Below are 68,136 nucleotides of genomic sequence, written 5' to 3'. Positions count from 1 at the left end.
AGTCGGTTGTGCTGGACCTGCTGCGGCGGTACCTGCAGGTGGAGATGCAGTTCCAGCAAGGTGAGGAGCACGGGGGCTGCCCTGCCGCAGCGGGCGCGCGCAGCCCCCGTGCTCAGCTCCGGCTCTGTGCTCAGCTCACTACGACAAGTGCGTCATCAGTCTGCGGGAGCAGTACAAGCCCGACATGACCCCGGTGCTCGAGTGCATCTTCTCGCACGCCCAGGTGGCCAAGAAGAACCTGCTGGTGACTATGTTAATTGTGAGTAGATGGGGCAGGAGAGTCCCGTGCCCAGAGCTGCCAGGAAATAAGGGCTTGCAGAAAGTGTGCTTGCAGGCAGTGTCCTCAGAAGCTCCTGTTTTGCCCAGGCTCCTGCTCTTTTGTAGTAGAGGCCCCTTGGGGTGTTACAGAAGCAAAGGGAGCGCGAGTGGCTTCCTGGGTGAGGAGGGTGGATGGGACGTTGCACCCTCGCTTGAGGGTGCACTGGCATTGGGATAGCAGCTTGTTGTTCAACCTCCAGACCTGCCTTGCCTTGCATCCGTGCTGGGCTCTAGCACTGGCAGGTGCTTGATAAACCATTTTGCTTCCTTGATTAATACATTCCCAGGGTTTGTGCTTTGTTTCAAGCTCCTACTCTTAATGTGTTTGACTGCTTCCTTAGCAGAGCATTATTGTCCCTCTTCCTTGCTCCGCTTCTGTGCTCGGTTTTCGGAAGAGCGCTTTTCCTGGGGGTTCCTTCCCTGTTCCCTGCCCCAGCGCAGTGCTGGGGATATCAGGCAGGTTTTGTCCTGCGACAAGGGGAGGGAGCAGCTGCCCCTGCCCTCGCAGGACAAGCTGTGCGGCCGGGACCCGACGCTGACCGACGAGCTGACCGCAATCCTCAACGAGCTGACGCAGCTCAGCAAGACGGAGCACTCCAAGGTGGCTCTGCGAGCCAGGCAGGTGAGCGAGCGCCGTGCGGACCGGCCCCGGCGCCCTCCCCGCGCGCCCCCAGCCGCCCGCTGTCCCCGCAGGTGCTCATCGCCTCCCACCTGCCCTCCTACGAGCTGAGGCACAACCAGGTGGAGTCCATATTCCTGTCTGCCATCGACATGTACGGACACGAGTACTGCCCGGAGAACCTCAAGGTCGGAAACCTTGTGTTGTTCAACAGAGGGTGTTTTGCTCTCCAGGAGGGCATTTGGGTTGCCTGTCTGCAAGGCCCTTTAGTTAAGCTTGAAAAGCATTTAAGTTATGCAGCGTTAGCTGGTAACGTTAGCGTGGGTGCACACCAGAGGAGATGATGCACCAGCCTGTTGCTGATGAGGATGCTGATGCTTGTTGTCATGTCCCCCCCACTTCTATGGGATCTCATATGGTTTCCTCACGTCAAACTGTTTCTGGGTGTCCAGAAGTGTCTCAAAGGGCTGGTCACTTTCCACTCCTTGTGTGTGGACCAGAGTAACCCAAGTGGGACCGTCTTTCTCCATGGATGCGATGGAGTATGTGTGGGGAGATACCACCTCAGACTGTCCCTAAGTTTCATTTTCTCCCCTTAGAAACTGATCCTCTCAGAAACCACCATCTTCGACGTGCTTCCTGTTTTCTTCTACCACACCAACCAGGTGGTGCGCATGGCCGCGCTGGAGGTAGGGCCTGATGAGCCGGGGGGATGCAGCAGGAACACGCTTGCCTTGGCCACCGTGCCACAGCAGCACTGCGCGAGGGGACAGCTGCGCTCTCCACCTTCCTCCCTCCCCGTCTCTGCTCCAGGTGTACGTGAGACGGGGCTATATTGCCTATGAGCTGAACAGCCTGCAGCACCGCCAGCTCTCGGACGGCACCTGCGTGGTGGAGTTCCAGTTCATGCTGCCATCGTCCCACCCAAATAGGTAGAAGAGTCCAGCACGTGGCCTCCTACCTCCTTCTGCCAGTCCTTACTTTTCCTGATGTCTCTGATCCTTCTTGAAAAGCTATTAATTCCCCTCCCTCGTGCAGGATGTCTGTCCCCGTCAGCATCTCCAACCCAGACCTGGCCCGGCACAGCACCGAGCTGTTCATGGACAGCGGCTTTTCTCCCCCGAGCCAGAGGATGGGAGCTATCGTCGCCTTCGACCGCTTTGAGGATTTCACCAGGTAGGGAGGCAGCGGAGCCGAGGGAGTCCAGCTGAGCCTGCGTGCGACCCTGAATGGGTTGTTAGTGAAGCTCCTTGGAGCCGTTGCCTTTGGCATGCCGTGGATAGGGACGTGCTGACCTCGCAGCACCCCCATCCCCGCATTTGGATCCTGGCAGGAACTTTGATGAAGTGATTTCCTGCTTTGCAAACCCCCCATTAGAGAGCTCCCTGTTCAGCGAGGCACGAGCTACCGTCTATGACGAAGAGGACGCCAAGGTGGGTGCTCTCCTGTTGCTGCCTTCCCAGGGTGGGTGCAGGACAGCAGTGGTGCTGCTGAGCCAAAACATGAGGATTTACTGTGTATTTCACTGCCAGAATGTGCGAGAGGAGCCGATCCACATCCTCAACATCGTGCTCAGGTTGGCCGACCACCTGGAGGACGACAAACTAGTGCCCATCTTCAGAGCCTTCGCCCAGTCCAAGGTCTGTCGAGCAGCTGCAGCTCTGGTGCTTTGCCCCCTTTGTCCCCTTCTTTTGGGGCCAGTGGGGATTTTTCCTGCTCCGTGATACTGTCTTCTGATCTCTTGTAGAAAAACGTCCTTGTTGACTACGGTCTGCGGAGAATCACGTTCTTAATTGCCCAGCAGGTCAGTAGATGCAGAGCTGCTAAGTAGCAGTTACTTTAGGCTTGCTGTGCCTCAGTGTCCCTAAAGGTCAACCGATAGTTATGCCTTTAAGTACTTTAGACATGGGCCTGAGGGACAGCTGCAGCCAAACATCAGGAGGAAAAGCGAGGCACTAATTAACAGGGAGCCAGTGATTACTTGGCTCCTGCATTAGGATTTATGCTGCTAGCATCCTTAGCAACGTGTGATTCCTGCTTGGACACTTCGTAACTTCCAGATACCTTTAAAAGGCATGTGGTATTTTCAGTTTTGCCTTATTTTGGGGAAGGAGGGAACCTGTAGGCTTTCCCTTCTTGTGAATTCATTGAAGATCGGAAAGAGCCCCTGGAGGTCCAATGCCAAGGTTCACACACTACTCTTGTCTTTCCCTTTTTGCTCTAGAGGGAATTCCCAAAGTTTTTCACCTTCAGAGCAAGAGATGAGGTAAGAGCCGCTGACCAGGGACATCACCAGCTCCAAGACTGTTCTGGAAGCGGAGTCTGTCCCCACGTCACCTTGCTCACTCCTGCCTGCTGTGCAACAGTTTGCTGAGGACCGCATTTATCGGCACCTGGAGCCAGCCCTGGCCTTCCAGCTGGAGCTGAGCCGCATGCGGAACTTCGACCTGACGGCTATTCCCTGTGCCAACCACAAGATGCACCTCTACCTGGGCGCTGCCAAGGTGCAGGCAGGCGCCGAGACCACCGACTACCGCTTCTTCATCCGGGCCATCGTACGACACTCGGATCTAATCACCAAGGCAAGGGGTCCCGGTGGAAACGGAGGGGCCGCTGCTGTGCCAGGCAGCGCCTGGGGGAGTTTGCTCGCTCCGATGCTTTGATGGAGCCATTGGCACCTTGGGCACGAGGGTTTTCTGAGCTCCCTTGTGCTCTGTGCGCTGCAGGAGGCCTCCTTTGAGTACCTGCAGAACGAGGGCGAGCGGCTGCTGCTGGAGGCGATGGACGAGCTGGAGGTGGCCTTCAGCAACACGACGGTCCGCACCGACTGTAACCACATCTTCCTCAACTTCGTGCCAACGGTCGTCATGGACCCCTCCAAGGTCAGGATCGCGGTGGTCCCAGTTCCTCGCAGTGCGTCTGTGCCAAGGGCAGCCCCTGGGGATGGATAGAGCGGGAAGGGGCTTGCCCGGAGCCCTGGGCTTGGGAACAGCGTGTCCTGAGCTGGCACGGGGCCTCACTGCCTGCTGTCCGTGTGCAGATCGAGGAGTCGGTGCGCTCCATGGTGATGCGCTACGGCAGCCGCCTCTGGAAGCTGCGCGTCCTGCAGGCCGAGGTGAAGATCAACATCCGCCTGACGCCGACCGCTGCGGCCATCCCCATCCGCCTCTTCATCACCAACGAGTCTGGCTACTACCTGGACATCAGCCTCTACAAGGAAGTGCGGGACCTCGGCACGGGAAGCGTGAGTTCTGCACGGACACTGGTAGCCAGAGACCCAGCAGCAAGTGCCCGGACCCAAAACAATCCTGCTTTAGCAGCTGGTGACCCTCTATTCGAGCACAAGCTCTAGCAAAGCGTTTGGAGACCTCTGCAGAACCCCCAGGCCTGTTGTCCTGACCCATCCCCAGAGCCCGGAGAAGCCAGCCCAGGTCCCACACAGCAGCATTCCCGGGGCTGCTGGATGTCAATGCCCTTGTGCATGGCTGCTTGGGCTCCTCGGAGCGATGCTCTGCTCCGGGAGCGGGGCTGAGCCCCAGCACGGCTGCTCTCACCAGGAGAGAGGTCCAGGAGACAGCAGGGCAGCATGAGGGTGTCCTAGCTCAGCACAGCAGTTGTTTACACAGTGTCTGTCCCCTCAGCGAGGGGATGCGGGATGGAAAATCACGCTGGGTTGGGTCAAGCCATGGCCACGGGCATCCTGGCTGTCTTCCCAGTGCTCTGGGCCACATGAGGCTCTTGCACCTTAGCCTTGCAGAGATCTTTGCCCACATCCTGCAGAAAGGGACCCGCCGCTCTCTGCCTGTCCTCGCAGATCATGTTTCAGTCGTACGGAGACAAGCAAGGGCCGCAGCACGGGATGCTCATCAACACGCCCTACGTCACCAAGGACCTGCTCCAGGCCAAGCGCTTCCAGGCCCAGTCCTTGGGCACCACCTACGTGTACGACTTCCCAGAAATGATCCGCCAGGTGAGTCCGGCCTGAGCACAAAGAGGTTCCAAATTGTTTAATTGCCTTTTCCGCCATCCTGCCTTCCACAGATTTGACAGCTGGGGTTGAAAAGCTCTCACTTCTGAGCTGCTAAAGAAAAAAGGAAAGGGAGAAAATAGAGAAAAAGGGGAGAGGAGAAAATGAAATGGAAAGTAAAACAGTGAGACCAAAATACCATGTTTTTGGTTGTGTGAAGGACTTCTCAACCAATTTCCAGCTCTTGCAATCAGACATAGTTGTGCTGTGTGAGGCTGTGAGGTGCAGGAGTGCAGTGTGGCAGGGTGAGGGCTCCCAGCACCTCCAGCCCTTTCCGTCCACGTCGGGTCCCGTACTGCCATGGGAATCTGGGTGTCTGTGGTCAGCGAGGGTTGCGGAGCTGCTGCAAGCCGTGTTTGGAGCTTGTCCCCCGGGTGCTGTCCCTGCAGGCTCTCTTCAAGCTGTGGGGCTCCACGGAGCTGTATCCCAAGGATATCCTGACTTACACTGAGCTGGTGCTGGACTCCCAGGGGCAACTGGTGCAGATGAACAGGCTCCCTGGAGGCAACGAGGTAGGGGGAAAGGAGCTGGGAATGGAGGCAGAGGGCAATGGGGGCACGGTGCTGGACGGCTTCCCGCTCCCAGCAGTGTCTGGCTCACAGGGGATGCTCTTCAAGCCGAAATCAGGTGCTGGTTCAGCTCCGATCCCATTTCCCTGGAGCAACCCGCCCTCGTGCTGTTTGGGGCAGGTCGGCATGGTTGCTTTCAAGATGAAGCTGAAGACGCCCGAGTACCCGGAGGGCCGGGACATCGTGCTCATCTGCAATGACATCACGCACCAGATCGGCTCCTTCGGGCCCGAGGAGGACTCGCTCTTCCTCCGCGCCTCGCAGCTGGCCCGCGCCGAGGGCGTCCCCCGCGTCTACATCGCTGCCAACAGCGGCGCCCGCATCGGCTTCGCCGACGAGATAAAGCACATGTTCCACGTGGCCTGGGTGGACCCTGCAGACCCCTACAAGGTGCATGAGCAGCAGCTAAGGAAGGGCTTAACGTGGGCAAAGCCCAGAGCTAAACTGGGATCGGCACTGAGCACACGTGTGCAGGCGGTGCCACAGGGAGCATTTGCTCCATGGGGATGGAAATCGAGGTGTCTTTAGGGCTCATCCCACGACTCATCCTCCTCATCTTCATTTCCAGGGGTTCAGGTACCTGTACCTGACTCCGCAGGATTACACAAGGATCAGTTCCCTGAACTCAGTGCACTGTGAGCACGTCGAGGAAGGGGGAGAGTCCAGGTGAGCGGGCGCTGTGTCTCCTGGTTCATGCCCAGGATGCTCCTGCATTTTGCTCATGGCTCCCACGTCCTCCCTCAGCCTCCTGCTGACCAAGTGACACTGACTTGTCTGCACCTGTGCTTTCCTTGCAGGTACGTCCTCATGGACATCATCGGGAAAGAGAACGGGTTTGGGGTGGAAAACCTGCGAGCTGCCGGCACCATCGCCGGGGAGTCCTCTCGAGCTTACGAAGAAATCGTGACCATCAGCATGGTACAGGCTGCGGAGCCCTGCCCTGCTCCAGCCTCCCTGGAAAAGGGCTCTGCTCCTGGGCTGGCCTGCAGGCTCGCCTGGTGGGAGCGGCGGGAAGCCGGCTTGTGCTCCCGACGCTCGCCGTTATCCTGGAAATCCTGCTCATCCTTGTGCGTGCGCCCAGGTGACGTGTCGCGCCATCGGCATCGGGGCTTACCTGGTGAGGCTGGGCCAGCGCGTCATCCAGGTGGAGAATTCCCACATCATCCTCACCGGCGTCACGGCCCTCAATAAGGTAACGCGCGCTCCGGCCGCGGCGTCCTCCCCAAGTCTATCCCATCCACCGCTAAAGGAGGCTGCTGCTTCCAACCGTGCCCCCGGTCCCAAGGGAGAAGGTGGTGGTTCCTCTACATCCCTTCCTGGGTTGGGGGACCTGCAGGAGAAGCACAACCAGGCTCGTTTTGGTGACAAGGGGGCTGTAAAATGCTGCTGCTTTGGCAGAGTGACATGTTTCTGTTCATAATTTCAACTAGGTTTTGGGCCGTGAGGTTTACACATCCAATAACCAGCTGGGAGGCGTGCAGATCATGCACAACAACGGCGTTGCCCACGTCACCGTGCCGGATGACTTTGAGGGGGTCTGCACCATCCTGCAGTGGCTTTCCTACATGCCAAAGGTGGGCGAGGGGCGAGGTGGGCTGCAAACCCTGGGGCGCCTGGCTCGTGACCTGCACTTTGGAACTTGCAGGATAACCACAGCCCTGTGCCCATCATTGCCATAAGCGACCCCGTCGAAAGAGAAATAGATTTTGTCCCTTCCAAAGTCCCCTATGACCCCAGATGGATGCTGGCCGGGCGACCACATCCAAGTAAGTGAGGGCAGCCCGAGAGCTCCTCGGCGCTTCCTGTGCCTGCGAGATCCTCCCGGTGCCGCTGGGCTCGGCGCCGTCCCACGCTCCCCGCTCCGGCGCTTCTCCCAACTCCGCAGCTCTCAAGGGCACCTGGCAGAGCGGCTTCTTCGACCAAGGCAGCTTCCTGGAGATCATGCAGCCCTGGGCGCAGACGGTCGTGGTCGGCAGAGCGAGGTACTGGGGCGGTCCCTGCCCGGCCGCTGCTCCTGGGACGTGGGCCCTGGCACCACCGGGACCTTCCTGGGAGCGCGGCCGGGCCCGAGTGCTGCTCCCGGGGTGGGGAGGAAGGGGGAGGCCCGGCCTCTGTGGGGACTGCTGAGTCCCTGCCTCGCCGCAGGCTCGGGGGCCTCCCCGTGGGCGTCATCGCCGTCGAGACCCGCACTGTGGAGGTGACGATTCCCGCGGATCCCGCCAACCCCGACTCGGAGGCGAAGGTGCGTTGGGATGAGCAGGCTCCAGCGCATCCAGGAGGAAGGAAGGAGAAACCGCTGCTTGCCATAATCTTCCTGCCATTCCCAAGTCTTTTTAAGGACTGGTGTTTGGTCAACTCCTCTTGCAGTTTTTGAGCGCTCCCGCTCGCCTCATTTCAGATAATCCAGCAGGCCGGGCAGGTGTGGTTTCCAGACTCGGCTTTTAAAACTGCCCAAGCTATTCGGGACTTCAACCGGGAGCGCCTCCCTCTGATGATCTTTGCCAACTGGCGAGGCTTCTCCGGCGGCATGAAAGGTACCGCGCGGCGCGCCGCGGCCGCGCTCGGCACGGCGCGCGCTCACCGCCCCTCGCCTCGCAGACATGTACGACCAGATGCTGAAGTTCGGCGCCTCCATCGTCGACAGCCTCAGGGATTTCAAGCAGCCCGTCCTCGTGTACATCCCGCCGCACGCGGAGCTGCGCGGGGGCTCCTGGGTGGTCCTCGACTCCACCATTAACCCTCTCTACGTGGAGCTCTATGCGGACAAGGAGAGCAGGTCGGTCCACGTGGCCCCACAGAACTCCCGGGATTTATTTGCCTCCTGCAGGCCAGTCCCTGCTTTAACACTCTCTTCTTTACCAGGGGTGGCATTTTGGAACCTGGGGGGACGGTAGAGATCAAGTTCAGGAAGAAAGATTTGGTGAAGACCATGAGGAGGATCGATGCAGTTTACGCCCGTCTTGTCGAGCAGCTGGGTAAGGGAGGAGCTTTTCCCCCCCGTTGCGAGCAGTGCATCCGACACGAGGCTCAAACCCTACATGGGTGTTACAGACCCTCAGGAGCCCCTTTTGCAGTGTCCAAGCAGGATGTAGTTGTACATTATATACCTGTACATGTGTCCTGGAGCACCCTGGCTCTGCAGAGGGTGCTGGGCTCCATGCTGGACCCCCAGCAGCTGCTCCTGTGCTTTGAGATAATGAACATCTGAGAGCCCAGCTGCAGCTGAGCTAAGTGGGGTGACAAACGATCCCAAGGGAGACCTCCCGGCCACAGGTAGGCCCGAGCTGGCGGACACGGAGCGCAAGGAGCTGGAGAGGCAGCTCAAGGCCCGCGAGGAGCTGCTGCTGCCCATGTACTACCAGGTGGCCGTGCACTTCGCGGACCTGCACGACACGCCGGGCCGCATGCAGGAGAAGGGCGTCATCGCGGTGAGCCGGGGCGCGGGGCCGGGCGCGGGCGCCGCAGCAGCCGGCGGCGGCGGCTCCACGCGCCCTCCTGCCCACAGGACATCCTGGAGTGGAAGAGCGCCCGCTCCTTCCTCTACTGGCGCCTGCGCCGGCTGCTGCTGGCCGAGGTGGTGAAGGCCGAGATCCTGAAGGCCAACAGGGAGCTGAGCCACATCCACATCCAGTCCATGCTGCGGCGCTGGTTCATGGAGACGGAGGGAGCCGCAAAGGTAGCGGGACATCCCCACACCTGCCGCCCTGGGCCCGTGGCCGCCTTGCTCTGCGAGCCTCCCGTGCTGCCCTTGGGACTAATCAGGGGCATAAATCCCCAGGACACAGTGAGGAGGAGGAGGGGGGCTTGGCTGGGAGCTGGAGCTGCCCCCTCACGGTGCCGCCGTCCCCAGGGCTACCTGTGGGACAACAACCAGGTGGTGGTGGAGTGGCTGGAGAAGCACCTGCGGGAGGAGGACGGCGCCCAGTCGGTCATTCGGGAGAACATCAAGCACCTGAAGCGGGACTACGCGCTCAAGCAGATCCGCAGGTGGGTCCGTGCCCGGGAGCTGCCCCCAAGGCCCCGGCAGCACCTCCGGGGCTGGGAGCGGCGGCGGCCGCAGGCGTCACGGCCGGCGCGCGGTGCCAGCCGCGTCCCCCGCCTCGCAGCTTGCTCCAAGCCAACCCCGAGCTGGCCGGCGACTGCATCGTGCACATGGCTCAGCACGTGAGCCGCGCGCAGCGGGCGCAGGTCGCGCGCCTCCTGGCCACCGTGGAGAGCTCCGGCCCGGCCTGAGCCGCGTCCCCAGCAGCGGCGCCGGTGTCTGCGTCTCGGCGGTGGCCGTGGTGGCTCCGTCCACGCGCAGCCCCCCGGGAGCCAGGACAGCTTCACTACGGGGGCGGTTTTGCAGAGATCAGGTTGAGCCAAGCCTGGCGCCAGGTACGAGGCTCCAGGGACCGAAGTTGGGGAAAGAAGGGAGAGCTTTTCACCGTGTCCTGGTTGCGAGCGCTGGCGCCCATCTGTAGCCCCCCAACCCCAGCGGGTCGGACGCGTTTCCCAGCGCGCGGAGCGGCCTCGTCCTGCGCGTGCGGTGGCTCCCGGGCGCCACCACGGGGAGACCTTGTTTAAGGAGGAGCCTCCCAGTGATGTCTGAGCAATAAACTAAGTCAGCGCAGGGAGCAGCTCGTCTCGTTCTTCCCTTGGCTGGGAGCGATCCATAGATGTGACCGGGATCCGTGGCCAGGAGCAGACGGCCTCAGTGCCGCGGCTGTGGTCGCCGCAGTGGGAACATCACATTCCCACCATGGCTTTGGGTACAGAGTTTTTTTTGTTTATTTGTTGGCCTTTCAGTAGTATGTTGGCATGTGGGAAAGGCTTCGTGCATTAAAACCTGCAAATATTACTCTGCTGGAAGCCCTGACCCGGGCCCGCGGCTGCTGCTCCGCACCGTGCTCGGGGCGGGCTCAGACCGGCACCCCCGCGGCTCCGGTTCTGGCTTCTGGGGGGACGAAACGAGCAGCTCGGTCGGCTCTGATGGGTTTGAAATTGTCTTCCTGCTGGGGTAGTTTTTGGGCAGCAGTTGCCCAGGAGTTAATGGTTAATGCGGAGCCGCAGCGTGAGCTTGCTGGACACCAGAGGGATTGCAATACAGGACATAAGTGACCCAGGTTTAGTGCTAAGAAATATCATTTATTTAAAAAAATGAAGACACTTTAGAGGACACCAGCAAATGACCATTAACCACATTTGTTCTTGAACAATAAATTATGCCTTGGAGCATCCTTGGGGAAGAGCTCCCCGTGTCCGTGTGCGCCCGGGGCGCCGCGGGCAGGTTCACAGTCCAAGCGCCGTGTTCCCAAGGGGGTTTCATCCCCCCGGAGCGGCTCCAGCAGCCGGCACCTTCCTGGCCCGCGGCGGAGCGGGCGCCTGGGAACGCGGCCGCCGCTGGGTTTCCCTGCGGGTTGGAGCGGCTCCAGGGACCCGGGTTCTGCCTCAGCCCGACAGTGGGGTAGGAGAGAGGGATTCCCGGGCGCCAAGGATGCTCCTTTGGGAAATGACAGACTAAGAACTGCTGTTAATGCACAGGAACAGACAAAACACACAAAATATAAATATTACTTGGTGGCCGCAGAGGTATGAGGAGGCTAAATGCTAAATTTCGAAGTACTCTTACAGTTTGCTCTTCAGAGCTTGGGATGTTTCCTCCTTTTTTTTTTTTCCCAATTAATATTACTAAATATAAAGCAGGTTTTGCAAATTTTGAAAATCTACAGTAGAATTTATTTTACTTGGAATAATTAGGAAAGAAAGGCTACTGTGAGTTGGTACAGTACAGTTTACAGTATTTGGTCTCTGAATGTTATTTTTAAAAAGCATGAGTTTCACAGTATCAAAAGTGCTCGTTTAAAAGAAAAGTAGCGTAACACAAGTAATTAAAACATTGCATTTTTGATTATGAATAATTTAGTTGATGTAAACCAGGTTACTGCAGCATTTAAAAATATTGAACAGTGCTCAGTTTACATAATTCTCTTCGTAACAATAAATATAAATAAATTTACAAATAGTAATACTGCCTAGAACAAGAATAGACAGAAGCACAATCCACAGGACTATAAACAGCTCTAGTTCTTTAACCCTAGACAGGCCTAACTCCTACACCATCTAGCCAGCAATCAGTTCACTAATTCAGCGGTCCCACTTACCCCGTGGGGCCGGCTCTGCTCTTAAACCCAGCTCTAGCAGCTCTCCTGTGCTGGAGATTTGATTTTCCATTTAATGTTTTTTCCCCCTCCTTTTTTCCTACCTCATGACAATAAGTTAAAAGTTGTTCTGACACAACTAAGCGTTGCAGGTAGCCGCAGCCACTGCCTGCGTTTGGTCGGTGGCACTAGTTATTAGGTGATTTAAGGAGACGTTGGGAGCAGGCGAGGGCTGGGGCCGGGTGCTCCAGAGCGGTGTCATTTAATGTGGTCGCTTTAATGGGACTAGTCACATTCTAGAACATCCTACTGCTGCCTTCCATGTGCTCCTTACAAGCTCACCAGTCCTGGAGGACAACTGTCCGTGTCCCTTCCTTGCTCGTGCTGGGGTGAAGGGGATGCTACTGGCTGCGTTTTATTTTGGCATCACGTGCTGTGCCCCGTAAATAGCCAACACTCTGCACGCGTCTGCAGGAGGAGCTGTTTTATTGCGTTCACCTTCGGGTTTGAAGGGGCAGGAGAACCTGGCCCCGAGCTTGAGATCCCGGGAGCGGCGCAGAGCTTAGAGCAGCGCGATGGCTTTGGAGCCCTGCGTGCTCATGTACGGCGCGGCGGCGACGTTGTCCAGGGCCGCGTACGTGGTGTAGAGCCCCGTGACCTGCAGGTCCGAGCAGGGCCGGTCGCCGGAGCCGCCCGCGAGGCCGCCGCCGCCCAGCTCGCAGTCTGGGAAGTGGAGCGGGGAGTTGCTGAAGGCGCCCAGCGCGTCCAGGCTGAAGCTGTCGTCTTTCATTTCCTCCCAGATGTTACCTTTAAAAGATCAAGGTCCGTTCGCGGCAGCAGCCCCAGCCGCGCTCGGGGCTCGCTCCGCTGCAGAAAGGCTCTACCTGCTGCTGAGGAAGTGCTGCCTGGGGACGGTACCTTTTGGAGGGCAAAAGCACAAGAGGCCCCGTCCCCGAGGCACTTCCAGCAGGAGCCAGGACCTTTTCCGTCTGCCTTCCCCTGCCCCAGCTCTGCTAGGCAGGCCCCTCGCCCTGGCTCTGCAAGCCCCACGCTAGGCTTTTGCAAAGGGGGAGCTTGGTTCCCGGGACAGAGAGGGGTGCAGGGTCCCACATGCAGCTCCCGGGGTGGCCCAGCCTGTGCCCAGCCCACGAGGGCTTTCCCTGCTCCCGCAGAAGCGCGTGGAGGCAGCCAGGGGAGCCCTGCTGCGAGGGCAGCGCCCAGCACGAGCCCGTAGCTCGGCCCCAGGCCCGCGCGCCCTGCTCGGGTCCCTGGCTGCCTGGTCGAGTGCGTGTTGTGCTCGGTGTTCCTACCGCAGCCTCCTTCCCGCCTACCTTGCAGAGCGAAATCCATGATGCTTGGGTCGAGGGCGTCCACCTCGGTGCTCATGTCCGCTGGCACGCTCAGGAAGTCGGGGGGCGCGCGGCCCAGCGGGTGCTGGGGCCCAGGGCTGCGGCTCATGTCGGGCAGCGTGTGCAGAGGCGGCGTTTGGGCTGGAGCCGGCGAGTCCGGGGCCATGCGGGCCTGCGGCTGCAGCGCGCGGTGCAGCGGCAGCGACTGCAGCGACAGCGTCATGGTGGGCGGCTGCAGCTGGGACACGGCCACGCGGGCGCCGGCCACGCGCCGCAGCGGAGACGCCTCCGGCTCCGGCTGCTTGTCGGCCCGGCGGCAGCTCTGCGGCCGGTCCGTGATCAGCTTGTCCAGCTCCTCTGCGCCAGCAGCACCCGAGGCGGAAAAGAGAAAGAGTTTAACCCGTTTGTTCGAGCGTTTCAGCAGCGCGCGCAGCCACCCGTGATGCTCTACACTGGAAGTGTCTTTCACTGCCTGGGCAGCGGTGCAGAAGACAGGCTTGAATGGTAAGTGAGCAAAGAAACGCCATCTATTTCCTTGCCCCTAGCACCAGTCAACCTCTGTGGTTATCCCTAACAAAAGAAACCATCACAGGAGCCACCAGGCCGCTACCAGTGACGTTTGCTGAACTAACGCGGCCTCTCCAGGTAACCTGCAGGACAGGATACTCCAAACTAGTCTGTATCTTAAATAAGATTTGAACAAGAACTTTCAGACAGTTTCCATGAGGCTAGTGTCAAAGTAAAGGAGAACTTTTAACTTGGACTACATTGCAGGTTTTGCAGCAAAAACCCCCATTGATATTGTCAATATCGAGCTCCTGAAAGCGTTTTCTTTTCTCCTTACCTCCCATACCCCAAGAAGCTGAGCACAGCAGGAGCCCTACCTGGGTTGGCCATGCTTCTGTGAATAGCAGCTATGTCCTTTCGCTTCCACTTCTGCATCTCCTCTTCCATCTTGTCGATCTTGGCAGGGTTGAGGGCCCACAGGCACCCTTTGCGGGAGGTGCCACTCAGCTTGTTCTCCACCTTCTCAAAACACTTGTTCAGGGACAGGTTGTGGCGCACTGAGTTCTTCCAGCCATCGGGTGCTGTCTGAAGGGCACAGAGGGAGTTAGTGCAAGAGGCACAAAGTGTGAACCCCAAGTATTTGTGCTGTTCTGCTTCCGCATTTGGGGTGCACTATACCTTGAAGTAGGGAAAGTGCTCCTTCATGAAGCTGTAGATCTCACTCACGGGCAGGCTGCCTGTTTTGCTGTTCTTCAGTGCCATTGCAATCAAACAACTGCAAGAGAGAGAAGCCCAGGAAATCCCAAGAGCTGGTGCACGCTTAGCCACCGGTCTTTGCTGGCCCAGCAACCTTGTGCCCATCTCCGTTAGGATGTGAACCCCTGGGTGATCCTGGGTGCGGTGCTTGGTTAACCCCAGGAAACCTTAATCAGCTCGCGAGTGTTCAGAGGCTGCCCTGTGATCCTGTAGATTTTACATTTTTGGGTGCTTGCTCTCTGCCTCTGTTCCAGTGTCCAGGGACCACTTTGTTCATTCTGCTCACCCCCTAGTTGCAGCTTCCACAGAGCTCGTGTGAAGGATGGGGTTTCGTTCCCCTCCACAGGAACTGAATGCTCATGTAGTACCAGACCTGCAGCCTTTAAAATCACTCCAGCTCAGGCTGGGCAACACGCTGCCTGTTCTCTACTCACCTGTAGGAATAGATGGGCTTGGGGTAGTGCTTGGGGTGCAGCTCCTGGGCAGAGTGAGGGGCCAGGCGGGGCTGTGAGTAGTGCGGCTGGGTGCCGTAGGGCGCGTTGTAGATCGCTGCAGGGTTGCACTGCGCGCAGGAGGAGAGAAGGACAGTGTCAGATACAGAGGGCATCTGGGTATGCAGGTTTAGGGGGATTCTTCTCTTACGAGAGTTCTGGACATGATTTTTGCAGTATGTTAGTCACAGAATCACAGAATGGTTGAGGTTGGCAGGGACCTCTAGAGAGCATCTAGTCCAGCCCCCTGCTCCAGCAGGGACTCCCAGAGCATGTGGCGCAGGGTGGCATCCAGGAGGGTTTGGAAGACCTCCAGAGAAGGAGACTCCTGTTAAGACAGACCGCAAGCAAGTAACAGTACCTGTGGTGAGCTCTGTGCTATGGCAAACACCTGCTGTGAATGAGGAGGAGGGAAGAGCTGTTGCTGCGTTTGCAGACTTGGAGAGGGCTGCACACCTACAGCGTACTGGCTCATCTGCTGGGATAGAGATAAAAGATCTGTCAGTCCCAAAAATACCGGCATCTTTTCCTAAGAAGTATTGCAATAAGGAGCCACCAGGGCCTGCTCTTACATTTGCTCCATGTGTGGAAATAGGATTCAGCCCCAGCATTCCCTGTGGCAGGCTGGCCTGGACGTGGATCATCGCTGCAGATGCTGCTGTCGAGTGCATGTTGCTCACCACGGGACCTGTTTTGGAAAAAGGGAATCCAGTGAATGCTCACATGAAAATGCACTTCAGAAAAGTAGGCTGATATTCATTTTTAATGGATGCCATTGAAGAGAGCTAAGCTCTGGAGTGGATAGTCACACCCCTATAGAGCTTTCCATCCGAAAGAGCCCTGAGTATTTCACAGATTGTGAAGATGACATCAGCTGCTTCTAAAACTTCTTAGGCAGAGGGAGAAAGATGGCAGCTGCTTAACAGTCAGCAGCAGTGTCACACCCATAGTGTCTTACAAAAGCAAAATACTCTATATTCAACACGAGCTGTGCTCTAGAAGGATTTCTGTGGTAAAGCAAGGGGATACACGGAGCTCTCTCAGCCAAATGCTGTAGGGAACTAGGGAGCAAAAGGACGTTCCCAAACAAAAGAAAGGCTTTCAATGAACATAGGCTGCAAGCCTCTATGAAGCACACAGGTATGGGGTAAATGAGATATTCTTAGCTTTATCAATGTTGAAACAAACAAGAAAGATTAATTACCTAATTCCAAAGCTGTTGAAAACCTCTGAAATGCAAGTCTTAAATATCTTGGCCCAAGCTCATAGAAGGCAACAGCAACCGAGGTGAGAAAAAAGTCAATCAGATCCTAGGATCTGTGCAGTGCCTGCTAGGACTTGTTGCCTCTTGAAGTTAAAGTATACTAATGATGTCCTTATCAGAGGGCAGCAGGCTCTGGGTCCTCTGGCAGGAAGTGAAATATGATGTACTTAAAATGAATCTGCAAATGGGGAAGCTAATGCGTGTGGAGGAAAGGAAAGGGGGCAGGAGGTTGTGCCATTCCAGCAGCACCTTTGACGCCCTGCCAGGTTACCTGTGTGTTGCAGCATCGCATTGGGGGCGCCGAGGCCGAAATCCATCCTGCCCACGGCCACGGGCGGCAGCCGGGGAGCATCGACGGACGTCAGCCAGGACAAGGACTGCAAGTCGCTGGGGAGGTCATCTTCACTCAGCTGGGACGGGTCGGAGGCCACGAGTCTGGAACAGAGTGCGGAAGGTTAGCGAAGAGCAGAGATGCTGCTCGGGTGGCCCCACGGGAAGCAGGGTGCCTGGGGTGCTGACGCACCAGCAGGAAAGCAGCATCAGCCTTGGGGATCCCCAGGGTACCCTGTGTTTCACACCTAGCTAGGAATCAGTCACGTTTTGATCCTGATTTCCTCTGCACCGCTTGAAAGATTTTACTTAAGACACATTGAAGCGCTTCTGCTTTGAACCAGGACCAGTTCAGGAGTCTGTTCTGCACAGGTCTGTCCTAACTAAGCCAACTGTGTGCTGAGTGGTACACGATGCACAAGATTCCTCAGCAGGGACCTATGTCAGCTCAGGACTGAGCTGTAGACACCAAATTCCGAGTGTTTTCTATGCACTTTTTCCATTGTTTAACACAGGGAGGAGGAGAATTAAGGCACTAGTTCCACTTAAGTCAAAATCATTGGAGAAATTGAAAACCAAATGGAAAAAAACAAGTAGAAGAATCTAAAAGGTTCTTTGTCTGTTAGCAAGCGGATAGCACAGGGCAGATTTGATGGAGTTGTTAAGGTGACATAGAAACACGCTGCACGTGGAACTTGAGACTAATGTAACCAGTTCCACAAGCCTAAAAAAAAAATCTAAAGAAAACTTCTTGTGCTGCATCGTAAGGGAAGAAGGATGAAAACCTGGAAGAGAAACTGCCTAGAAATAAATGCAGCTGAGTCATTATTTTCGCATTTGTCACAGATTTCCACTTGTTTCGCCTCCGTGTGGAAGCAGCTCTCTGGTTTTTGACAGTACTGCTTTGCATTAGCCTGGTGATCAAGCAGGCACCCTTGGGAGACATTTCTGTGCCCAGATCCTCAAGAGCCAACGGGAGCTGCTGCTTTTGGAGAGAAACCTTCCCAGCCTCTTATCCCACTGGGGTAGAGAGAAGAGCTTTGCTGCAGAAGCAAGACTTTGCAGAATGAACCATCGGCTTCTCCCATTCAGATATAGGAAATTATGGATAAATAACTAGGATTCAGGCAGCATGGGGAACCCTGCGTTTCAGCCAGTCTTTGACCTAGTAAATAATTAGACCGAAGAGCTAGTGAGTGAATACACACCACCCAGGCTGGCTGTAGCTGGCAGAGCCAAGGCACAGCTACGACAGACTTGGTTTGGTTTCCAGCTCTGCCTTGACATGTTCTGCTGCTCCATCCATCTGGCTTTGTTTTCCTTCTGATAGAGTGTGTGACACAAAACTGAAACACTGAAGTATATTTGCATTACTCATACGCTCCTGTGTTTTCAAAACTCCAGTTAAAGTCAAAGAAAGATTTATCACAAGTGAAGGGCTCAACTCTTCTCATGTTAAACAGTTCACATTAAACAGTATTAGAAAGTCTGGTGGAGTAAAGCACTAATTGGAAGTTATCACTGGATAGTCAGGGTAAACCCAAAGGGATTGAGGTCCGGAAAAATGTCTTTCTCTCTCAGTTCAGTTGGGTGTTGTTGATTCTGCTTGTAAAGCAAAGACTTAAAGAGCTCTCGTGGATGCGTTAAAGGCAGCTGCGTGGGGCTAACATGAGCTCATGGCCAGATGACAGTGTAGAAGCATTAAACAGATGTGGTCTCTTGCTGAAGCTTCTTTTCTGCCTTGCATGAGCCCAAAACAGCTCAAGAGAGCAAGCGAAAGTGCCAGCTTGGCTGACCAGCAACGTGCAGCTCCTCTGTTCGGGACTTCCAGAAACACCTCTCACAGTTCCTGAAACTGTTATCTGGGAGCTCTTTGAAGCAGAATGAGACTTGCTTTTTTATATGAAGATTCTTAAAAGGAAAAAAAAAAAAAAAAAGGAGTAGGAGCCAACAACTCAAATCCTGGCCAAAAAGATCCCCAAGTCTCTCTCTCAGCCTACCCCTTGCTCCTACTGTAGTTATAGTGCAATAATTAGTATTGCCATGGTTACCAGTGCTCAGTTATTTGGTGAGGCTGGGGACTTAAATACATAAAAAGAGCATCAGGTGACCGCTGTGGCGGCCCGCAGATTGGCTGGGTTGGAAGTAAACAGGAGCATTAAATGGTTTGAAAACTGGGCAGGCTCATGTCGTTTGCAACAGTTGGCCCCATTCATTGTAAGCCGATAACCCTTTGTGGCGCCAGCGACTGTTGCCCGGCGGCACGTGGCCCGCTTTGTTTTTGGGATTCCTGCTTAATTGTTTCCCCCCCTTCTCCCTTTTTTTTTTTTTTTTTTTTTTACAAACTTTTTTTTTTTTTTTTTTTTACTTTTTTTTTTTTTTTGATTTTTTTATTTTTTTTTTTTTTTTTTTTACAAACTTCCCATTAATCTGGCTGCATGACAGGCGCCGCACAACAGGCGCACCCCGGCCATCTGGCACCCCGGCCCCGGCAGCGCTCGGCACAGGCGGCTCCGGTGACAAGTGACAGGGTCGGGGGCAGCGGGGTCAGCCCCGCGCGGGGCAGCGCGGCCCTGGGGACCCCCGGGTGCCGCTGGCCTCGCGGCCACCCAAAGCACGGTCTCCAAGAGGTGTTCCGAGGAATGCCGGCGGCGTTCCCGGCGCACGGAGGAGCCGGCGGGATCTACCTGCCCTCCTCCTGCTTGCGGCGAGCGCGTCCCCATTGGCATCCTTGCGGCACGGCCCGCGCACCTCCCTTCCACGCAGGCAGCATCTGATGGGCGGCGAGGGGGTGGCTGTGCCCTTACCTTGGGGCAGTCGTCGTTAGGTGCCGTGGTAAACAGATAGGAAGATGCAGCAGCAGAAAATCTGCTAAACTGCCCGTTTAGACTTTTTTTTTTCCCCTTGATAATGGGAGGGGGAAAAAAAGTTTATTTAATCAGGTAAAATGAATATCTCACGTTAAAGGATTATTCTTCAGGTTGTCTTCCAAAGCAACACATTAATTTCATTAGGCTTAAAGAACGAGATATTGCTTAGGGTATGTCCATAGCTGCCTGGCTGCGGTGTTTTAATGCCCGGGTACATCAGAGCCTGAAAGCAGCTGCTCCTGCAGGCTCAGGCTCCATGTGCATCCCACGTTACCAAAAAATGCTCGTCTGACCTGCAGAGAGAGCCATGCCCGGTAGCACCTGCGGTTTAATCTCACAGGTTTGATCTTTCTGACCCGAAAACTGCCCGTGCCAAGGCAAATGCAAACGTATAGACACGTACAGTAACATTATGCGTTGTGCTTCTGTTGCCTCCACCATCCCCTCCCGTCAGAGGGTAAACATTGGGAGTCAGAGCCCCCGTGGTCCTCGGGGTGTGCGCAGCCCCGGGCACAATGGGGCACTGTGGTAAAAGCAGCCCTTTCCTTTCAATGCATGTAAATGAGATAAATAGTGATACGCTATAATTAATGCACACTACTGAAAATGTCCCCAGCTGCACGTTCCCCAGGGCTGCCTGGCGCGTATGCTGAACTGCCAAGCGCCTATGCATAAAAGGCTACCAAACATGTAGGAAACGTGCACTTAATTTTTTAAAGGTGTGGTTAAAACCCACAACCTTGTTTTTACCCCTGTCCTTTCAAACCTCTATGGAAAACAGTACCGGTTTCTGTGCTAGAAAGGCAAATGCACTAGCAAGAATCCTGCCATTGAGGTTCTCATCCACATTATCAGAAGGTGCCTCCTCTGAGAAGTGCGTGGAGATCTAATGCAAGCGATAGAGAAATGCTCAATGATAGCGCTAGTCACTGCGATCTACTCTATCATGCACTGCCCTAAATCTTTACCTAATCAGCGACATAGATCCTGGCCATCAGCTAGCCCACACAGTCAAAGGCTACACTTTCAGAACCAGCAAAAATGCGAAGACGTCCCCTTTGCGGAGCTCCTTATGCTGCAGCCACGGAGAGGTTGGACTCCTGCATTAGCTGCACCTCGTCGCAGGGCTCCTTCCTGCATGGTGGCACCTTGTCCTAAACAAAGTCTTGTTCTAAGTCATAGCTGGTGCTAAACAAAGTCAGGCAGAACCACCTTGGTCGCATTTGGCTTAGTGGACATTGACTGTTGAGTTGTCCCTCACTTAAGGGGCTGGTTTTGTTACGATTGCCAGCACTGACGCTTGAGTCCGTGAGCCAGCAATACAGCCATTCAATAGAGAGGCCAGCCAGGGATGCAGATTTCTAATTAGCTGTTTGCAGTGGCTTACCCAGTGCGAGTGACAAAGAGGAGGAGCCCTGTGACGACTTCATCTTAAGGTTACAAATCAACATTCTCTTCAGTTTGTGATTACGCAACATCCTTAGAACAAGCACAAGTGATTTCTAACACCATGGCTCGGATGAGAAGACGTTTCTCCCAAACTTGCTGCAAAGGCACTTAGGCTGTAACAAACCAGGCTGCAGGTGTGATCCTGGAGACTTTTATACTTGCCAGCTCTGCATTTCAGCACACTTCATTGCAGCATTTTGGTATGGGATGAGGAGAAACCAGCTTACAAGTGCTTTGCTTCAGTGATTTGCTTAAGCCTCAGAGGAAGTTCTCGGCGAAGCCAGCACAGACTTTGACTTATGTCAAAATAAATATCTCGATGCCAAAGTGTGCTGAAGCATCTGGTACTATATGACTGTTTTCTGTAAAAGAGATTAAATTTGTCTACCTCCTTTCCTTTAATATAGTCTCAATTGCTACTTATTAGTACAAGGATCATATGCCTAGGCTCTTATGCGATTGCTTATGCCAGCATTAAAGCTAGGTAAAACATACTACCCTTTGGCACTATGGTGAGCACCCGTGTCCCTTGCATTAGCTGCTGCTAAAGTCATGCAACATTTTCACATGTGTTCACACATGAGACTTTTTTTGTGGTAAATCAAGAACACTATGCCACAAACATCTGTCTGCTCACAGGAATGCTGAAAAAGTCCAAATTCCTTTCCTGCTTTCTTGTTTTGAAGCGGAGATCGGGCTCCTTTTAGGAGGTAATCTACAAACTCACCCCTGATTTCCCTGGAAACAAAATCACCTTAGAAGGTCACAAGACAGCATCCGATGCAAAGCACATTTCTAGAGCTGTCACCAACTGCAAGACAATTTGAGGAGCAAGGGCCACAATATTTTATTAATACTGATTAGCACATTTCAGGAGCCGCATAGGAAACAGTTGAGCTAATCCACTTAAATCAATCCATAGTGGCCCGAGTTTGACTGATTCCTAGGAGGTTTCTCACATTTTTTTGAAAGAATGAAGCAACTAGTGCAATGAAATTCCTCCGACACGTCGGGTCATTATCTCACTCCCTGTCAGACACACATGGTGTCAAGGGAATGGACACTGACATTTTCTTCAGGAACAATTACCGTTTTGTTAGTTATGCATTTGTAACCTTTTGTCTGCACTGGTTTGCTTCGTGCAAACTCCCAGGCTCCGCGTATCCCCAGCGCTGCCTGTCCAAGGTACTTGGCTGTAGCTTGTTCCTCAGAAGCCCAAGTTCAAAACTAGACATGAGACTACAACTTAGGAGAGCTAAAATGTGCTCTAGGCTGTAAAAAGCAAAAACTTTCCACCTTTTTCCATCACTTTAATGCAGTCCTGTCTAGAATGTGTGGAATGCAGTGGCTGTGGGTTTGAAGGGAATTATATACATGGCTAAACTATATACAGGACCAAATGTTACACATTTTCAGGCATTTACTGCCAAATGTGGGTAACGGCTGAATCAGTGCTTAAAGAAAGCAGAATCATAACTGCTTAGGACAGGAATTATCATGGAAGAAATTCAATCAGAAAATCTAATGAACTAATAAAGAGCTATTTAAGAACTACAGGGCAACTTAAAATGAGAGGGACAGACAAAATCAACTAATATGTTGAATGATTTATGATCGAGTTGTTACTCGGTCAACTACAATGATGTCTATTTTTAGTCTAGGCTAGGACTAAAAATGCATGGCATGACTAACATGACGTGACTAGAAAATGCACAGCAAGGCCTTCCAAACACTACATAAACCTCCTAACAACTTTGTATATAATAGTAAAAAGTTACAATACAGTAAAAGAAGCAAAAAGTCTTTATACAAAACACTGAACTGCAAAACATGCAGTTATTTTGTCTAGTTGATCTATGTCTTAACTCTGCATCACAATAAAGAGTAATGTCATTTCTTCAGCTGGAAATATTCATTTTAGTTACTTCTTTAAAAGAAGTAGATAGAGACCGTATTGAAAGGCAGGGTTTTGTACTGATTCTTTAAATCTGGATTTCCATGTATGCAGAGTAGTCCTTAGCAAGTTACTTTTTGTTCCCTCCCTAAAAGCCTGGTTTTCTTGTCATGATTTATAATATGTAGTAAATCACACATGACTATTTATAGTTGAAAATGGGACAGTGACTGAGAAAAACACATACTGCTGTATTTCAAAGCCAACATTTTTTAGGACAGTTTTGAAGATGACAATATTAAAATTTCTTTGGGAAAGAATCCAAATTTCCTTCAGTTTTATTGCAAGCCAAGTCCAGGCCCACCTTTTCCAGGGCAAAGGTAAGGTAATATTTCTTATTTACTTCTCATCTGTAAGAGGAGAAGTCTTGCTAAAGACTTGTACACTAGATCTGACTCGGTACCTGTAGACATCACAGCAAATCTTTTACTTCTCTTGCTTCTCAGACTGTTAAGGCCCTTTGCCTTTATTCCCTGAAACATAAAAACTTTAGAAATATTGATCACTACTGCAGCTACGAATATACAAAAGGCACCAGTATTTTCTTTGGAAGAGTGAGAAAAGCATCTGCTAATATGAAATATGACTCTGTATTGATAGCTAGATGGTGACAGCTCCGTAGAATGTAGGAAGCAGGGAAAATTGAATGGCCCTTAATCGCTCCTAGGTAGAATATTTTATATCCCATAGCTGAATCCACAGAAAAGATAGTTGTCTGAAAGCATTATTCTGTCCTACCCTGGACTTCAGAGTAGTGACAAGAATTGGATTGCTATCTGCTATGTCAAATTTACTACAACCACTTTAGAACAAAAGAGTTTAAGTATCTGCTAAAAAAAAAAGAAAAAGAGGAACTTTGTTTTGCCTCGCTCATCTTTTTTACCCTTTTCTTTTTTTTTTTTTTTTCAAAAAGAAAAACAAAATATGCCACAAAGCTTTAACCGTTATGCTTAAACTTCAGGACAAATTCAGGGTATTTATTGATTTTTTCCTCTGCTTACATGCCCACACGCTGTCTCTTTTGAATGTTTCTTCCTGTACGCTCCCTGGAAAGTCTGGTCTCCTCTAAGTCCAAGTGCCCAATTGAAAGGCTCTAAGTGAGACAGAAGAGTATTCTCAGCACAGCCCCAGCCTCCCGCTCACTAATTGGAGGCTATTCCCCATTTTGTGGAGCCTTGATGCTCCCCCATGGAGAACTCGGGACTGTGGGTTCCAGTCTTGGACTGTGGTGACAGCAGGAGAGTAAACAGAGCTGATAGAATTTGACAGGTCTATTCTTTTCTTAAAATCATTCAGTCTAAAAGATTTTCTTTTACATAATCCAAAGTGTTTTCTCATGAAGTAGGACAAATACAGCTCTGCATTTATAGTGCAATGCAGATTTTATGCATTTTTATCAGAATTTGCCACTATTAAATGAGGTCAAATAATTAACTTTAAAGCTACATGAAAAAAAAATCACAAATGGGATAAAGCTTTAGAGAACTGGGATCTCTAAGTTAAAAATGCTTAGGGGAGTATTAAAAGAAGTTTTAGAAGCAGTTGACCTCAAAATAAAAGAAGAAACTCTTGCTCACAGTAAGATAAATCCTATTTTTCTCAAAAAGAATGTTTTATTTTCTGCAGCTATGAGTTAAGAAGAGCTCCCTCCATAACAAGGGCCTTTGTTAAGGCTGTGTGTTCTTCAGGGCACCAACACCAACTTAAATATAAGTACCCAGAAGTCTCTCTCATATACCCCCTCTATTAAATACTGAATCGTTTCTTTACAAATATTTACAGAGCCAACAAAACACCTAGAGCAAACAGTGCTTCAGTAAACAGCAAAACAGAGTTCCACAAACCTGTCTCCATAGAGGCTCCGGAGGGTATAACAAATCACTTGTTGAGCTGTAAGAGGCTGCAGGGCAGCGCTTGCATTTTGAACAGAGAGAGGCCGATAGAAGACGACCTGCAGCCGACCACTTTTGCCCACAGAAACACAGGAAAGCGCCCTCGGGCTGGCACGGAGGTGACAGTCTCCCATCCTCATTTTAAAATATAAACAAGATCTAAACCAAAGGCCCTGTGCTGTGCTGCGGGAGCTGGCTCGTGTTCTGCTCCGATGTATTTCATGGAAGTTTGCATCATGTGACGAGGTGTAACGTAGCTTAAGCGGGCGCACCGTGCCCACGCGCAGCCATCTCCTCCCCTCTAGCAATACTTTTAGATGATAAATTGCTACGGGAATCTGTATTGCTATAGGAAAGTTATCAGGGGCTGTCAGTAAATCTAGATTTGCCCCATTGATATCTGAGCTTTTACACATGCCAGCGCTTTGGAGTGCTAAGCAATTGCTCGTTTTAATGAGAGCATCCTCTGCTACCTCCTGAGCAGGATTTAGACGTTCCCAACTGCTTCCTACCAATGCAAAACATCCTCTGAAAGTGAAACGTGAAGTAATTGTTATTTAACGAGTTTAGCCTTCTCTGTTGCTGCTCGCAGAGCAGAGAGGGAGCACCAGGTCCACCGAGGGCTTAGGGGCAATATTTACCAAACATAATTTGGTATCAAAACACTTCAGAGAAGGGTATTTGCAAACAAGCAATTCATTGTAACCGATCACCAGCCCAGACGCCTCAGCTAGAGTCGAGGGAAAAAAAGTAGTTAGCTTTCTCTGAGGAAAAACAATAAATAGATAAAGGAGGATTTCTCCATGCTTGAGTTTACAAGGATGCGGCAAAAAGCTATAATTTGTAAAAGCAGATTGTGGCCTCACCTGTACTCCTGCAGTGGAGGGTGGTGGTTTTGCCCTGCGCTCCTAAGGATTCCTGACATCATGGATGGGATATTGCTTTCTATCATCTCCTTTTGCAAAAGAAGGGGAAAATGGGGGAAAAAAAGAGAGAGGAGGAGAAAGAGAGAGATTCATATGAAGTAGCTATCCAGCATTTCAGCAATAGGAAGGGAACAAATTCTAAACGTGGAAAAGTGAATGGCGGGCTAGGGGAAGGTGTAACCGAACGCCGGGCTGCGGGATGGTCCCCTGCATCCCGTCGGGAATTAACAGTCCCCCCGTCCCTGCCGGGGCCGCGCGGGGACCGCGGCGCTCGGCGGCCGCGCAGGTGTCACCCGCGGGCGGCGGCGGCTCCCTCAGCGCGGGCGGGAAAGAAGGAGGGAAGGAAGGGAGGGAGGGAAGGAGGGAAGGAAGAGAAGGAAGGAGGGAGGGAACCCCCGGGGCGCCGCCACCTTCCCGCCCGCTCCCGCCGCTTCACAAACCTGGCGGGCGGGCGGCAGCTCCCTGAGGGGAGCGGGGCGGGGGGGGGCAGCGCGGCGGCTCCGTGAGGCGGCGATGGCGGCGGCGGCTCCGCGCGGGGCGGCTCGCGGGCTCGGCGGGGCCCGTGCCCGTGCCCGTGCCGCCGGGGCTCGGCTGCGCGCCGCCGCTCCGGCCCGTTTTTAAATTTCCCTCGCAGGAGCTGTCCAGCCCCGAGCATGCGCGCGGCGCCGCCCGCAGGGTCAGGCCCGGGGCAGGGCGAGGGGAGCGCGGCCGTTCGCGCCGCCGCCCGTTCCCCCTCCCCTCACACCCCCCCAACAGGGCCCGGGGGGATTCGGGAATGATTAAAGAGGGGAAAAAAAAAAAAAAAAAAGAAAAACCACCCGCACTCGGTGCAACTTTGCAGAGTCGTTGGCAGCGGGGGAGGGCGGGCGGCCCAGCCCGCTCGCGCTTTCAAACGCGCACCGGCGGTTTGAGCCGACTGAGGCGGGAGCCGCGGCGGGAAGGCGGCCGGCGCGGCGGGGCGAGGCGGCCCCCGCGGGGCGAGGGGCGCCCGCCGGGCCCCGTGGCCTCGGTCCCGCTGTGGGAGATGGGGACCCAACAGGGCTCCCCGGAATGGGGTGAGGGGAGCGGGCCGGGAGCAGGGCCGAGCTGTGCTCTGCTCCAGTGCCGAGCGCCTTCGCGCTCCGGAGGGAGCGGAGGAGACAGGCGGGGAAGCCCCGAGCAATGGGGAGGCCATGGGTGAGGTGGGGAGCATGGACAACATGCGGACCCTGCAGGAGATGGGGATGGTGCGTGTGCTGGGGACCCTGCAGCAGGTGGGGACCATGGGTGAAATGGGGACCATAGGCAAGTAGAGACCATGGGCAAGCTGGAGACCGTGCACGACATGGAGGCCACAGTCAATATGGAACCATGGGCAAGATGGACGCCATGGGTGAGCTGTTGACCATGGGCAAGGTGGGGACCATGGTCATTACGAAACCATGGGCAAGGTGGGACCAGTGGCAAGGACCATGACGAGGAGGAGACAATGCATGAGGTGGAGACCACGGATGATGGGGAGACTATGGGCAAGGTGGAGACCATGAGTGAGCTGTTGACCATGGGCAAGGAAGGGACCATGGGAGAGGTGGAGATCATGGTCATTACAAAACCATGGGCAAGGTGGGACCATGACGAGGAACAGACGATGGAGACCATGGATGATGGGCAGACCATGGGCAAGTTGGGGACCATGGGAGAGATGGAGACAAGGGAGAGATGATGCATGAGGTGGAGGCAATGGATGAGCTATAAATCATGGATGAGGTGAAGACCATGGCAAGCTGGAGACCTCAACCTCCATAGGACCAGGGTGTCCATGGCGGGGACCAGGCTGCAGCATGGCGAGTGTATAACCACATTTATTTAGATCTATTGATACATAAAGATAAGTAGGAAATGCAAGGAAAGCAGTTCAGGCTGGCAGCCGCCCCTTTGCTTCCTTTTCGTCAGAGGCACGTGGTTTGGAGTTTGTACTCAAATAACATATACGTGGACACGCTCACATGTATGAAATGAAAATTCCCTTGGGTTTATCAGTTTATTACATGGGATAAGGGGATGGGACTTGAAGACATGGGAGATCTTTTCTCTTAATGAGAACCTGTTCAGTTTAAGGAACATCAAATCTCTCTCCTTTAGTTACAATCAGTGAAAATTGAGAGTAATCAATAGTTCTTGGCGTCTAGGCCTTAATATATCAGGCACATCCAGAGAACTAAGAAGCAACATAAAATATAAAGTAGTAGTATTGCTATAGCCCAAGATACAGAGCATTTACACTAAGTTACAGTGATATGCTATGCCATTTTTGTAACTTACGAAGTCCAATTCTCTCAGTGTCTTCATAACCCTATATTTTAATTAAAAAATATTTGGAATGTGTTCCCTGTAGCCAGACATTTGTAGGAGGGGTAAAGATGCATTTGACAGCATTTGCAGAGTGTGGGGTGTCTCATACTCCACGAGGCCCTTGCATGGAGCTTCTCGCTCAACCGGCTTCCTTGTGAAGGTTCCCTCGCTCCTCAGGATCCCTCCTCCTGTGGAAGGGGTTGGGTACCCCAGCCTGGATGTCCCGGGGGGTAACAAGTGAGGGGTGATAAGGGGGTCTGCACCATCCTGCTCCTTGGGAGAGCTTAAACTGGAAGACCTCAGTCTTCCTAGCCCTAAGAACAGCCCTTCATGCGTGGCAATGAGGCAGCCCTCATTAAATACTAGGAAGAAAATTTTCTCAAGGAGGGCAACCAAATTTAAAATACTCAGTTTTAAACCCAGAATTTCTGTAATAAGCAACAGGCCATAGCAGTCACTGGGTATGTTCTTGCTGTTACTCCCAAAGATTCTTTTGTGTTGTTTTTTATTTTCCAGAAATTCCATGACTGTTGTGTGGCATGTCTTAGTGGCGTTAAATGTGATGCAGCTGACTGTGAGCAGGTGATTAAATTGAGAGAGATTGACTGCAGCTGGTTTTTGCCTGTTATATATGGTTTCCTCACACAACTAGTGTTGTGTGGAAGGTGTTGTGCTGCCTATGAGGCTAGTATGGAAATGGATAGTGTGTATTATTTTGCTGCCTATGTTAAGGGTTCCCCCCCCTTTTTTTTTTTATTATTTTCTGTAGTTTAAAGTGAGAGAATATGATGCATGGAGGATTGTTGCTGGCACTTGCAGTGTTGTTTTTGCTGAGGAATGAGGTAAGTGCACTTAATGTTATTGAAGCTAGTTTTTACAGTGAATGGTAAAAGAAAAATTTTAGCTATTTCTACTTCTTCAGTTTCTATCTGAGTTATTTTGGGGCATCTAAGATCATGTGTAACCTGTGAAATAACAAAGCTCAGTGATTAATTTCTCCTTTGTTAGGAGTAATTAGATCATAGCAAATAAGTAGTGAAATGAAGCAACAGAGTCAAAGGAAAGATTTGCTTGTAGAGACATTGACTTCCTTGTATGCAAATTCCCCCTAAAACTAGCTGAATTTCTGTATTCTTTAAGGTGTTTGCTTTGAATGTTGAAATGAATTTATTTTGCTATTGACCAAGATTGTTGTGGAATACATTAACTTTATTCTCCCCTCTCTCAAGCTCTAGTTTAAGAAACATGTCAAAAAGGAACAGGAGAATTGAGCCCCCAAAAGCAAAAAGATGGGCCCTCCATCTGGGCTTTGGTGAGTTCCATGTTCAATCTAGTCTGCCCAGAACATCAGAAGGTTCCTCCTTATCTCGGAGCTGTTTGGCCTGGGAACTGCAGTTCTGTCTGGTGCAGCCAAAAAGCTGCTACAAGTTTTACCCATCCTTTTTTTTTCTACTAAAAGGCGTTAAAATATCCTGACTTTATTCTTACAATTTCTTATTAGTTATTTTTCTTTATTTGGCTATCTAAAAATGTGTGGATAAAATAATGGTGTGCATTAAGATCAGTGCCCTCAGTTTAATGAAATGGGGTGCTTCTGATAACAGCAAGTGCTTCCTAAACAGAAATCATTTTGTTGCTCCCTTCAAGTCAGCTTTGTTTTATGTGAAAGAGTGGGTTCTGTGGCTCCTCCTTTATTTATCTAGTGCCCCTACAATTCATTCCTTCATTCCCCTTAGTGCAAAGCCTAAATATTCCATTTAGATTTTAAACTGCAGCTTTTCAATTGCTGAACGAAGTAAGAAGAAATTTGTTCCTCCTCCTCACATGAGTACACAGATTTTAAGCTGGTGTGTGTACTCCTTCCCTCAGATGTAAAGAGCAGCTATTTCAATTACCAGAAAGCTCTTTTCCCAAGACATGGGCATTCATGTCTAAGTGAAACTAATGTGAAAATGGACTCTGTACAAATCATTTTAAATGCAGCAAACTTTACAAGCTTCCTCCTTTTATTACAATGCAACAGCACTAACCGTTTTTTATTTTATAACACTGTATCGTAACAAATTATACTTAAAAATCATTTAGTGTGAAATTGCAGATTAATCCCATAGGGCTGGGGTTTTAGCACTCGCCTGGCCACTTGGGAGCCTGCAGATGGTGGATGTGGGGTTTACAATAGGCACAATCGCTGATTACATGCATGGATGTAACGGACAAAAAGGCCTTCCCCACAGCCAAGGTAAGCGCACAGCCTGGAGGTCCTAGTCCCGGCTTGGGCAGAATAAACTACATTTTAAAATGCCTTTACTTCTGGAAAGTTTTAGAATACCTATCTCGCACAGAAACCTGCTTCATAAACCCTTTGGGGCCTTTACTTTCCAAGGAGACTACTACTTTTTTTTTTTTAATTTCATCCTTTCCTTCCCTATTGCATCTTTAAGTAACAAGCTGGTTCCTGCAGTAGGAGTTTGGCAGCTTCCATCAATGTCCTCGTTACCAAAACTGATGCCTGCTGTTCCCTATTCAGCTGGGAAATGTTGTCCCAGCCTGCATGAAGCTCGCCCTGGAAGAAATTAATCTTTATCATCATGCAGATAATATTGCTGCCCTGTGTAGCCATGAATTTAAAACTGACCTCCTTGCTGATTTTATTGTAATGAGGAACAAAATCCGTCATACTCAGCCTGGGTTTATTAGAGGAAGCTCATCACGCTAAGGAAAATCATCTTTTCTTGTTTCCAACTTAATTAGTTTGAACAGGTGTTGCTTTTCAGCAGCGATCAATACCCAATGATTTTGCAAGTCCTGCAAGATCCAGCTCTCACGTATGTGCTGTTTCATGCATAGATCCTTTCATCTGATTGTCACAAATTGTCCTTTTCAGCCCTAAAGGAGAAGGAAATTTATACTGTGTTCAAATAGGAGTGCGTTCCTGGAACACTTTTATAAACACTTTTAGCACAGCAGAAAAAGAATTAGATTTTAATTCAATCAAAGACTATTGAGGTGATCAATGTACAATGGAAATAAGTTTTGTATGTAGTATGTTCTAAAATGTAGTTTTAGAAAATAGTGTTATTGAATAGTCCCTAACTTGAAGGGCAGGGGAGGGAAGTTGTGGATAACTACTCTATTTACCTCCCTTCATCTCAATTATAATTTCAGAATTGCTCTAAAATATAATAATCTTGCAGTTTGGGTCTAATTTCCTTTGAGGCTGAAACCCCTTCACTTCTATATGTTTACATAGTGCCTGGAAAAATGGGCCTTATGTTCCTAAATGTCACTGTAATACAAATAATATGTAACCATTATTATATGTGCTTTTAAGAGTTGGTAGAGCCACAAAAACACGAAGCCTTGACAATCTGTTCAGAATTTAACCACTACTGAGTTTTATCATATGAGTGGACTGCAGGAATACTTAGCCTTGATATGCCCCTGTTTTGGGGCAAAATATAGTCTATAGATAGTGTAATTGTGCACTCGGTGGTTATTATATAAAATATTATGGAGCGAGTGTTGTGACAAGAGGACTCCGATTGGCTGGTGTGTTTTCCAGCGCTTAAATGTTCAACGTAATTACCCTTATCACAGTCTGTTAGCAAATTTTAGCCCTCAAAATGTCATTAATAAGAAGGTGATCTCTGAGAAATGTAATTTTTGCTTAGCCTCCAGCAAAATAATTACTTGCAGAAATACAGTGTCTGATACAAGACAGAAATGAGAAGAATCGGGTCTGAGGCTAAAACTGCTTCCTCGAGCCTCTGTTTTTTGTAGATACTGCGTGGGTGGGGCAATTACTATCACATCTATGGAAAGTGATGTCTTCTATACCTAGATGTATGACTCACAACATGTAAGTGTGAAAGGTTGGGGTTAAAACTTCCTTTGTAGTGTGAATTTTGAATATCCCGCATTTGTGAAGTTAAAGCAAGACCCTTGTACTCTGTAAGTATTAATGTTTTTATTTAACCTTTTGGAGTTAAAATATATTCTTTCAAAATTCACCTTTAAATTCAGATAAAATGCTGACGGGTTTCATTCATGAATGCAGGTAGTCTCAATTGCCATCTCGGAAACAGAACTGCCGACAAAGCTGTGAGTTTTGGTCCATTTATTGTTGTTTTTGTAGAATGCAGTTGATCTACAGCCAAACAACATTAGAGAGAATCATGTATAGCTTTCATCTATTTCCTTGTTAAAATAACAAACTTTTCCAAAATGATAGTCATAGTAGTTCTGATCCAATCTCCCTGGACTGTGTGGCACAGGTGAGAATAACCAGTGCTTTCACACCAGTTCTCACATCAAGTTTTCTCATTTGTAGGTAAAATGTAAAGGAAGAAGGCAAATGGAAACCTTTCTGACAACCCTTTCTGGCTACCTGCTTTCAGTGTCAGGTAAATATGCAACAAATGCAATTTTGTAATACAATACAAAATTGTAATGCACAGCATGAATTCCCTGAATTTCCTGAATTTGTGTGTGTATGATTGCACAAATGCAATGTGGTAAAGACAGACACCACCATTTTCTGGGACACAATGATTGATTTTTTTTTTTCCATTTCCTTTGTAGCTTCTGTGAAACTTAGGTGACCGTAGAACTAGTTCTGAGCATGTATCCAGCCTCGTAAGGAACAGATTGAAAATGTAAGAGCTTTTATTTATAAGGCCATAATCAAATTAGCGTAATTAAGTAGTCCCTTCTGTTTATGAATAGCTTATGTGGCAGATATCTTGCTACCTCAGCATCTGTGATCTAAACAATATTGCATTTTAGATGAGTGCTGTTTCATGTTTACATGACTCAGAAGTCTAAACCTTTTCTGCACCTTCTCTTGCCAAAATTATTATTTTCAGTAATTAGAAGACCCCAAAGTAAAGGCAAGCTGTTTCATCAGATTTTAGGCTGTGAGTCTTAAAACTAACATTTTCAAAAGCATTTCATGGTTTGAGAGAATGGTCAATTAACCTTGAGTTTCCTGTGGGGAACCCTGCAAAGAACTGTCAACAGTTCAGTTTAGAGAGATTTGTCCAGTGACCTACGGGGCCACGAAGTTCACGAATGCATGTACCAGTGTCATCCTAGATTTGTTTCCTGGGTTACTATCGCAAGAGAATAAACTGATTGTTCGGCGGTTTCTGCTGCGATGCGGGGTGACCAACTGCCTGCCGGGAAGGGCTGTGCAGGATGGGATCCAGTGCCTGCCCTGACTGGAACCGCTCCACAGCAGCCAGGAAATCTCTGCTATCTTCAGCAGGAATTATGTGTTTATGTGGCTCTTTCTCATCTCCATAGCAAGTTTTTTTTAAGGTTAGACCAGGGCGATTCACAGGCTGCCTGCTGAGTTTCAAAATACAAAGAAACCTCTTCAAATGCTAGTGTCAAGCATCTTGATATGCTAGTGGTGACAGTCTTTGGATTTAAATGATAGCAACGTCTCCCTCTTTGTCCCAAATTAAGGGTGTTCTGGGGGGTGATACTGATGCACCTGCACAGGAGGTGCAGATGGTACCAGGATAATGAGTTATTCCTTCCAGGAATGCCTGGTAGAGGGGCACTTGTAAGAGGCCAAGGGAGTCGGGCAGTTCACTCCTCATTGCTGTGGTGTTGTGTGTGTGTGTGTGTGAAATGTGAACTGGAAGAATTTGGAGTAGTGTTTTGTGTGACAGCCGGGGAAGGCGGCTCCCTGGGCTGCCCGCGCTGCCTGCCCTGATCTCGCACCATCCCCTGTTGCTTGTTCCGGGCTACTGCACGAGCCCCCGGCCGGCCCGGGCTGGAAGGGAAGGAAACGGCCTCTTGGATAAAGAGTAAAAACAAAGCTGGAAACCTGCATTTTTTTAATTGAATATTTGCAAGTAACATAATATTGGTCACCTAGCTAAACTAGTTGTTAAGATTGTGTGTGTATAATTTTTCCTAGTGTGTTATGAGTTATAGGCTGTGTTATGAGTATGTACTTGCCTAGATAGTCACAGATTTCTACTCTTTCTGAAGTATTCATGAAAAACAGACCCTTTTAGGTGAATTACAACTCATTTTCCTCACATTGCATATCTAATGCAGTTTGGGACTGGGTATTCAGCAGCACTTTCAAAGTAGAAAGGACTAAAACTAGTGAATGATCTTGAAAACAAACTTCAGTTCCTCCCAAATTTCTTATTTGGAGTTAGTCCCTGTGACCCGTTGGGTGAGTTCTGCCCGGCAGGCAATAGTATAACATGATGGTCTGTACCTTGGTTTATTCCTCTCTAAAATAGAGATAATGTCCCTTTCCTTTATTGGCCTAGGGCCTCATTCGTTAGTTTTTATGAAGCTTTGGGAGCCTCATGTAAGAGCTTCTTGTGTAAGAAGTGCAATTCTTACCCCTGATCCTTGCTGTTGCAGTGAAGGGGAAGCATTTTAAATTTCCTCCTAGTAAACCATGTAATCTCTACTAGTTTTACTTGGCCTAGTTGCACAAATCCTCGTAACTGCAGGAAAACAGGCTCTGTCTCTGGCAAATTGCAGACCCTGGACCATAAGTGGCCTTCTCTAGATGAACTATCTAGGAAACACAATATCTTTTTGCTAGGGACACTTTGAGCTCCCCTTGAAGTTGTGAATTGAAGTCAACCTCATGTCTGAATTTGTAAATCCACTGCAATGAAGCGAGCCTTGCCGTTGTCATACTTCCTGATGATGATGGTTGTGCCTGTCCTTTTGAGGTGCTCTTTCCTTGTGGAAGCCACAGGATAGGATCAAAACAGACATATATATATTTTGAACAGAGTATAGTTGAGTGTTTCTCAGTCCTTCCAGGCAATTGTGTGAACAGATGTTTGGGTCAAGCCCAGTGGGGTTTTGCCCAATGCTTGGGATGGTTCTGTGCCTTCAACCAGGAGAAGATAGTGAAGAAAGGGACAAACCTGGCCCTTTGCGTAGCTGCAAACAACCATGTGGTGTGTTTAGCAGTTGTGCTGCAATGTTTCGATGTGCTGTAGAGACCCCTGCTTGAGGTCCTGAGTGTACGAGAAGGAAGTGTGGAGAAAAATAGTGGCTCAGGTTACGATTTGCACATGTCTTTGAGCACAGAAAAGCCCTGTGGAAGAGAAGCACAAGTGCTCGGCTCCTCTTTCTTTCCTCCCAAGTGCCAGAGAAGGGATTTAAAATGCAAAGCGTGGCTTGCAGGCCGGGCGAGGGGGAGGGCGGGGGGGAATAAAGTGCCATGGGCAGCACGTTGCAGGAGCATCGTTAGGCATTGAGAAAGCTATCATTAGACTAAAAAAGTGTCTTCCCCGTGAAACAAAGGGGAGCCCCGGCCCCGGCATCGCTGCTGCCGCCCGCGCCTTGCCCCGTGCGCCTGCACACCCCGGGCAGGGGGACCCTGGTGCCACCGCGGCCCCACTGTCACTCTGGCCAGCCGAGCACCACCAGCCCTCTCCGTGTCCCTTGTCATTCAAGATTAATTACTCATCTAAAATGACAGCTACTCTTGAGCGTCTCCAAGTTGTCAGAGACCTTCTTGCCTGTTTGTTTTCCTTCAAGGCCAAGTAGCGTTGTTTCTCCCCGTTGCATTTCCGACTGTTCAGTTGCATCCTTGAAAGCGCATGGCAAGAGCTCGCAGGTTTTCCTGGTTTTCTTGTTCTTGCTGAAGAGCAAGAAAATTGTTCTTTGTAGGTTCCTTTTATCAGGACAGCTAGGTTTCTAAATATACCCAAATTATCTTATCAGTTTGTTTTGTCATATAAGATGAAAGCTTACCCTTTCCACAAAAGTCGTTGGAGCATCACACCAGGAAAATACCCCTCCTCCCTAAACTCCTGAAGTTGGTGCTGGAATATGAAGTGGGGAGCTTGTTTTCTAGCTTTTCTTTCATGTTATCAAATAGTTTCAATTTTTATGCATTATATCTTTAATATGTGCACCTTAATGATTAGGTGAAGAGCAATATATGGGTATGTAACAGGAAAAAAGAATCTGTTGAGGTTATTCATGTGCTTTTGGATTTGATTTACTTCCTACTTCCTTATTTAATAACTAGGTTTCTTAAGACTCCTTAAGCTTAAATGACCCATGTTTTGTTGCCAGGTCTATTCCACTGACCCCTGCCAAGACCCCTGCCCCAGTTCGTCTATCAGACAAAAATGAATCTATTCCAGGAGCTATCAGTTCCCATTATCTCTAATTGAGCCTGACAGTTGGAGACAGGCCTCATTATTTTTAATTGGGCCCTATAGTTCTAGAGTTAAATTAAACACAATTTAATGCAGATAGCTCATATACATTGGTATGGCAGAGTCAAATTGTGTTTTAAGTTTAATGAAACAACAGGTTTTGTTTCGAGGCTTTGTATTTATATAGTTTTACTGCTCTGAGCTCAGCCCTATTTACAACTCTCCTATTGCATGATGCATTAGTTAGGATCTGAGCAGGCCAGGCCTGGGTTTCACTTTTTCACTAAATATGCATTTATGCTGATATAGAAAATGCAGGTGTTTGTTGCCACCACCTCAGCTCCGGGGACAAACAGCCCTATTCTCCTGCAGAGCAGCCCTCTTAATGACACTTTTTACAGGAAGGCTGAGAGTTTTGAACAGATTTGCAGTCACTGGTCCTGCAACTGAACTTCTGAAAGTTTTCACAAAGCTCCTGACTGGGAGTTTTCCTTGGAATTTGAAAAATGAGGTGTGTATATGTATCTATAGTATATTTTTAACACTTCGTAACACAGCACCTGTCTTGTTTCTGCCATGAAACCACTGTTCTTGTTAATCAGTGGCACTTTTTGGTAAAGACACCAGCAATAAAGAAGGGATTGAAGCATTCTGTTACACGGATGCATATTGCTCTAACTATCATAAATGATCAATTACTGAGTTCTCAGTAGGAAGGAACATACCAGTCTATGCTGATAAAGGGCTCTGTTTCCTAAGCCTTACTCTTGTATGGCCTTTAATTGTACAGAGCTTTCTAAAATCATCCTCTGTCCTTCCTATTTGCAGCGTGCAGTGAGTGTATCTGCTTATGGAATCTTTAACTGTGCCACGATACTTCATTTGAGCAAGTAATCCAGCAAAGAGTAAAGGCTGAGAAACCAAGGTTCCTAATTTCAGAGAAAAGGCTTTGGTTAATTTGGCTAGATACTGTTTTTTAGGCACAAATTAAGTAGGTTTTTTCTTTTTAATGGATGAGCTTCGGGGACAGTTCTATGTCCATTTTGTTTAATATATTTGCATTTGCCCCTTCAGTTTTGCTTGAGGGGCAAATAAGTAACTTCTGTAACTGGGTGTAACAAGTGTAAGCAAAGTGGACATTTTTCACAACCTTTATAAGTTTAGGAGCTGTAAATTCAGAAAGTATTGTTCCATTTGCAACAGCAGGAAAACTAGCCTCCCAGAGAAGGCTACAAGCCTGTTTGTATTTAATAATTAAGTGTTGTGTGTTTAATTAATAGCTCCTCAGTGATGGAAATGGTTTGTCACCAAGGCGGTGGCCGGGCAGGCGCTGGGGAGAGCAGCCGCCCTGCGCCTCGTCCCCGCGGGCATGGCGCGGAGCCGCTCTCCGCTGCGCCCGCCCCGGCGGCGCGGAGGCTGCTTGGGGAAGAAGTGACCCTCGCGGCGGGGCAGCATCTGCACGAGGGCTCTGTCCCCTTGTCCCCCCGAGCCGCCTGCCCCGTGTCCCTCCCCTCCCTTGGGGGAAAGGGCTGGCACTGCACCTTCAAGGTCTCTCCCCATCCCTCCAGCCGTGAGGACTGTCACTCCCCCAAGGCAGCCACCATTTGACACTTGAATAGTTTCTTTTTCAGATTATTTCACTTGGGGATGCGCTTGAAAGCACAGTGTGTTTCAGAGCAGCAGCTGGGAATACTTTCCTTGCTGAAGGCATCATAGGAATCTTGGGTACTGTGGTGTGATGAGCACCGTGGCACGGGCAGCCGTGGTGGTGACACGTTGGTGACCCTGGGGAATGCTCCCTGCTCCGGTGACACCCGCTGTGCTCCCAAACTGGGACTAGTCTGATGAGGAGCTGCAGGATGCAGCTGGGTTCAGGGCAGCAATTCCCCTCCCCAGCCCCAGGGAGAACGGGGGATGGAGGCAGGATTTCTCCCTAAAATACTTTAACAGGAGTAAAAATTCTTACAGAAAACAGTATTTCCTAGTCAAACCAGGTGATTGAAAGTCTGATAACATCTCTGGAGTTAATTTTTCATGGCCACATGCAATATGCACATAATATTTCAGACATAGCTGAATACTTGTGCCTCTTGGCTCTTTCCTCATTAGGTATTTTTGTAGCTTTAGCTTGGCCAGCAAAAAAACCCCTCTTTCCTGGCACTGCAGGAGGTCCCTGCTGTGACAGGCTAAAACACCAAAAGACACAAGGGGTCTGTCATATGCTGTTGTCCTTCTGATTGAACTTGCAGAGAAAAGGCTTTTGTGGAGCCTGTGGCCAGTTAGCCAGCACACTCCTATATTAGAGGCACAGATTTAGTGGCTTGCATGTGAAGAGTGATTGGAATAGATTTATTACAGCTTTCCATGCCCCTGGAAAGTTGTATTGATGGAAGGGATTTTTCCTGCTTTTCCTGGGTGTTGGCACAGGGGCCCTGCCTGGTACTTGGCCTCGGTGTTTGCACCAACCTTGCAGGGGAAGGGATGTAGCCGTGTTGTGCAATGTGGCATTGAAGCTTTGCTGCTGTCTTTGCCTGGTTGGTAAGAGCACAATGCTGCAGAGAGGCACGGATGAGGCAGTGACAAGTGCATCCTTGTATCCTGGAAAACAGGCTCCTGTGAGTTGCTGGGTCCTTATACCTATGCTTGTTTTGCACAGCCATATGCTTTGAAGCCCCTATAATTCACTAGTTTGCAGTGAATTACATGAAGAAAATACTAAAAGGCAAAAAGAAAGTATTTGGGAGCCTTTAACTGAGCAGCAGAGGAGGCCTGCTCATTACTTGCAATGATTGGAATTAATGAGTTAAGGGGGTGAATAATTGATAGCCATTTTAACGCAAGCAAGAATTCAATTAAATATGAACACGAGAAGCCTGGGCATGTGGTGAAGGATTTCTCTTTTCCCTTTTGACTGCAAACAATCCTTTCAGCTCTGGTCACTGAAGACAACTGGCAATGAAATGGGTGTGCGAGAGAGGAGGAAACCAGATATTATGTTACTTAAAAGTCATTCATCATGTCGCAGGAAGGCAGGAATCTGAACTCCTGAAATAAATAAGCACTGACGGTGCTTGTTTCTGCCTGCACAAAGGGGCTGGAGCTCAAAGCCACTTTTAATCTCTAAATACTCCTTCTGTACCTGGGCCAGTTTCACTGTGCTGGGTTCACAGCGTGGTGAGAAGAACACGGCGTGTTGAAATATTCCTGGGCTAGGCATTGCTGTGGATATGGACCAGCTTTACCCACGTGGAAGCTGAAGAACAGCATGATTCCAGGTTAAATTCTCCAGCCTGAGTTATAATGATCCATTTCCTCTGTTGAGATCCCACAGAAGTTAGTCAGTGGGGCTGCTGGGATGGATTGTTGCTGCTGCTCTGTTCTCTGATGCTGGTTCTTATCCCTCCGCATACCACAGAGCCCAGCGTGCCACACGAGAGGCCTGGGGGTACCAGCTGCAATGTGCATGTGGGAAGCTGCTCACTGAATGCCCTGTGGACTGGGACAGCAGCTACTATTTTTCTCCTCATCTTTCTCTTTATTTAAGCAAGCTGCAGAGGTTAATTGAAGCCCAGGTTTGCTTTTTCATCAGCTAATGTGCAAGGAAGGTGCTGCGAGGATGCTGGCAGAGCTAGGACTACCTCTCCTTAGATCTGGTTACAACATGTCAGGGTCCCATAGAGAAAGGAGGAAAATAAAGGGAGAACACAGGATGTGAGACTACAATATATAGGCGGAATGCACAGCCCTGCCCTGTCGTGGTGCACGGACAGGGAGGGGAGAGCTCCTGGAGGCTGCAGTGAGGCAGGGAAGTTGGTAAAATTTCCTGTGCGAGTTGGAATCGCATTAATCTTTAATGTGCAGTCTTAGCATCTGTTCCTCCTTTGTAGGATATCAGCACTTTTAATTTTTAAGCATGTCTTAGCCTAAGCCTGGGAAGAGAGATCCTATAACCAAGAGAATATACATTATTAACCTTGAGGCTTCGGCCTGGGACCTGTTTCTGCAGCTTCTCCAGCTCGGGTTCGGAGCAGGCAGATGAGCCCCAGCCCCTGGGGCAACTCCAGGGGCAGTTCTGACACAGCAGACACAAGCGCTCGTGTATGTTGGTAGTTCATAATTAGGCCAAAAAGTTTATACTGACTAATGAAGGATCACTGATGACTGCGATGTAATCTCAGGAAAGATACGGTTTCTAGTCCTTATCTCTGAAAAGCAGCCGCGAGGCCTACGCGAGTAGCCATAGGACGAGGTCCCTGACTCGCCCTGTGAATTATTGATGGAATTCTATTCGGGTGAGAAAGGAGCCCCGTACTTAGCGGCACAGTGGTACAAAGGACCGTAAACAAGTTCAAAGCACCTTTTGAATGGCTTAGCTGGAATAATTGTTAACAGCTGCCTGTAACAACATTCAGGATGGATTCCCAGGTAACTTTAATTATTAGTGGCTATAGCAGTAGATGTCTTAGCAGCTAGCTAGCGATGGAGTGCCATGTGACATTTCTGTTAACTGCTTTAGCAAATATTTGGGTAGTGCATTTCATAGGTGAGATGACAGTATAATGATTTTTTGAAGCGATACCTTTATAAAGCACACAACTGCTATTATTCAATCACAGATATCTAGTCTTGTTTCAAAACCCTCATGGGGCAGAGTAAATGTGCACTGCGTTCGTCTTGGATAATACGCGTTCTGCAGCAAGAACCGCTTCTGTCCTTGTGGTACCTGTGTATTCCTAAATTCATCTCTCTGCTTGGAAATGTATTTTAGTGGACTTGGAGATTTCTTGGAAGCTGTGGCTGAAAGGACGTCACTTGCGTGCCAAGGAAGCCTTGGCAGAGGAGCTGCCAGCTGGAACTCCAGGATCAAAGCAGTCGCGTTATTTTTAACAGGACACTAAAATGTGCAGGTGTATGGCAATTGGTGCGTGTATTTCTAGGTGACTTTCTGTCATCAGAGGCTGTAGCAAAACTTCCAGGGGAAGCTGTGTGGGATGCCAGGGGCTGTGCTGTGTCAGGAGCACAGATTCCTTTCCTGAATAGCCCAACTTAGTCTCTCCTGGTGCCTGCACATATGGGAAAGCGGGCGCAGCTTTCATGTGGCTCTGTCTCCAGAGTTGTCTTCAAATCTCCTCAGAAAATCCAGTGACGACGTTCAGAGTTTGAACTGCAGGACCTCCAGCTGACCTTGGCAGTCATGATCCAGAGCTGACCTGTGAACGAAGGGATGGTGTGGCGGGGCTCTTGCAATCTCTTTCGCATATGGCACGCTGCAAAATAGCTGTTAGGCCTCCATTTACTGAGCATCCGCATGCTTAGCGGATGCCCAAGGGAAAAATGGATCCTTTTCTTTCTCCTTCCTCAGACAGCCAGAGGCTCTCCCTGGCCGACAGAACGGAGTCCAAGCTTCCAACAGATTTTATGAAGGTTGGTTGTGCAGCAGAGATGATGTCCTAGGCGAACTGTGGCCGCAGAAAGCAGCCTTGTTGAGCGGTTAGGCTGGGGACAGACACAGCAGGAGGGGAGACCCTGCCCTGCCTGGGGGGGCCTGAGATGACAGTGACACCGAGTCCCTGGGAGAGCTGCTGAGCGAGCAGAGCCGTGAGCCGCACTGGGCCCGTGCAGCCCCTGCGAGCGCCACGTGACGGAGCTGGGTAGAAGTCGGGTAAAAGTAAGGAAACTATCCCCGGAGCAAGAGAGGCAGGCAGGACATGGAGGTGTTCTTAGGCTGCAATGTTGGAATCGGGGAGAGAACCTTTCCTCACAGGGAAAGTATTTTATTCTGCTTCATTTCACTTTTACATTTTGGTTCTTGTCTTTCTCTCCTTTACTGTGTATCTGTTTGACAGACTCAGACTTATCACCAGCTTTCAGTAGCTGGGGGCTTTTTGCTCAACAGAGTGTGAGTTTTGCTTCCCGCTGTTACACTACTTGATAGGCACTTGACATAAATTACAGCTTTCAAACAAAAACGAATGCTCAAAGGAAAAAATCATTAGACCTTGTCGGATAACCAGCACAACTTCCTTGGCTCTGCTGATATTAAACTTCTTCATTCATCCACCCGAGGGGCGGAAAAGACAGATCAATGAGACCTGCATTTCTTAAATGGAAATCCCAAAGCAGATTCCTGCTGCTGCTGCTTGGTTTCTCCTTTCGAAGGGTGGCTTGAAAGACCATAGAACCGGCACAGGGTCCTAACAGTGTATGGGAGTATCTCCCCCAGCAAAGTTACGCTCTGCGGGTGCTCCTGCCGCCTTCCACAACCTCCCGAGCTTCACGCTGCAATAATTCCTGCAGTGGCTCCAGGTCCTCCTGGCAGGTCGCATCCTTCTTGTTTCTGAAATGTTTTATTAACTGCACATAGCAACAGCCTCTTTCTATATGCTAAGCTGTGTATTTGCAGGAACTGCAAGGTGCGGGAGGATGTCTCATTTAAAAATGAGCCTTTGTTACAATCCCTTTGCTGCCATGGGCTCAGGATTTGTGTGCGGCTCTGCCCTGGGGCTGGGATGTGGCCACCAGCTGCTGAAATGGAGACTTCTATAAGTGTAATGAAAGAGAATATTCTGTGCAAAGCAAACCATGAGGAGCAAGCAGCTTCCAGAGCTGCAGGCAGGGCTGGAAGCCCCTCATGGGTGAAGATTTCCTAGTAAATGCTGATAGTAAATTCCCTGTCCACAAAGACTTCATTGTGCTTCTAGGTGTGTTTTGTAAAAACACAGGGGAATGGAGTGGGAAGGGACCAGGAGCACCGTGCTACCTGTGTTGCCAGCTCGCTCACCGCTCAAACCGGTGGAGGAGTCACTGCAGCACGGGCTCTTTCTCTGCTCGCTTGCAAGAGCTCTACAGTGCTTTAACTTGCCGTTCCTTAATGCTAACGTCCCTGTCACTTATGGACGTTCAAGGACTGTGCTCATTGGTTTTAGGAGCTGCGTGAATCTCCTTTCCAGAAGATGTGACTCTGAAGTTTAGGTTCTAGCTGGAAATACTGTGTTGTGTTAGCTAGGGAAGGTGTTTTAGGGAGGTGGGCAGCGATTTATGCTTTCTAATGAAACGCCCTGTCCTGCAAATAGGAACAGCTCATGATCGTTTAAGGAGCTGCCTCTGGTCAGGCAGTAGCAAATTGACCTGTGTCAGCCTTGAAGAGAACTTTAGCCTTTTTTTAATCTAAAAAGTGCTGATTTGTGGAGTTCTGGACGAGCAGGGTTTGCAGCTTGCTTCAATACGGTCGCATATGTTCCCAAAGTCCTTCCCAGCTGATACCTGCTGGACTGCAGATATTCACTGTGTGCGGATAAAGCCAAAGCATCTTCCCTGGCTGGGCAGGTAGAAATTCCAGAGATGTGCTGGGAATTGCGACGGGCGCTTTGCTCTAACCTGGCTCCGCGGAGCAGGATTACTGGCGCTCAACCAAAACCGGAGCTGCTCATATTAACCCGACGGGCGATTGTTTGATTAGAGCTGACACGCTGAATGGGACTCTCTTTAATGATATTCTCTACCTGTCTCGTTGCGTTAAAGTGGGGAAAGGGAAAAGGGGGAGCGGGGAGCGCGCGGGCGGAAGGCTGGCAGGTGGGATGGCGTATCAGGAGCGGTCTCATGTGCTGAGCCGCCCGGCTTAGCCGACGTCGAGCGCAGAACAAGAAAGAGTTGCCAAGAACAAATCTCTATTGTTCGCTGTCATCTTTAAATGAGTGTCAAAGTAGGCAGGGGGGCTTTGACCGTTAACCGCACAATTTAGGCTGCCTGTCGTGGCCGGCAGCCCCCCCCCTCCGCCGAGTTTCTCAGATTAGAAAAGACGGCCCCGGCCCCTTCTAAATGGGCCAACTCTGCTCCTTTGTGTGCAGACTGCCCAGTGTGAAATCCGCAGCGACGTTAAATGTTTTCTAATGAATAATTACTGAAAGGAAATGCGGGAATATATGTGTAATGGATTGTAGCGCATTAAAATGTTTTATTTTGCGCACAAAAATGTTGTCCTTCAGCAGCGCCGCGATTGTTGCCCAAAGCCTTTTGTGCGGGTGGGATTCCCAATGGATTATCTGTGAGCGCTTACGTTTCAAGCAGAAATCAAAAGGGTCCTTTGGCAAACCAATGTTTTTCAAAATGGCAGCCATGAAGCCCATTTAGTATTTAAAGTTTGGGTTTTAAAGAAATGTTTGAACTCTAGAGATTTTCTCACTTTTTTTCTTGCTTTTGATTTATGAAAGTGAAGTAGTTCACCTCGACCTCCTTTCTATAGAGACAGACAGACAGTCACCCTTTAACAAGTCTATAGCAGACTATTCCCTAGCTACAGACAAGAGGCCTGAAGAATTGTTGGCGTTTCCCTAGGCTGTTGATTAACCTTAAAACCCTCTTATTCTGTATTCTTTTGAAATGAAATTAGGTTACAATGTGTAAGTTTTTCCACAGTATAATTGTATTTATGAATTCTGTTGCTGTGAAAAGTGGGTACAGTAGCTCAAAGGTGCCCCAAGCTGCTTGTTTTGGGTCCAAGACATTGCACTTCTTGCAGTGCCGCGGTGTTTGCAAGTTTCTGTAGTCAAACGTGGAGGGAGTTTCCATGAACAGAGGGGCCAGTCCAGCTGCTATTTCTAAAAAGCATCTGCTCTGCTTATGCTGCGATCCGAAGATTATAGCTTGGTTGCTTGGTGTAAATCAGGTCCACGTTAATTGGTGCACGTGCATTTCCAGGCTATCAAGGGATTGCTCCAACAAGGAAAGTCCTCCCGAGCTGCGCCGAAGCTCCCAGAGTAGGAAGAGTTTCCCCCGGCACATCCCCTTCTTGCAGATGGGCCGTCTTTCCCACCTCCTAAGGCTGAGCTTTGTTACGGCTGCCTCGGCCGGAACCTCTTTGGAGAGCCTGAGGTGCAAGAAGTTGGAGCAGAGCCTGGAGGGTTTCCTGGGTATCAGCCTTGAGGGGCCTGGGCCTGTTTAGTCTAACTTGGGGAGTTTGGTTTTTGGGTTTTATTAGCAGGGGAAAAAAAAAACCAGTGCCTCTGCCCTCCCAGCTTCCTGCATCTTGCTATTTGCTTTTTCTCCTCAAGGCTTAATAGCCACAAAGAGAGATGTTGAACTTCTTAATGTCACTGTAAGACCAGGCAGAGTCAGGTGGCACCAAATGCAAGGCACCAAATTCTCTGACTCCTCTAGACCCTTGTGTTGCTGTGAGTTGCTTTAGGGCACCCTTGTTGCTCAGTGAAGCTCTGCCTTAGTGTGAAGTTTCATAAATGTAAAGCTCTTTACAGGGTCCAAAGCTTCAGCTGGCGTATGTCTGAACCTCTCCATCATTGCCACCTCTGCTCCTGGATCACTGGCTACCCAGAAGTGGGAGCTTTACTCTGTGGAAAACTCTTTCTGCAGAGAAGTAACCCTGGGAAAATGCCTGGTTTTGCTTGTCCCTGCGGCTGGACAGAGCAGGAGAGCAACTGGTGGCCTTGTGCAAAGCAGCAGCCACTGGAGATGAGTCCATCCTGCCTGAAAAGCCTTTGCTGGGAGGCTATTGCTTATGAAAAAGGGGGAAATCCATGGAAACGTCATAGTGAAAAATAAGATGGGTTTGGTGGTGACCTCTAGCGGGGAGAGAGGCCGCTCTAAAGAGGTGCCAGAGAGCCAGGAATGAGGCTAGCCAGGGTCCCACCCTCCCCTGGCACTGCCAGGGAGGCTCCCGCTTTGCTGGAGGAGCTGGGTCGCCCTTTGCTGCTCGGGGGTAGAGGGAAAGCAGCAGGAAAAGCAAAACCCCGAAGGGTTCCTGCTTCTCACCTTGTGAAGTAAAACCACTCGTGAACGTGCGGGGTGGTGAGAAGGCAACTCGGCGGCTCTGGTGGGTCCGGATGGTTTGGGCTCGAGTGGAGGAGCACATTTCTGGTGGACCCAGGAAAAGAGCTTCTGGGAAAAGCTCTTGTTGCAGCCTGGAGTACATTTTCCAGTAGAGTTTTTTTCTCCATAGGCAAGAAAGAAATCTCTGGACTCTTGTAGTTACAGCATGAGGGAAGGAAAATAATCCTCTAAGGCAGCAGCTGCCAGTGTCTTGCTGGGGTAACAGGTACAGAGAAAATCTGAGCACAACCCAGCCTAGAAATGAGATTTTTCTCCTGGTCTAATAGGGAGCAGAGTGTCACTTACCAATTAACATACTGGTGAAAGAGTTGGGCTAAGGAAACCTGATCAGCCTGATAGCAACTGGGGTTTCAGGCTTATTCTTTCATGTTTCTAGGCTTGGAAAGAAGGTAAGATGCTCCTGTCCAGTTTGTATCGAGTTCTTGCTCGGGATGACAAATGCACCTGAAGTGGGAGCAGGCGGCGTTTTTGTTGCATGTTTCCAGTAAAATGGTAAACTGGGCTCAGGTTGTGGGGCAGCTTATGACCATATCAGAGTGAAAAACGGGCATCAGCTGTTGAGGTGGAAAAATGCAGGGGAAATATAGCTTCAGTTCTGTGCTTCTTTGGGTCAGAGCTGGCACAAAGTTTTTGGTGGATCGTTTAAGCTCTTTGTTTGGCCTCGCCTGGGGTATCTGCAGAGGAAGGCGGGTTTTGGAACATGTTTGTTTTGATTAATATGGAGTCGCTGTGCGAGCCCTGGAGTCACCCAGGCGTTCCCGTGGCTTGCAATAATTCTGCTGAGCCGCCCGTTACCCTGCGGCGAAACACTGCTGGTTTCTTGCTTGGACTGTCAGGAATACCTTGAGAACCCCATGCAGGCGGGAGCGAGCATCGCTGTGGAGAAAGGTAAGAGCATTTGGGTGCGATAAGCCCTAAAAGGGGCCATGGGGAGACTCTGGGGAGAAGATGCTTCCCATGTGCTGCACCAGCACTCTGCCCTTGATGGGTGCCAGGGCAGACCAGCAGGATGGTCCTACCTGGATATTTCCATTCTGACTCAGGGCTGAAGAGCTCAGGTGTGTTACTGATGGTGTGTGATGCTGGCTTGGATTTATTTTATATATAAGCTGTGAATTGATAGCTTGATTGCTGGCTAGGGAGAAGCCCTGGCACCTTCTGCAGCCACTGAACGTGCATGGAGCAAGGGTCGTTTTGGGAGGTCGTGGCTCTGTTTCTCACCAGCCCCTTCCCTTTAAGCCCGATGAGATTTGTGCAGCTTGGGGAGGTCTTGGCTGAGCCGTGGGCCAGGGCAAGCAGCTCCCCTTGGATGCGGGAGGCTCCAGCCCCAGTCACTGAGGTGTCCAGATAGAGAAAGTCAAGCTGATTGATGCAGAAACTGGTCTGCTAAATGATGAAGAAAGTAGTAGGGCAAAGGAAAGAAGGTAAATATTTATTGCTATGCGCTTGTGCTTTGATTGGGAAGTGTGTGCTTATACTCATCATTGAGAATAGTCATCCTGTGGCTGCATATGGGCACCAAATAGGATTTTTTTCTAAAATTTTTTTCTTATGGTAAGAAAACATCTATAGATTGTGTTGCCAAATAATATTGAATACTACTCAAGTGGAGTAGAAACTTACCAAAAAAGGATTAATAACTTGCTTTATAGCAGCCCTATATTTGCAGTATAGTAAAACTGCAAGGATACAAACACGGATAAGATGTACTATGTGCAATGAAGAAAGAACATGCTGCTAATGGTAAAAGAAGAAAATAGATATCTCTACAGCAGAGATTAGAAGTGATGACAGTAACGGCACTGAGTGCCTCAGGAATAGCGAGGAATGCAGCTCCCGGGGAGCTGGAACCAGTGCTGCAGCGCGCTGACGCTAGTGAATGCGGAAGGCAAACCCGGCATCGCTTGTCGCTGCAGTTACTGCGGGTGCAGCTCTTGGTCCTGGTTTGGTTTTTAAACTGCAGTAGGATTTAAACAGCGGGTGGTTAGAACCTCCTCTCTCCTGAATATTGTTATGTGTTGTTGAACATAAATGTGCACAGCTCAGGTCCCTCCCTGGAGTAAGTTGCTCTCAAGAGCAGACTGCCCTGAAAATGACACTAATGTATTAAAACCCCTACTTGAGGGCTGATAGTTCTAAGCGCCCCTAAATGATTTATTTTGCTCAGAATTTGGTGAGGCTGGGTCCTTTACTTTGCATTTTAGATAAATTCTACTCCTAAATCCACAAGACTTAATGCCTGAAGTCTGGTTGCCTTGGGCTGGTGCTGCACAGACTTTTCCCAAAACCCCACTCCCAAAGTGAGGGTTTATCAAACTTTATCATAAGTGTTGCACACTTCACCTATTTGCAATTTGCCAAATTTTCTGCTTTAAAAAAAAAAAGCAACATGGTACTGGCCACCACTCTTTTGAATGCTTGATCCAAATCTTATACACGATATTCTTGAGCAATAGAGCAGCAGAAATGTAAAAGCCCTGGATCATAAAGGGCTACAGCAATTTGGTCACTGACTTTTTGCAACCTGCAGCCGTTTGGGAAAGGGGGATGCCGCTGGAGGGGTGACTTCTTTCCGATGGCCGCTTGGTCGCATCTAGCGGGCAGAGCGCGCGGTAGCGTCTCACAGCTCGGGCTGTGTCTGGCGTGTGGAGACATCTGCTGCCCGAATGCAAAAGTTGACTTGGTTCCGCCTGAGGATGGTGTTAATGATAAGAAATGGTCCTACACGACATGCTGTATTGGGGAGATCTTTTTCACAGAAATTCAAGTCAAATGCAGCTTTATAAGGAGACTCTGTCTGAGCAAGGTGGTTGTGGGTGTTATTCACAGCCTGCCTGGTGCCTTCCAGTGTTACCTGCAGTCTCTGCACTTGAAACTGCCTTGTCTAAATAGAGTTGTTAAAGTATTAACTCCTCTTAAACAGCTCTTCTGTTATCCAGGGCTGCTCATCCTCTCTGATCATAGCAAAGAGCCCCTGACTTCTTGGTTGCAGGGATGTTGGAGCCCAAACGTGACTGTTGTGAAACTCCCATCCTTGGGAGAGCTGCCGATAGCCACTTGGATAACCATCATTTGGGAATGATCTGTGTGGAATGGATTTGGTCTGGGACAGTGGGGAAGGAAGCTCCTAAACTGACTCTGAGGGTCACTGCCAACTCTCTCCCCACACTGTGACCTCTTCACGTTATCTTTGTGCTATAGAAAGAAGAGGTGGAGGACAACGCTGATGCCATCATGGAAGGGGCCCTCATAGCCCGGGACAGAGTCGGGGTGCAGGACTTCGTGCTGCTGGACTCCCACACCAGCGAGGCAGCTTTTCTGAGCAACCTCCGCAAGCGGTACCAGGAGAATCTCATCTATGTAAGGCTGCGGCATCAGTGCTGGTCCTGGGAATTCGCGTGGCACATTGCATGTTAAATGTCTCCAGGTGTAGCCTTGCAAGTCAGTCTAGCAAGAGCTGTAGATATACACGTGTGTGTGTATATATACATACTGCCATTGTTGTTTTCTTCATACTTTGAGAAAATAAACCTTTTTTAGATGCTCTTAAGAAGCAGAGGTGCTGCTACCATCCAATAGTGGTCTGTCTGCTTTAGCTAATGAAAATAATAGTCTCAGCCTGCTCCTATTTTCTTATGAAGATCCTAATAATATGCACTTGATAGGAAACGAATGGGCAAGTGAAACTGTGTTTGAAAACAAAGGAGCCCTGAAGGTTAGATGAAGTTTATATAGTGACTTGCAGCAGTAGCTGAGTAAGGAGTAGGAGGATGACTTCAAATAGGCTCTTTACAAGGACTGATATTAGCATGACACTAATGGAAAACATCAGAGAGTGGGGAAGGGAGAACAGGGCTACTTTGACATGCTGAAAGTGTAAACAATTTATGGAAAAGCTAATTGATGTCTTGAAGTATGTTATTTGATCACCTTTCCTGGTAAAATTCCAACAAATTTCCTGAAAGAGGAAACTTGAAGCATCATGAGTTATCAAAACCTTTTAAATTAAGATTAAAAATATCAGGTCAGGCTTTAAGCTTGTGTTCATTGTTTGATCCCCCTCTAAATTGAAAGAAACTTTCCTGGCTGATTCTGTTGGTTCTGGTGTGCTTGGCTTGATTTTCAGCAGCGTTTTTTTTCTCCCATAGACATACATTGGTACCCTTCTTGTATCTGTCAACCCTTACAAAGAGCTGGATATCTACACGATGACACAAATGCAGCTTTATCGGGGGGTCAACTTTTTTGAACTGCCGCCGCATCTGTAAGTAGAACCCGTAAGGTTTCAATATGATTCAATCTCCTGGATTGCCTCTGTAATGTCATGCACTAGCAACAAGGATCCAGAGTGGAGAGAAGTTGCTGGGTTTTGCTGGGTGATTGGGGGCATTAGGTTTGGTTCCCTGCCCCAGTGGCACATGTGGTGAAGGCTCCATTAGTGAATAACTTGTATACGACACTTCCTGCAGAAGTTGAGATTTTGCTTGTGCAAAACATGCTTGCCTGCTTTAGGGAAAGGAGTCCTGGAGTCCTCACTGTATGTAGACTTATCTTCACCAGAGATACCTGCAGCCATTAAATCCTGTAGCAACAGTGGAGAAATGTTTTTTTTTCCTGTGAGACCCTGAGTGAAACTCTGGTTCTTAGCACTGCTTTCTAGTTGTATCTGGTGCCAATAAGGTTAGATAGCCTGTACTGAGGAAAAAAACAGCTTTGTGTCGTCATTTCTAATGCACACATTTCTCCTGAGTGTCTCATGCTTGTTGTGCAGCTATGCCATAGCCGACAACGCGTACCGGGTGATGTGCAGCGAGTACAACAATCACTTCATCCTCATCTCCGGCGAGAGCGGGGCTGGGAAAACAGAGGCGTCGAAGAAGATCCTGCAGTATTATGCAGTGACCTGCCCTACAACAGAGCAGCTGCAGATAGTCCGTGATCGTCTGCTGCTTTCCAATCCCGTGCTGGAGGTAATAAATAAATAGACAAATAATCAGGAGTGATGTGTGTGTACACACTTGCATTACCAGATGTTCTCCAATTTTACAGTTTTGAGCTTGCATAAATTCAGCCTTAATGGAGCACAAATATCCAAGTGTGGCTTCACTGATGATGTGTGTGGTAGCAGAAGCTGCAAGCACAAGGAGTCTGTGCACCATATACCAATTCTTCCTGGCTTCAGTTACAGATGTTACAAAATAAAGCTATAAGAAATGTAGTTAAATTCCAGATTCAAGCTAGAGACTACATTAATTTACTGTTCTTGAGTCCTACTAGCTTCAGTACTGGGATACAGCTGATGTAGTGAGTTTTTGTTACTAGAACTTTGTCCTGTCTTGGGTGTTAGGTGCTCAGTAGAATGAAATGTGACTTAATTTACCTATTTATCCACAGGCTTTTGGAAATGCAAAAACTCTGCGTAATGACAACTCGAGCAGATTTGGGAAATACATGGATATCCAATTTGATTTTAAGGTGAGAGCAAACTTAATGGACCAACATTAAAACAAGCTGTATCCGTGTACCTCCTGGGCGCTTTACCAGGCAGCACAGGATTTATTGACTGAGAGTTACTGACACTGCATATTTCTGACCTCATTTTTACAGGTCTTGTGAGTGGGGTGGCTAGTTATCTATCTTTAAAGCTTTCTGCATTACTGGCAATGCAGCCTGTACTCCATGGTAAGCTAATACAGATTGCTGTAAAGCACAAGTTGTATTAGGACAGCAAACTCCTTGGATACAACATACACTGCTCTTTGAAGCTTTTAAAGAAGGAAAAAGACAGTAAATAAACAACAGATATGCTCCCCTGACTCAGTTCCTAGGAAAAAGAATTCTATTTATATTTTTCAGTGTTGACTTGGTTTTTTTCCTAGGGAGCTCCAGTAGGAGGGCATATCCTCAGTTACCTCATTGAGAAATCCCGAGTTGTCCATCAAAACCATGGAGAGAGAAATTTCCATATTTTCTACCAGTTACTGGAGGGTGGAGACAAGGATCTCCTTTGCTGGCTCGGCCTGGAACGCAACCCCCAGAAGTACTCGTATCTCATACAGGCGAGTGAGAAGCTGTCCCTCTCTGCATTTTGCTTGTTAAAACTATGCGCTGGTGAACTGCTAAGAGAAGCCACTGTGCATCATATTATAGTGAAACTTGATGATAGATTGTTATCAAACATGTTCTTTCTTATTTCTGTAGCAGTAACTGTTCAAAGTGTGGTGGTCTAAAGATGCAAGTGGTAAACATCTCCTAAGGGATAATATCTTACATTGGTTCACTGATACAGCTATGGGGATAGAAACAAGGTTTTGGCCAATATTGCCAATTGAAAAGATTCAATCAAATGAATATTGAAATATTCATTGAATATTGAAAGATTCAATCAAATGAATCATATTCTAGACTAGCTATAGCAAATGGTTTCACTTCTGCTAAACAGTGTGAAACTGCTGTTATGCAAGCTGCAAAAGAAATTTTGCAAATTGGAGAAGAAAGTGTTAGACCAGACCAGCCTGAGCTTGTTGATGATACAATTGCTTTACCAGTCAATTGTACTAATTTCCTTTCTTTTACTGTACAGGGTAAATGTGCCAAAGTGTTTGCTATTAATGACAAGAATGACTGGAAAATAGTCCGCAAAGCTTTTTCTATCATTGACTTCAGTGAAAAAGATCTAGAGGTATATCTGAAAAGGAGACTGAACCTTCCAAGGGGAAATTAAGCAAGGAAAGCACGGCTGTCCATCTCTAGAAGTGATGGACACATCCTTGCATGGGAGAGGTGTTCAGAATGCAGTTGCACGGTCCTTTGGGGAGGGTGGGAGCAGGGCGGTGTCGCTGGCTGCAGCGTGATGGCCATCGATGGCAGCATGTCTCTGAAGCGGGTTGGCCAACTTGGTTCCTTCAGCCTAGCCATGCTTTATCAGTGTGGACAGTGAAGGTCAGAACCACCCCACAGAGCTGTAGGAGACAATGTTTTAACTGTGTTTCTTGTTATTAGCATCTCTTTGGAATTGTTGCCAGCGTCCTGCACTTTGGGAACATTCAATTTGAAGAAGACAGCAATGGACATGCCATCATTCGCAACGGCATGCAGATCAAGTGGATCTCAAAGGTATTGTGCTCTCCTCTCAGTGCTAGTGTTACAAGTGCTACCAAGAAAGCCTTAATCCTGCTGGTTTTGTTCCTAATTGGGGGAAAAAATTCTGTTCCTAGAAGAAGAATGACTGCACGAGCAGTCCCAGTCTTGCTAGAAGTTATCTTGAGTCATACGGCCTGTTTTTTCCACAGCCCAGCATGAGAGAACACGTGAATGAGCAGCAGCATCAACCTGAGGTTTCCTTTATTGCCGTTGCTCAACGATGAATGTAACTGTAATCTGCCGATGCTGTTATCTTCCAGAAATGAATGGGAATGGCTAACAGGGGGTTACACCTTCACAAAAAAAAAGTGTGTTTTTGTTGTTGTTTGTTTCATAGTTCCTAGGAAAGCCATTTCGTCCCTGTGCTACTTATTTAAACAGGACACGGCTGGTTATATTTTGATGGGAAATGTTTCTTCTGCAGCTCCTGGGGGTGCACTTGTCGATCCTGCAGGAAGCTCTCACCCATCGGAAGATTGAAGCCAGATCCGAGGAGGTATTGACTAGAGCCGTGTAACTCCAGCCTGCTGAATGCAGCCTCATCTAGTGTTAGTGACAGATGAGGAGCTCTCTTAAGTGTCACAGTAAAACCAGATCTCACTAAATGTCTTTCTCCTCATCCCTATTGCCTGACCCATGGAACTGCTGTGTATGGAGAGTTGAGTGGAGGACATTCAATGTTGCTGTGTTAGGACCAAGTGCAAGCTTTTCTACAGGAATTGAGGTCTCAAGCTGGAGACAGACCAGGCTGCAGTAATACTGATGCTAAATAAAATTATGGATAGTTACAGTTCAGTTAGGCTGGGTGCTGTTGAGGAATGAAATGAGTGCCAGTTCTCTGCTCCAGAGCTGTGAACTGGATTGGTAGTAGGTGACTGTTATTCATCATGTCCAATTTACCTTCATTTCTTCTAGGTCCTAAGCCCATTGAATGTGGACCTGGCGTTCTATGCTCGGGATGCTGTAGCAAAGGCGATCTATGGGCGGACTTTCACGTGGCTTGTCAACAAAATTAATGGCTCTCTGGCCAACAAGGTTGGTTTCTTGTCGAGTGTTTCATATACCTCTAACAGGGAGCAGCCTTTCTAGAGAGAGGCCTGGCACCATTTGCCATCAAATATTTTACACATCTGTTGATACAGGAGCATTCCAGAGCATTGATGATTGTGTTGGGGGGGAATGTGGGAGATGTGTTAAACAGCCTCGGTGGGACATTATGTGCTCAAATGTGATTAGTCTGACATATGATGTGAAGAAGTTTGAGATTAAATTTAAAAATGAAGAAAATGATATGAAACATGTAGGGAAGGAACACAAGCTGGAACACTCACTAAGAAAAAAAATGGTGTCTTCGGCAGGATGCAACTCGGAAAACCGTTATCGGTCTCCTGGATATCTATGGGTTTGAAGTACTGGACACAAACAGGTAAGAGCTCCTGAGCCTGGGGTCGTCTGTCCTCATGCTGATGTCAGTGTGAGCTCACACCCTACCTGGTTCCTCAAGTGTAGTCCTACCACAGCAAGATGAGCTAGAGGACTAGCATACAGAAAATAGCCAACTTTTTGTTAAACACAGTTTCCTCATTCTTGAGGGTTTCAGGCCCCCCAGTGCCCCTTCAGGTGAAAAGGGGCTTGCAGAAAGGCCAGCAACACTGCCTGCCAAGATTGTCAGTATTTCTGACCTAAAGAAGCTCTCTGATATCTGGTCCAGCATCTTGGGAAGATGCTGGAACTTCAAGGATTGCAGCACAACTGAGAAAGTTCATACCTAGCAAAGATGGACCTAACCACTTTATTGTTTTTTCTCTCCCTGGAGCCCTCTGATCAGATTACAGTTTTAAGGGATACGTAGGGAAAAGGGAACAAGTGCTTAAAAAAATCTATTAGCTCTCTTTATGAGACCTCATGGGGTTTAATCTGTATAGAAGTAGTCTGGTTGGAAGAGAGCCGTGGGTGGGGTAAGTGGGTAACTAAGCCCATGAAGTACTTGGTGTAATGCTTGTTTAACCCCTCTGTGAAGCTTTGAGCAGTTCTGCATTAATTACTGCAATGAGAAGCTTCAGCAGCTGTTGATCGAGATGACCTTGAAAGCAGAACAGGAGGAATATGAGCTGGAAGGAATAGAGGTAATTTATTATTCCCTTTTTCTGTTTGAACAGCCATTATGCTGAATGCTGTTAATCATCAATGAAAACTTGTTTATTTGTCCTATTCCCTTCTGCCTGTGTTAAAACTATCTTCTGTGTTTATGCATTTTAAGGACTGCTTCCTATGTGAGTCTGTTTTTCAGTGTGTCTGGAGCTCTTTGTACCCAGCAGATCCTTTAATTCCCAGATTGGGACAGTTCATTTTTGCGTTATTAATGTAAGAAGTACGTGATGATTGAGGATTTTATTTTGTAACTGACTCTTTTTCTTTGTTTTCCCAGTGTAGTTTAGCCTTGACTTAACTTCCTTTTCCTAAGACAAAAATGAGGCATTCTGCAAAACTCAGTGAAAATGTCCCTATGGAAATAGGAATTCTGTAGTGCCAAAGACTCTGAAGGATTAAGTGCACCAGGGTAGGGAATAAAGGAATGGTCTGACTGCTGAAAGGGGAGGATGGGCTCTGTGGTCAGGCAGTAATTCCCTCCACTGCCATCTCTTCTCCAGCCACCTGGATAGTTTTCCTGCACTAATCTTCAGTGGGACCAGACAATCTATCTCTAAAGAACTGAAAAACTGCACAGGAAAAGACCTTCTCTAAAACCATTCTTCCTTTTTTTTTCTTACTAATTCCAGTGGGAACCAATTCCATATTTTAACAACAAGATTATCTGTGACTTGGTCGAGCAGAAATATAAAGGAATCATCTCCATTCTGGTAAGGACAGAGTTTGTGCTCTTTCAGTTATGGTGCCCCTGCCTTACTGTGCATACCTCGCAATTGTGGAGTGGAATACCTTGTAATAATGGCCATAAAGAAATGGATGTTAAAAGCAAAGCCCCAGGTGATTAGGGCAGAATACTTGATAGTTAATAAGTAGTGGATTTTAGAGAGAAGTTACTGCTTGCACTGCCACTCTGGGTAAGGAAGGTCTAGACCGTTCTCCTCACTTTTTACCTCAAGATGACCTGAGGGTGTAGTGAGCACAAGTGAGTTGGCCACAGCTACCTAGCAGGCTGTGGTCAGTACCAGGTTGGCTGCCTTGCTACTGTTGCCCTCTTGCTGATGAAGAGGAGGATTTGCATTGTCTGGATGCAGAAGGCGTAGGAGAGGCTGCGACTGAAGCTTGGCATCAGCATTGGATTAGGACTGCTCTTCCTAGCAAAGCTTTTCTCCACAAGGAGTGTTTGTGGGAGCAGTAGGAATTGTTTCATCCAGACTAAGAGTCTTGTAGCTCCTTCTGTGCTCTGGTATCCATTATCATCTCTCGTTGTCATTTTGGCTTAGGTGGGCTATAAGCAATAAGTGATGAGGCAGAGCATTGCACATTTGGAAAGAGGAAAAAGGCAGATTTGACTGGATTTGATTTAACTTAATGGTTCTACTTTTAACAGAAAAACAAATCTCTAAATTTAGCAGGAAATTGTAGGTATAAAGTCGAACTCATTTCAAACCTCAGCAAAGATGTTTGGTTTTGTGTGACAATGTTATACTACACTAATCAGGAAGAGGGCTGGCTGGTGTTTGCAGCTCATTCAGAGCAGCATTCTGATCTGCCGTTTGCTGTTTCAGGATGAGGAATGTTTACGGCCTGGTGAAGCCACTGATTTGAGCTTCTTGGAAAAGTTGGAAGAGAAAGTAGGAGATCATGCCCACTTCGTGACGTATGCACTTATGCTCTGCATCCTACCGGAAGGGGAACTCCCCCAAGGACCCCTCAACGCTCTGTTATGGAGAGGGGACGCTTCTTAGTAGCAAAGAAGATGAAAATGAGCAGCACGTCTAACACTGCAATGAGCTGCCACGGGGTGTTGGAGGGGGGTTGTTATGGGAGGGGTGTTTCTGCCTTTTGCCAGTGAGCTGCTTTGAGTCTGGTTTCATTCCACCTCTGTGTCCTGTATTTAAACAAAGGGCTTAGTCCTGTGAATTGTAGGTGACTTTGACCTCCACTGACTGCAGGGAAGGCTGCATCTCCTCTGGAGAGGAGCTAGTGGCTGGGCAGAGGGTACATGAATATCAGGAGCTTGTCGTGACGGGTGTGAGGAGCAGCAGCAGGGGTGGAGGAGTAGGGAAGAAACATGTTCTTGAGAGCGTCTCCCAAACATGTGCCGTTTTGGTAAATATTTAATCTATAGTAGTTGCGGATTCAGTTTGAGTGGCCAATTAACATGTTTGCACCAGATTGTTCTGGCAGTTCAGCAGAAGCCTAATGAAAAGCTCTGACTACTTGTCAGCTCAGAGTCAAGCTGCTGAATTGACTGTTTACAAAACACTGTTTCTGCATCTCTGAAGATCGTTACAAGGAAATGAAAAATGTGTAGCCAAATTCCTTGTCACCACAGTGTGTCTTAATACTGTTCTGCCTGATGAAAAGCTTTAAATAGGAGTGCTAGAGCTGCTTGCTTACACAGGATCTGTATTTAGCAAAACACTTGGAAGGAAATTTTAATATATTATTGTACCTCTGTGATACACAAGCCTGTGCAGTTTACACAGCTGAAACTTAGTCTTCGAAGTTAACTCCTTCCCACTTTCTCTCCTCAAGGAGCCCTTCTAAAAATCTTCCCACTATACAAAACTTTGATTTTTGTTTTGGGGTAAAATGTCTCAAACCTGTGGTTGCAGTTTAAAATTGAGGAAGTTGGAGATATTTTTAGCTTGCGAGATGAGAATCTATTTAAATGAATGTTATAAAAGGAAATGTTAATACCTCCTGAGTGAGTGATTGTTTCCAAACAGCCATGGATAGATCATAGGTTGTTTCTCTGGTTGTAGACGACTCCTGCTCTTCAGCATTGACTTCTGCTTTGGAACAGACGGGTGGATAATTCTGTTTGTAGGGCCTTAACTCAGAGTCATGTTGGTAAAGGTCAATTGAAAATCTGTTGCTGTCTGCCATGCAGCTGCTTTTGGTACAAGTCTCTGCAAGCCTAAGAAATCTCTCTGCCATTTTTTCCTTCTTGTTTCTTTCTGCAGTCGCAAACTTGCAGACCAGAAAACGCGGAAATCAATAGACTGGGTGGATTTCCGCCTCCTTCACTACGCTGGGGAAGTCACTTACTGCGCTGTCGGTGAGTGGGGTGTCCGCTCTGGAAGCATTTAAACCAATGTGGGCAATGCTAACCTGATAGGAGCTATTGAACACCTGCCTTCTACAGGGGCTTTTACTCTATAGTCCAAAATGTGAATTCCCAGGGCTTACATCTTTGGAAGGAAGATCCAGATAAATTAGTGTTCTCCTGCTGCAGGATCCTGATGTTTTTGCAAGATTGGTAGGGATTACAGGATACTTATCTGCACTGAGCTGTGGGCACACAAAAAATATCTCTCAGTACTGAGAAAATACCTGTTCCCATCCTGCGTGACGACTCCAGCGGGAAATGATGGTATCTCCTTAGGTCAATAAGCACCATTCCCTGCCATATTCTAACCATGCTCTGGAGAGCCAGAACAGCCGTGGGGAGGGTTGCAGCCCTGCTAGTGGGTTAAGGTCCGTGGTGGAGGAGGAGGAAACTGCCTGGAGACCTTCAGCTCCTGGAACTCCTGTGCTAAAGATTGTGCACCTCAAAGAGCTAAAACTTCTTTTTCCTTTCAGGATTTCTTGAGAAGAACAATGATCTCCTATACAGAAACCTAAAGGAGGTGAGAACAGAAACAGGATGCTGTTTTTGTAGGCTACTTTTCTTGGAGCAGAGACATTTTGCAGAGGTGTACTTTACCTCTGTGGCAAACAGGAACACAGGTTTGTCCTTGGCCCTGTTCTTTAGATACTTACATGGAAGCTGTCTAGATCTGAAATCAAAACCCTTGGCTGAAATCAAAACCAAGGGAAAGCTCTTAAAGAATATCAGCAAGAAAGAAATATGGAAGCTATGTGATTTGGTCCTAAACTGTGCTGGATTTGGGATGATGAAATTAAGAGGAGCTGGACATAGGAAGCTGGGATTTTGGCCTTAGTTTCAGTACTAATCAATTCTTAATGCAGAATTTGTCATTCTAAGATGTGAGCAGTGATGTTAAGCACCTGAAAAGCCAAATCGGGTAACTGGAGAGATCATTTCTAGTTTTATGACTCTTAGCAGAGAAATTCATGCAATGATCTCTAGTTCTGCGTGTCCTTCCAGCTGGGCTGTTTCAGTGTAGGTGCATCACCGTGAGGGATATTGTGCCTGCTGAATGGGGCAGCTTTTCATTTATCCTCTTTCAGGTGCTGTGCAACTCTAAAAATGCCATCGTTCGAGACTGCTTCTTACTCTCAGAGCTAGACAACAGGAGGAGGCCAGAAACAGTGAGTTTCAGCTTTAGTCTTAAATTTAAATATAAACTTGGCTTTCTGGTGCATGATTTAGCCTCCATTCCTGTCCTTCATCCTGAATTTTTTGCTGGTGTTACATTCCTGCTAGCTTCCTGAATAGCTTTATTGCTTAGACAGCAGCTAGCAATGTGACACATTTTAATATTATTATTAATATATTGCTGTAAAGAGAGCTCTGTACAGAGCATCCAGCAAGTTTTAGTTTCTGCAGGGCTGCCTTGCGTGTCCATCTGCATGGCAGCGATTCAGAAGTCCCAGCTAAGCACCCTGTCCAGATGACTTGCACTTTGCTGTGCTCGTGGTGGCAAGAACACATAGATCAGCCCTGAACTTGCAGTCTAAGACGGGTGCAGGGAAGGAGCTATTTCATGCAGTGGTCGAGTTCCAAAGCTAAGAGAGGTCATTGATGTCTTTTTAGGTTGCAACCCAGTTCAAAAACAGCCTTACGAGTCTAATAGAAATACTGATGTCTAAGGAGCCATCCTATGTGCGATGCATTAAACCTAACGACAACAAGGAGCCTGGTAGGTGTTGGGCTGGATGTGCCTCTGAGATAGAGGAATGAAGAAGGGGAGGCCTCGGCTTAGCTGCAGCTAGGCTAGGAACAGTGGGCAAAGAAATATTTCTGGGTTAAGCTAGTGGCCAAGAAGCTGCCTTGGGTGGTGATGGATCCCCTTTTCCATCCCAGCACGTGCAGCAGTGAGTGAGCTTTTAGTGCGAGTGTTTACCAGTGCCTGTGTGTGCTTGCTGCAGGGAAGTTCGACGACCACCTGATCCGGCACCAGGTCAAGTACCTGGGGCTCATGGAGCACCTGCGGGTGCGGCGGGCCGGCTTCGCCTACCGCCGCAAGTACGAGCTCTTCCTGCAGAGGTAAATGGGGCTGCTCCCCTCTGGCCGGGGGGAACCGGCCCTCCCGGGGCCTCGCTGGGTGCTCACAGAGGGTCCCGGTGGTCAGCAGATGTGTGGGCCCTCTGCTCCATTTCAAAACGTGTGATCTGTAAAGATCCCTTAATTATTTATTAGGGGATGGGTGGCTGATGCTTGTGGTTTTTTTTTTTTTCATTTTTAAAAGTCTTTGTTTTCTGTATCTCTTTGAATCTTCTTTGCTGTCATCTGCCTCCATCAAGGCAGTAGCACTAGAGGGGAGCAGGGCACCCCTCCAAGCCGAGCTGGTCCGTGGTGACATCCTGCTCATCTTCCAGGTACAAGTCGCTGTGTCCAGCTACGTGGCCGCACTGGCGCGGGCCGGCAGCTGAGGGAGTGGAGCGGCTCATAAAGCACCTTGGTTACAAACCCGAGGAATACAAGCTGGGAAGGTGAGTGTCCTCCCCCGGCCCGTGCTCTTGGCTTGGCCATGGGGCCAGGCTCTGCTTGGTGGTCTGTCCTGGCCCTGTGTCAAACCACTGACTTCCTGACCGCTGCAGGGTGCAGCTAGGGGAGCAGACCCCTTGTGTCAGCTCCTCTTCAGTCACAGCCACCGGGGGCTGGAAACCTGACGACTTCTCACTAGTCACTTCTTCATTCCTGTTTATTTGCTCAGTGACATGCAGGGAGCCTGAATTGAGCCCAGTCCCTTCTCGGGTTAGGGAGCAGGGCTGCTGTGTCTCAGTTGCAGTTTTCCTTCACCCCGCTTGCACATCCTGGGAGAGAAGAGCTGCAGCTCCTCAGTCCTGCAGCTGCTCAGATTTGGCCCACCTAGAGCAGCTGATGATGCTCATTGTGACTAAGCTGTTTGCGGTCTCTCTTTCAGAACCAAAATATTCATTCGGTTCCCAAAGACGCTGTTTGCTACTGAAGACGCATTTGAATTGAGAAAGCACCTGCTAGGTACGGCTCCCTTCCCTGTCTTGTATTGCCTAGCAAGCAGGTCAGGGGCATCTTTTCATAGATGGATTATTTATGTTCTTGTTGCTGATGCAGTTTCTCACAGTAGGTTTGGGAGCAGAGCTCCTCAATCCTGTGACCTGGTAGATAAAAGCCATGTCTCTCTAGCATTTTGTACTTTTTCTTTTTTTTTTTTTCTCCTTCCCCTCCAGTTTCAAGACTACAGGCCAAATACAAAGGATGCCTGGGGAAGCGGGAGTACAAGAAGAAGAGGGATGCAGGTACAGGCTTGGAGCAGGGCTCTGCTCGCCTCTGCAGCCGGTCTGCGGGGCAGCAGCACCCTCTGCTGAGCGGGGGCGCGTCTTTTGAGACACTTGCTTCATTTAAAGAATAAAACCAGCGCTTATATGTGGGGTACATGGGAGCCTGAGTGGTGACAGGGTCGGGTGCTCCAGGGGCTTCGGGCTCTGCCAGACCCACCGCTTGCTGCAGAGAACAAAGTGTCCCAACTCCGATGGGCTGGGAGAAGAGCTGGGAAGAGCCGGCTCTCCTTCCCACTCGGTGAATTCCCGGGATGCCCTATGCTGAAGCTGCGGTGCTAACGCAAGGACCTGCTTGACTCTTGCAGCCATCAAGCTGGAGGCTTGCTGGCGAGGGGCTCTGGCGCGGAAGGAGGCCAAGAAGAGGACGTGGGCCGTGCAGACGATCCGAAAGTAAATAATGGGTGCGGGCAGGAGCTGCTGTGCGTGAGAGCCTGGGAGCTGCTCCCCACTCCTAGGGCTTCTCCCGCTCCATTCCCCTAAGCCCAGCACTTCAAGCCCACATCAGAAGTGGGGTCTGATTGTCTTTCTAGACTCTGAGTCACTGTGTTTTTCATTGATCAAAACTTTGAAAGTTGTGTTAAGTTTTGCAATACGTGAAATATTAATATTTTCATTACTGCAGTACCAGTGACTGCACCCAAGTGATCAATGAGCCTGTTGCCCACCTTTTATTCTTTCCTTCACACGTTACACTCAGAAATCAACAAAAATGAAAGTTCTGTTTGGGGATATTTTGTGCAGATTCATAAATGGCTTCATCAATCGAAAGAAACCTCTTTGCCCAGAGAATGTGGAATTCGTGCGGCTCGTGCAATACACCTACTTAATGAAACTCAGAGACCACCTCCCAAAAAATGTCCTGGACAAGAGCTGGCTCCAGCCGCCCTCCATCCTGGAGGAGGTGAGTGTGGCTCTGGGCTCCGTGGCTGGTGGGGACAGCTCTGTGGTCACCTGTATTTACACTCGTGAGTGACGGAGCAGCCGTCTGCTGGGCAGGGGAAGCTGAGGCATTTCTGGCTAGATGTGAACAAATGTTGGTCTGCTGCAGCCCTGAAAGTAGCTGTTTGAACTACTACTATTTTTTTTCTCCCTTTTACTTTTTTGCAGACATCTGAGATGTTACAGAAAATCTGCATTAGGAACCTAGTAAGAAAATACTGCCAAGGAGTCACTGCTGAGAAGAAAGTGCAGGTAACTAATATGTGGAATGTGAACGTGCGAGCTGAAACATGTTACCTGAACCCCAAAGTGTGCTGTTTAGCAGACCCTGCTTGTTGAACAGACCCTGCTTGCCCTGCAGGGGTGCTTGAAATGTGCAGAGCAGGTCTACAGAGGCACTGCTCTCGATCCTACTGCACTGTACCTGCATTTCATAAAAACAGATCTGTAAATAAGAAAGGATCTGAAAGACTGCTTGCCCCAACTACCTCCCTGTGTGTTGTAGTACAGGAATAAACTAAAGATAATGTGGCACAAGTCATTTAGATATTGTGTGAATCAAATGATGATATTGTCTAGCAACCATGCCCGCATAATAACTGCTGATGTTATTAACAGGGGAGTCCTGGGGTGCTAAGGGGTGTTTCTTGTCCAAACAGTTGCAGCAAAAAGTGGTAGCCAGTGCCATCTTCCGAGGGAAGAAGGAGGGCTACATGCAGAGCATCACGCAGCCTTTCCTGGAAACCCGCCTGAGTGAGTGCACAAACCTCCCGGAGCACGTGGTCCTTGCTCGGGAAAATCCTGCCTGATAGAACAGATCCCACTTTTCCAACGGGATGATGCCGGCTGTGGGGATCTGCTCTTGGGATGAATTTTGGGAATCTGTATAGTCATGTTAGGCACTTAGAAAGAAGGAGAAAAGAGCCCTAATGGCCCAGGGCAAGGGGGAGGGCTCTGGCAGGACACTGTGTACCCTGGGAGGACATAGTGAGCCCAGACTTTCACAAACCACTATTGGAGAAGTCAAATAACTCATGTGGTGATTTACTTTGGGACGAAAAATCCCTGAGATGGGGTTAGAAAGAGCTGGGCATGACCCCTCAGTTTTGGAGGGAGCGTGCCGTACATCAGGACCCGTGTTAATGGGGCTAAGGCAATGAACGCAGCAGGGCATAGGAGAGAGCGACCCATTGCCTGCGCTCAGTTGGGGTCTCTCTGGTTTGCTTTGCAGAAGAGAACGATGTGAACCCCAAGGTGCTGCAGCTAATCCATGGTGAGAAGATCAAGGTAGGGAAGCTGCAAACTCAGGGCTACAAGGGGGTAGTTTCAGTGGCTGCGGGAGCTGCCGATGGCCGCACACGGAGCTGCGCTGCGACGGGCTGACGCTAGCCCCTCGGTTGCAGTACGTGGTCCCCGTGGTCAAGTACGACAGGAACGGCTTCAAAGCGCGAGAGCGACTCCTTGTCCTCACCCAGGCGGCAGCGTATGTGGTAGAAATGGCCAAGATCAAGCAGAAAATAGACTACGCCACCTTGAAAGGTAAGGGCGCAAGTGGCTGCTGGGCTTCCCTCCCCAGCAATGAACTTGAGAGGGGAAAAGACAAAGGGACAAACTCTGGAAACTTGCTCCTCCAGAGGCCCTAAAAGCAGCTCCACCCGACCCGACTCTCTCCTGGGGCTGGGTAAGTGCCCTGCAGACCAGCCCATGGCTTCTTGCAATACCTACAAACAGGAGGACATAGCACCTTGAAACACTTGGGGGTGAGGGCTGCTTTTTAAGCTAAAAGGGGCAGGAACAGCAATTGTTAGATACACAGATAATGTGGAATGGTCTGGGCCAAAAATTCCATGTATCATGCTCAAGTGTGTTTTGAGTACTTGGATGACAGATATATGTAATGTATTCTGAAGACTTAAAGCAGTAAAATTATGCTAATTCTTTAAAAGTATCTAAGCTGGGAAATGAACTACTTAGAAAGGTAGAGAGTCTCTTCAGGATGACTTCCTGCTCTGCAGCCTGGACAGAGCTTGATCCACTGCAGGAGCAGAGCTGCCCTCTAACTACGAGGATGCTGACCGTGTTGTGTAACTGTCTTTGGTTGCTTTTCCTCTCCCTGTTGTGGTTCTCTTGAAGGTATTTCTACCAGTAGCCTGAGTGATGGGATCGTAGTGATTCACGTTCCTGAGGACAACAAGCAGAAGGTAGGAAGCTGAAATGTAGCTCACATAACACAGCAGCTGCTAAGACCTTACTTCTAACCCTAGATCAAATATTTTCCTATGAAATACTCAGGGCATTGCTGATGTTTCCTGCTACTTTGGATCTGCTAGTCCTTTAAACTCTCATTGTCTCATTTCTTTTGTTGGAGCCCAAGTTGCTATAAATCCCAAATAGCCCTAGAAAGATTTTATAAACTATCTGGTACATGATCATTTGTAAGTGATATGTGGTGGTTGTTGCTTTTGTACAGTGGGCACTGCTCTGGAATTAGAGTTTCCCCAGATGAGGAGCTCTTCACTTGCTGACATGCTGGCGTACCCAGGTGGCCTCTTTCTCGCTTGCAGGGCGACGTGATACTTCAGTGTGAGCACGTCTTCGAGACGGTCACGAAGCTCTGCATGTTGGCCAACAAGCAAAATCTTGTTAAAGTTGTGCAGGGGAGGTAAGAAACAGCGCCGGAGGGTAGAAGTTTGCAGGCTGCCTTTGTGCGAGAATCTGCTTTAACAACTTGTAGGCCTGGACTGCCTGAGTCAAAGCTATTTATGCTGCTGCAGCAGACAGGGCCCATAAGCTGATTAGAGCTCTTGCAGTAGCACAGCTGATCTGAGGACTTCTTTCTGTTGGCACCAGGCCCATGAGGGGGGACACACAGGCAGATAATGTCCTAAAAATCATTAGGATCCATTCCCAGCTCTAACAAAGCTGCTTCCCCGGTACTGTGTGTTAGGTGCTGCTCCGAGAGCTGCCCGTGATCCGTCATCTACTGCAAAACATACCTGTTTGTCTTTTCTCTGGCCTCTGCATTTCATTTGTAATTAGATTCCCCATATTCAGCAGTTTTCTCCAGGCTGGATCTGCTTATCTTCCAAAGCTTAATTGTACCAGGAGAGCTTGCGGTGCCTGGACCAGGCTCCGTCCATCACCTGGGTACCATAAGGCTATTGAGTGGGAAACCTGCCTGAGCCGGAGGCTTCTGAGCCCTTCCACTAATGGGATTTACGAGGGAGCAGAAACAAGGGGGGCTTAGAGCAAAGCCTCTTGTGAGGAGCGACCAACAAGGAGCTCTGTGTGTTCCCACAGTCTTCAGTTTCGTGTCGGCTCTGGGAAGGAAGGGACCATGGTCTTCACCGTCGGGCAGGAGCCTCAGATCTTTAAAGCCAAAAACGGACAGCTGACAGTGGTAAGGAGGGCTGGGGATGGGGCTTGCATGGTCTGCTTGCATGCTCAGCCCTCGGAGACCCAGCTGCCTTAGGTGCCTGTTGTGTAAGTGCCTCAAAGAGCCCTTAGTTCCTGTTTGGTAGCTGAAAGCTCCAAGAAGAGCTAGATACTGGGCTGCAATTCCCGTCAGGCCCTGGCTCTCCCCAGCCCTGAGACAAAGGACCTGGGCTTTGTTTGCCAGCAGTGAAACAGAAACCTCCCAACCCCTTTTACCACAGGCAGGGAGCCTGAAAGACGTAATATTTGTCCTTGAGCTAATGACTCCTTCGTTTTTCATCGCAGGTGTCAACCCAGATAAAGTCTTGATGAGAAGCAGGAACTGTTCCTGGTCCCTGTCTGGGCTGGGAGCAGAAAGGAGCTGGCAGGATGAGAGCAGCACCCACCTCTCCACTGCTGCCATAGGGCTGCGGGGATGTGAGACTCGCTTGCATCTCTCAGGTTCTTTTTTTAATAGCTTTAAACTCTTCAGCTCTAGCTAGGTAGGTTCCTCTCTGTTGCTCTAACATTCTGGTGAGCACTGATGCTAGTTGCACATCATCACAGGGAAATGTTTAAAGCATGTGTAAAATGTTGGTCTTTGTGCATGCAGTGACCTTGAAACTCAGAACTCGGATCAGCTGGGAGGGATTCAGGTAGAAGTCAAAAGGTTTCCCTAGCTGAAGCCTGAGTCACTGTGCAGAGCAGAACTGCACAAAGTGCAGATCAGTGATGTTACTCTGCTCTGAAAACATCTTTTCTCCCAGGCAGGAATGAGTGCTTTAGTGGGCAGAGATGGGTTTAAATGCAGCAGAACTAAGGCTGGCACTGCTGTCTGAGTCAGTGCAGCAGCATTTGAGGCTGCTCCTCTGCAAACCTCAGCACCTGCTTTTCCTGCCCTCCCAGGATAAGGAGGGCTCTGCCCTTGGAGTATCCCTGTCCTTACTCCTCCCTGCACAGCAGTTGGGTGCGATGCTGTCACATGGAGGCAGGGGAATTGGCACGGTGAAAGCCGAGTAAAATTCCTTAGCTTGGAGAGATGCAGCAGCCTGCTGCACTCCAGATCCAAACCTCCACCTCCAAGTGTGGAGCCTTTGCTCCCTCCTGCACTTGGAGTAGCTCTTAATGGTAGCTGCAAGAGCGGGTAGGAGGAAGACAAGGAATTTCCCCCCTGTCTGGAAGCTGCAGCTGGGCAGCCAGGCTGTGTGTCCACAGTGCTGGCCCTTCTGCCTCACATTGAGGCAATTTGTGTGGCTCCTGCTCCAGGCTGCTGGGGCTGGCCTGAAACTACAGCCTGAGCATCCCTAACTTGCTGCCTTCATCAGCTGCTACCCCGTCACCGGCAAGACCCTCCACGCAGAGGCCAGAAGGTAAAACTAACAGCCAGGGGGAGAATAATGTCTGGTGTTCCCTCCTGAAAGGACTTTCTAACTCTGCTCCTGGTCCATAGAGGGGGGTAGGCACTGAAATTCAAACAAGTAATAAAATAACTCCCCTGTAAATATGAAATTTCTGATTTATTTTGCATTATATTAAAAAATGAAAAGTACATATTGCAAACACACACCATACATTAATATTTCACTTAAGCTTTTCTTTGTGCATTAAGTATAAAAGGGGAAGGAATGATTGTACAGAACAGCTGAATTTGCTACTCTTGTCCACAACTGGAACAATTTTGTTAAGACTGAAAGGTTCCACTATCCTCTCGCTAAAGGGAAGAGCAGAGCTTGGAAATGTTCCCCAGGGGGGCAGTGTCTGCAGCTGGTGGAGGGTGGGGGGCTCCAGAACCTGCCTGGGCCTTGCTGTAAACAGGAGGTGCTGCTCTCCGGTGGGGAACGGGGCCCGGGCTGCCCCTGCTGGGGCTGCCACAGCCTGGGCTGTGGCACAGGTGCCGAGTCTGGGGTTCCTCCTTCCCTGGGGAGGGCAAAAGCAGAGCCAGGAGCAGGGCTGCGGCAGCCCCTGCGGGATCCAGCGGGACGGCTCTGTGTGTGCAGCTGCTGGGTATGGACCAGACGCTCCTGGAGAGCTCTCCCTGCCCGCTCTTCCACTGGAAGCCAGAGGCAAAACCATTTAAGGGCACAAGGCTCCAGATCTGCCAGCAGCTGTGCAGGCTCTGGGAGCTGCCTTTGCCCTGAATCTCTGCTGCCGGAACAGTGGAACCTGCACCAGGGACACCCGGCCAGCAGGTAAAGGTGCTGCAAGCTGGGACAGCGCCACAGCTCTGCTGCACGGC

At 49.1% G+C, this 68,136-nt stretch overlaps 3 protein-coding genes across 3 annotated transcripts in view; 2 read left to right on the top strand and 1 right to left on the bottom strand.

Annotated features, from left to right (window-relative positions):
- Positions 1–9,766, top strand: part of ACACB (acetyl-CoA carboxylase beta) — a 19,307-nt gene extending 9,541 nt beyond the window's left edge. Inside the window, exons 21-51 of the mRNA XM_026036733.1 lie at positions 1–60; positions 135–259; positions 827–940; positions 1,012–1,125; positions 1,537–1,626; positions 1,751–1,869; positions 1,976–2,113; positions 2,271–2,370; positions 2,470–2,577; positions 2,685–2,741; positions 3,162–3,203; positions 3,304–3,519; positions 3,664–3,819; positions 3,978–4,181; positions 4,752–4,907; positions 5,354–5,476; positions 5,654–5,923; positions 6,102–6,199; positions 6,331–6,451; positions 6,615–6,725; positions 6,964–7,107; positions 7,179–7,299; positions 7,419–7,515; positions 7,679–7,775; positions 7,932–8,067; positions 8,132–8,309; positions 8,396–8,508; positions 8,807–8,961; positions 9,039–9,209; positions 9,384–9,520; positions 9,640–9,766. The exon at positions 1–60 is cut by the window's left edge and continues 29 nt beyond it. Coding sequence (XP_025892518.1) covers positions 1–60; positions 135–259; positions 827–940; positions 1,012–1,125; positions 1,537–1,626; positions 1,751–1,869; positions 1,976–2,113; positions 2,271–2,370; positions 2,470–2,577; positions 2,685–2,741; positions 3,162–3,203; positions 3,304–3,519; positions 3,664–3,819; positions 3,978–4,181; positions 4,752–4,907; positions 5,354–5,476; positions 5,654–5,923; positions 6,102–6,199; positions 6,331–6,451; positions 6,615–6,725; positions 6,964–7,107; positions 7,179–7,299; positions 7,419–7,515; positions 7,679–7,775; positions 7,932–8,067; positions 8,132–8,309; positions 8,396–8,508; positions 8,807–8,961; positions 9,039–9,209; positions 9,384–9,520; positions 9,640–9,766 — 3,998 coding nt within the window. The remainder of the gene's footprint in view (positions 61–134; positions 260–826; positions 941–1,011; positions 1,126–1,536; positions 1,627–1,750; positions 1,870–1,975; positions 2,114–2,270; positions 2,371–2,469; positions 2,578–2,684; positions 2,742–3,161; positions 3,204–3,303; positions 3,520–3,663; positions 3,820–3,977; positions 4,182–4,751; positions 4,908–5,353; positions 5,477–5,653; positions 5,924–6,101; positions 6,200–6,330; positions 6,452–6,614; positions 6,726–6,963; positions 7,108–7,178; positions 7,300–7,418; positions 7,516–7,678; positions 7,776–7,931; positions 8,068–8,131; positions 8,310–8,395; positions 8,509–8,806; positions 8,962–9,038; positions 9,210–9,383; positions 9,521–9,639) is intronic.
- Positions 9,767–12,235: 2,469 nt separating this feature from the next.
- Positions 12,236–25,487, bottom strand: FOXN4 (forkhead box N4). Its single transcript, XM_026036732.1, has 9 exons — positions 25,402–25,487; positions 16,312–16,475; positions 15,349–15,464; positions 15,138–15,251; positions 14,720–14,847; positions 14,208–14,304; positions 13,907–14,114; positions 13,005–13,379; positions 12,236–12,480 (listed from the first exon to the last, which is right to left on the bottom strand). Exons 1-9 carry the CDS (start codon positions 25,485–25,487, stop codon positions 12,236–12,238), a joined length of 1,533 nt encoding a protein of 510 aa, XP_025892517.1.
- A 23,517-nt stretch (positions 25,488–49,004) lies between these two features.
- On the top strand, positions 49,005–66,672 carry MYO1H (myosin IH). The gene is made up of 31 exons (XM_026036744.1): positions 49,005–49,157; positions 49,946–50,061; positions 50,569–50,767; positions 51,192–51,272; positions 51,677–51,856; positions 52,381–52,479; positions 52,800–52,913; positions 53,365–53,436; positions 53,856–53,975; positions 54,299–54,366; positions 54,961–55,066; positions 55,721–55,801; positions 56,657–56,748; positions 58,061–58,155; positions 58,680–58,726; positions 59,292–59,372; positions 59,818–59,923; positions 60,153–60,270; positions 60,603–60,716; positions 61,151–61,227; positions 61,437–61,505; positions 61,853–61,937; positions 62,289–62,448; positions 62,655–62,738; positions 63,146–63,239; positions 63,718–63,773; positions 63,890–64,025; positions 64,620–64,687; positions 65,051–65,148; positions 65,787–65,886; positions 66,207–66,672. Exons 1-31 carry the CDS (start codon positions 49,032–49,034, stop codon positions 66,228–66,230), a joined length of 3,066 nt encoding a protein of 1,021 aa, XP_025892529.1. The 5' UTR covers positions 49,005–49,031; the 3' UTR covers positions 66,231–66,672.
- The last annotated feature ends 1,464 nt before the right edge of the window (positions 66,673–68,136 follow it).

This window comes from Nothoprocta perdicaria, unplaced genomic scaffold (assembly GCF_003342845.1).
Source record: "Nothoprocta perdicaria isolate Ctin4 unplaced genomic scaffold, notPer1 scaffold_185, whole genome shotgun sequence".
NCBI lineage: Eukaryota > Metazoa > Chordata > Aves > Tinamiformes > Tinamidae > Nothoprocta > Nothoprocta perdicaria.
Note: the sequence above shows the minus strand (reverse complement) of the source record. Positions and strands in the feature narration are given on the sequence as shown.

Coding starts and splice junctions, on each gene's coding strand:
- MYO1H (XM_026036744.1), top strand. CDS start 49,032: ATGGAAGGGGCCCTCATAGCCCGGGACAGAGTCGGGGTGCAGGACTTC. Junction 52,480..52,799: donor TCAGTGAAAAAGATCTAGAG/GTATATCTGAAA, acceptor TCTTGTTATTAG/CATCTCTTTGGAATTGTTGC. Junction 65,887..66,206: donor AAAACGGACAGCTGACAGTG/GTAAGGAGGGCT, acceptor TTTTCATCGCAG/GTGTCAACCCAGATAAAGTC.
- FOXN4 (XM_026036732.1), bottom strand. CDS start 25,487: ATGATAGAAAGCAATATCCCATCCATGATGTCAGGAATCCTTAGGAGC. Junction 15,465..16,311: donor TGCGATGCTGCAACACACAG/GTAACCTGGCAG, acceptor TTTCCAAAACAG/GTCCCGTGGTGAGCAACATG. Junction 13,380..13,906: donor CAGAAGCATGGCCAACCCAG/GTAGGGCTCCTG, acceptor CTGCTGGCGCAG/AGGAGCTGGACAAGCTGATC.